Source organism: Oncorhynchus tshawytscha, linkage group LG26 (assembly GCF_018296145.1).
Source record: "Oncorhynchus tshawytscha isolate Ot180627B linkage group LG26, Otsh_v2.0, whole genome shotgun sequence".
Taxonomy (NCBI): domain Eukaryota; kingdom Metazoa; phylum Chordata; class Actinopteri; order Salmoniformes; family Salmonidae; genus Oncorhynchus; species Oncorhynchus tshawytscha.
Window position 1 is genome coordinate 33,022,679 of NC_056454.1, and position 72,089 is coordinate 33,094,767.

At 42.6% G+C, this 72,089-nt stretch overlaps 2 protein-coding genes across 3 annotated transcripts in view; both read left to right on the top strand.

Moving 5' to 3' along the window:
* The first annotated feature begins 6,732 nt into the window (after window positions 1-6,732).
* On the top strand, window positions 6,733-59,939 carry sestd1 (SEC14 and spectrin domains 1). 2 transcript variants are annotated; one of them, XM_042306684.1, is made up of 20 exons: window positions 6,733-7,012; window positions 9,258-9,310; window positions 9,463-9,540; window positions 18,110-18,218; window positions 21,429-21,519; window positions 26,508-26,621; window positions 40,039-40,152; window positions 40,535-40,629; window positions 40,787-40,842; window positions 44,280-44,383; window positions 44,544-44,645; window positions 48,829-48,951; window positions 50,069-50,263; window positions 51,983-52,097; window positions 52,361-52,520; window positions 52,834-52,915; window positions 53,095-53,217; window positions 55,296-55,487; window positions 58,030-58,160; window positions 58,321-59,939. In XM_042306684.1, the coding sequence occupies exons 3-20, from the start codon at window positions 9,486-9,488 to the stop codon at window positions 58,622-58,624; spliced, it is 2,265 nt and encodes a 754-aa protein (XP_042162618.1). In that variant the 5' UTR covers window positions 6,733-7,012; window positions 9,258-9,310; window positions 9,463-9,485; the 3' UTR covers window positions 58,625-59,939. The 2 variants fall into 2 exon arrangements, with proteins under 2 accessions (XP_042162618.1, XP_042162617.1); XM_042306683.1 differs by having other exon boundaries at window positions 6,734-7,012; window positions 44,544-44,654.
* A 6,818-nt stretch (window positions 59,940-66,757) lies between these two features.
* ccdc141 (coiled-coil domain containing 141) overlaps window positions 66,758-72,089 on the top strand; it is a gene marked incomplete in the record, with an annotated part of 187,019 nt that continues 181,687 nt past the window's right edge. The window contains 2 exon segments of the mRNA XM_042306494.1: window positions 66,758-67,270; window positions 69,587-69,709. Of these exon segments, the coding sequence (XP_042162428.1) occupies window positions 67,166-67,270; window positions 69,587-69,709 (228 nt within the window).

A 72,089-nucleotide genomic window follows, 5' to 3' on the forward strand; every position in this document is an offset into this window, starting at 1 on the left:
CTTTGCGGGCATTATCACTTTTATACAACAGGTTACCAACATATTGACGTGATTATTTACATATTTTCATTAAAAACGTTATTTTAATGAATTTATTCATACTATTTCAAATCTTTTTGCTCTGTATCTATGGACACAACCCAATTGTTCAATCTGAATGTCCCATTGCCATAATGGCTGGCTACGTTCTTATGACTTGCTTGTTAGCTAGCCAACTATGGCTAACTTGCAGTCACATCAAACAGTGCAGCCAGGATAACAACAAAGTAGCTGATTTGCATATGTTTAAGCTGTTTTCTAGTGACGTTTATTTGGATACATCCATAACAATAAGCTGATGAGGTGCGACTTCGCCTGGCATAGAAAATGTGTCTCTCTCGTTAGGACACTTGTTCAGGGCAGCTAACCAACAACACCGCTAACACAATCACTTCAAACTGAATCTGGAAAGACTGCAATCTAGCTGCACTTCGTTTTGTTGTACCTGTTTTCTATTGATATTTATTTGTATATATCCATAACAATTAGGCTGATTCTTGACTTCGACTGGCTGATAAAAGCTGACTGCCTGTCTGTCTCATCCCGAGTACCGGCACGTTCATTACTTTGTGATAGCTGGAGAGTTTGAATATTGAAACAATGTTACAAATGTTAGAGAGACAGACATTAAGGTTTATAAAATCTCCACTGTTGAAAACGAAATGTTAGTCTAAAAGAAATGTGAGATAATGTCGAAGTGTATTTTATGGTGGAGATCAAGTTTATAAATTGCCTGGCTGGGCTGATGAGACAGTGGATTAAATAGGCATTTTAATGTCATAGATTTAGCTGGTGGTAATTTGTGGAATAGACACAGGTTGGAATGCGGTTTTAACCAATCAGCATTCAGGATTAGACCCACCCGTTGTATAACGGGTAGCCGGAGTTGATAAAATTACACATATTTAGACCTGTTGTGACATATACAAGTATTGCATTGTTTTATGGCTAGATATGACACCTATATAAGAGTGTCAAAACCTACAAAACCTCCAACACAAGGCAAAACATTCTATTACACCATAGCCTACATGTCAACACTATGTGTTGTATATATATTTTTGAGATATTAAATGATCATAAAGATCTTTGTCCCCATGTGCAGTTGCAAACCGTAGTCAGGCTTTTTTATGGCGGTTTTTGAGCAGTGGCTTCTTCCTTGCTGAACGGCCTTTCAGGTTATGTCGATATTGGACTCCTTTTACTGTGGATATAGATACTTTGTACCTGTTTGCTCCAGCATCTTCACAAGGTCCTTTGCTGTTGTTCTGGGATTGATTTGCACTTTTCGTATCAAAGTACATTAATCTCTAGGAGACAGAATGCGTCTCCTTCCTGAGGTATGACGGCTATGTGGTCCCATGGTGTTTATACTTGCATACTACTGTTTGTACAGATAAACGTGGTACCTTCAGGCATTTGGAAATTGCCTCCAAGGATGAACCGGACTTGTGGAGGTCTACAATTTTTTTTCTGAGGTCTTGGCTGACTTCTTTTGACTTTCCAATAATGTCAAGCAACGAGGCACTGAGTTTGAAGGTAGGCCTTGAAATACATGCACAGGTTCACCTCCAATTGACTCAAATTATGTCAATTAGCCTATCAAAAGCTTCTAAAGCCATGACATCATTCTTTGGAATTTTCCAAGCTGTTTAAAGGCACACTCAACTTAGTGTATGTAAACTTCTGACCCACTGGAATTGTGATACAGTGAATTAGTGTCACGTTCGTCGTAACAATGAGACCAAGGGGCAGCGTGATAAGAATACATTCTTCTTAATTAACGAAGAACACTTAAACAAACTAACAAAACAACAAAACGAACGTGACGCTATGATAAATAAGTATTTGGTCACCTACAAACAAGCAAGATTTTTGGCTCTCACAGACCTGTAACTTCTTTAAGAGGCTCCTCTGTCCTCCACTCGTTACCTGTATTAATGGTACCTGTTTGAACTTGTTATCAGTATAAAAGACACCTGTCCACAACATCAAACAGTCACACTCCAAACTCCACTATGGCCAAGACCAAAGAGCTGTCAAAGGACACCAGAAACAAAATTGTAGACCTGCACCAGGCTGGGAAGATTGAATCTGCAATAGGTAAGCAGCTTGGTTTGAAGAAATCAACTGTGGGAGCAATTATTAGGAAATGGAAGACATACAAGACCACTGATAATCTCCCTCGATCTGGGGCTCCACGCAAGATCTCACCCCGTGGGGTCAAAAAGATCACAAGAACGGTGAGCAAAAATCCCAGAACCACACGGGGGGACCTAGTGAATGACCTGCAGAGAGCTGGGACCAAAGTAACAAACCCTACCATCAGTAACACACTACGCCGCCAGGGACTCAAATCCTGCAGTGCCAGACGTGTCCCCCTGCTTAAGCCAGTACATGTCCAGGCCCGTCCCAAGTTTGCTAGAGAGCATTTGGATGATCCAGAAGAAGATTGGGAGAATGTCATATGGTCAGATGAAACCAAAATATAACTTTTTGGTAAAAACTCAACTCGTCGTGTTTGGAGGACAAAGAATGCTGAGGTGCATCCAAAGAACACCATACCTACTGTGAAGCATGGGGGTGGAAACATCATGCTTTGGGGCTGTTTTTCTGGACTGGGGACCGTCGCTGGAGACCCCGGACTGGGGACCGTAGTTGGAACCCCGGGCTGGTGACCGGGCTGGGGACCGTCGCTGGATACCCCGGACTGTGGCCCGTCGTAGGAGACCCCGGACTGTGGCCCGTCGTAGGAGACCCCGGACTGTGGCCCGTCGTAGGAGACCCCGGACTGTGGCCCGTCGTAGGAGGTTCCGGACTGTGGCCCGTCGTAGGAGGTTCTGGACTGTGGCCCGTCGTAGGAGGTTCCGGACTGTGGCCCGTCGTAGGAGGTTCCGGACTGTGAACTGTCGCCGGACGCTCTGGACTGGGTACTGTCGCCGGACGCTCTGGACTGGGTACTGTCGCCGGACGCTCTGGACTGGGTACTGTCGCCGGACGCTTTGGACTGCCGAGGCGCACTGGAAGCCTTGTGCGTGGTGCTGGCACTGGTGGTACCGGGCTGGTGACACGCACTTCAGGGCGAGTGCGGGGAGCAGGAACAGGGCGTACTTGACCCTGGAGGCGCACTGGAGGTCTGGTGCGTGGTGCCGGAACTGGTGGTTCCGGGCTGGTGACACGCACCTCAGGGCGAGTGCTGGGAGGAGGAACAGGGTGTACTGGACCCTGAAGGCGCACTGGATGCCTGGTGCGTGGTGCCGGAACTGGTGGTACCGGGCTGGTGACATGCACCTCAGGGCGAGTGCAGGGAGGAGGAACAGGGCGTACTGGACTGCCGAGGCACACTGTAGGCCTGGTGCGTGGTGCCGGCACTGGTGGTACCGGGCTGGTGACACGTACCTCAGAGCGAGTGCGGGTAGCAGGGACAGGACACACCTGACTGGGAAAGCGCACTTGAGGGAGAGTGCGAGGAGTTGGCACAGGACGCACTGGGTCTTGAAGGTACACTGGAGACCGGCATCAATTGTTCCGGAACATTAACACACGTTTCAGGACGAGTACGGAGAGCTGACTCAGGTGGCACCAAACTGACAACATGTTCTTTTATTCCAAATCTGTGCATCCCCCACCAACTCAACAACTCCCCCATTTCTCTCTCATCTGAATCCTCCTTCTTCTCCCAGACTGGCTCTGGTTTACTCCTCGGCTCCGCCGACTGCTCCATGTGCCCTCCCCAAAAAATGATTGGGGTTTCTGTGGTTGCCTTGACTCCTCGTATCGTTGCCTTTCCTCCTGTGCTATCTCCACCTGCTTCCATGGCAGGGTCTTGTCCCCTGCCATTACCACCTCCCAGGTCCAGGATGTCCTCCACTCATCTTTCTCCCGGGCCCAGGATGTCCGCTCCTCATTCACATGCTGCTAGGTCCTTATTTGGTTGGTTATTCTGTCACGTTCATCGTAACGATGAGACCAAGGTGCAGCGTGATAAGAATACATTCTTCTTTAATTAATGAAGAACACGTAAACAAACTAACAAAACAAACGTGAAGCTATGATAAACCGAATGCTGACATGCATCTTCACATAGACAATAACCCACACATTGGAAATAGCAACCTAAATAGGATCCCCAATCAGAGACAACGATAAACAGCTGCCTCTGATTGGGAACCAATTCAGGCCACCATTGACCTACATTTACCTAGTCAAACCAAAACCCCATAGATATACAAAAAACCCTAGACAAGGTAAAAACACACATACCAACCTTGTCACACCCTGACCTAACCAAAATATTAAAGAAAACCAAAATAACTAAGGTCAGGGTGTGACAATTAGAAGTGAAATAATCTGTCTGTAAACAATTGTTGGGAAAATTACTTGTGTCATGCACCAAGTAGATGTCCTAACCGACTTGCCAAAATTATAGTTTGTTAGTGGTTGAAAAACAAGTTTTAATGACTCCAACCTACGTGTATGTAAACCTCCGACTTCAACTGTAGATTGGATAGAGATCCCAATATCTGTAATTATGATACATGTATAGGGACTGTACCTACTTTATCAAAAGATGCATTTTCTTGACAGTGCATATTTAGTCACTTCTCCTAATCCAGTGATATACTGTATAATCCTGGCTTTCTGTTCAGTGCAGAAATGTTGTATAAAGCCTTATTTTTGCTTGGCAGGTATTACTCATATGTATTGTGCCTATTGCCTCCTCTGACATAACTAAGTAACTCCAAGTACTTTGCTCTGTCTGATCTCAAAGCCAACACACCTCCACATTTAACACTCTGAGTTGATGTCAGGTTTAAACATACAGCCAACACAATTTTATGTTTAGCACTCTAAGACTCTTTCAGGTTTAGCTAAACATACAGCCCACACAACTTCATCTTACATTCTATCTGTTTGGTCGATAGTACGAATAGGCCTACATCCACACAATCATTGCAGACTGCCCAGCATCTCATCATTACCACTGAACACAATGGTACTTTCTACAAAGTAGTTTCTTTACCAAAATCAGCCAGTCATATTTTACACGTGGCCTTTTTTATCAATTTGACTTGGAATACTAAGTCATCGTATAGATATGGATGTACAATGGACACAAATATAAATGTTTTTTTTGTCCCATGTTTCATGAGCTGAAAGAAAAGATCCCAGAAATGTTCCATATGCACAAAAACCTTATTTCCCTCAAATGTTGTGAACAAACAAGCATAAGCTACGGACAACGAATACAATTGCATTTTATTGGAGGCAATATGAATGCACAGAGATGCCGTGATGAGATCCTTAGGACCATTGTTGTGCCATTCATCCACCGCCATCACCTCATGTTTGAGCATGATAATGCACAGCCCCATGTTGCAAGGATCTGTACACAATTCCTGGAATCTGTAAATGTCCCAGTTCTTCCATGGCCTGCATACTCACCAGACACATCACCCATTGAGCATGTTTGGGATGCTCTGGATCAACGTATTCAACAGAGTGTTCCAGTTCCCGCTAATATCTAGAAACTTTGCACAGCCATTGAAAATGATTGGGACAACATTCCACAGGCCATAATCAACAGCCTGATCAACTCTATGCGAAGGAGATGTGTTGCACTGCATGAGGCAAATGGTGGTCAGCTTTTTTTTAAGGTATCTGTGACCAACAGATGCATATCTGTATTCCAGTCATGTGAAATTCATAGATTAGGGCCTAATTAATTAATTTAAATGGACTGATTTCCTTATATGAACTGTAACTCAGTAAAATCTTTTAAATTGTTGCATGCTGCTTTTATATTTTTGTTCAGTGCAATATTTAAAGCACGAATGCAGTTTTATGTAAATTAGCTAATTAGGGTCAGAATGACAGTCAACATGTTGTATGCTGCATCATATAAAAACATGCCTGCCCTGAATCAGAACTGCTGAATTCATGCATGTGAGCAGGGAACATTTTATCACAGCTTTGAATAGAAAGGCAGAGACATCTAGTGGTTCTTCAGAGACACAATAATCCTAAATACGTTGCACACCTCATTACTATAGAAAACACATATTAAACATGTAATGAATTTAAATTAAGGGACCATATACAAAGTCTATTGTTGGAAATTAGTTTGATTGTTGATTTGGGAGGAAATTTTCAAAACATAAATGTTCAGCTTTATCAGAGAACATACTTATTTGTGTTTCTTATCTTCATCAGTTGCATCTAAATAACAAATACACAATTACACATGAATGAACACATTAATAATAATTATTATAATAGTGACTATAATTACCTTGCCTACTGTTTATTACAGCTGTATAAACTATCCACAAACGTATAAGCCTAGTTAACAGTTTATAAACTATTTATATACCATTTTACGGTAGCGTTACCTAGCCTACTGTCTCTAAAATAATACTAAAATGTTTATAAAGATGTTATAACGTTTATAAAGCTTTATAAAACATATCATATAAAAAATGTATGTAATCTTCACCTTTTTAAACAATAAAATGTTTTGCCCTCACTGTCATTATATATGATAATAAAAAGTGCTGTTTTATAAATAATACATCCTGACAGTTTCCATATTTTTCATTTGAATGGAAAACGGCTCATTGAATCCGTTTCTACCGGGCAGAGAGAGCACTAAGTAGTGTCCGTTTGGGAGTGGCCTCTGTAGTAAAAGTCCAGCCCCCAGAAAACAAACCATATTTCAATAGCAAATCCAGTGTCGATATGGCTGAGTTGTAACTTTTGGGGATACAATTTTTATAACGGCGTCTAAAGCCTTGAAAGATGGGATCGCATAGATGTGTTCGCGTAGGCTAAACCGTCCAAAAAATCAGTGGAACTCGGTCAGATAAACATTGCGATTTTTCACTAGAAACAGCTGCCTACTGCTGCACCTCCAAACAAACTACATTGATTCAACATCGTATAACGGTACACACTTCGTCCTGTTTCGTCTGAGGTAAGAATGAAATCGTCCCTTCGGTCGTTACAATGCAACATTATCAAGGATTATAATGGGAACACGGTTAGAGCGGGATTCAATGTCATTGTGTCTGCAATAGCCTACTCTAATGCAACAGTGTTTTATTGCTTCTGTTGGTTGTGTCGCCACTAGCCAGTTGTTGGGGGAAAACCTCGTGCTACCGCCACAGTTATACAAACGCTGCTTCTTATTCAGCACGGGTGAGCAAATGTGTAGCTATATCATCATACATTTCATACATCATGAAGAGGGTCATACATGATAGAATGTACGAAACGAGCTCGAGCGATGAACAGGCCATGGAGGTGGGTCCTTCGATTTCAGGGCTTTTGTCTCGTGGCTATAGCTGTGTGCCCGGCTATAAAACCATTCTACAATGATCTGCCAACAGATAAGGATAGCCTAATATCGAAACTTGCAATTGAACCTAAATGTAAGAAAGTGTATGTCTGTTTATTCTCAACCATGCCTATTATTGCCTACCCTCATAAACGCCCCTTTCATACCTAGCCAATGCGTCGTGGCCTTTGGTAATGTCATTGAAAATGTCATCATTATCGAATTACTGAAGCCAACCGTTGAAAGCAAGGACAACTATTATCAATGCTCTGGTGGCAGTCTAATATTCAAATTGACAATATTATGCCTTTTATCAAAATAAGTAGCATTGTTATTGTCATCAATTACAGCTTCCACATATGAGTACCTATTTATTCTAGGAGTATGAGAATATGAGTGAGGTTATCCAGTGGCTATTTACCAGTGGTGGGAAAAGTACTCAATTGTCATACTTAGTAAGGATACCTTAATAGAAATGGACTCAAGTGAAAGTGACAGTCAACCAGTAAAAAACTACTTGAGTAAAAGTCTAAAAGTATTTGGTTTTAAATCTACTTAAGAATCAAAAGTAAATGGAATTGCAAAAATGAATTTAAAAAGTAAAAGTCTAAATAATTTCAAATTCCTTATATTAAGCAAACCAGACTACACATTTTTCACATTTCATTAAATTTTTTAAAATTAAGGGATGACCAGGGGCACACTGCAACACCCAGATATAATTTACAAACAAAGCATTTGTGTTTAGTGAGTCCGCCAGACCAGAGGCAGTAGGGATGACCAGGTATGCTCTCTTGACAAGTGTGTGAATTGGACCACCTGTCAACATGTAATGAGTACTTTTGGGTGTTGGGGAAAATGTATGGATTAAAAAGTAGATTATTTTCTTTAGGAATGTAGTGAAGTAAAAGTAAAAGTTGCCAAACATATAAACAGTATAAAGAAATACTGATACCCCAAAAAAACTACTTAAGTAGTACTTTAAAGTATTTTTATTTAAATACTTTACACCACTGCTAATTACAGTAGCCTCTGGCAGTCAACACACTTTACACATCATGCACATATTTGATCTAGATATAATAGCTCAGAGACACTAACTTTACAGGAAAAAAGCAAACCCAACTTTCTCTAATAATATATGACACAAGGACAAGGTTATTTCATTATTAATGGTTATAGTGGTTTGATAACTGTAGTCTGGATGAACCCAAAATTACACTATGCTACATGCAAGTTAGAGAGAAGAAGGTACAGTAAAACAGGTCTTCATCCCAAATGGTACCCTATTCCCTATGTAGTGCACTACTTTTGACCAGGGCCCATGACCAGGCCATTTGGCATGTAATCTATGATAATATGCCAGTGGGTGGCTCAGTACTGTGCAGTAAGTCAGAGTTTGCTGCATTTCAATCTACTAATGGGTTTCAAATGTTTCCCGACACTGATTTGGCCACAACCATGTAAATCTATCATTCTGCAGTCTTTGGGATAAAAACAGATTTGACTGAAAGGATATGATGATGTACTGCAGTGGTTTGAGTATCATTCAGTTCAGTTAAGACAAGACATGTTAATGATAACAGCCCAGATGGGTAATCCTCCCACCGCTTGTTTAGCAGAATCATGTAAGTTTATTAGTGTATTTGAAGCTAATGGAATACAATAGAACAGAATAGTTACACTTCCTTCTTCATACTTCATAACTTGATACTGTAGCCTACCTAAGTGCCTGGAGATTGTTTTGTTCTCACAAAGTAATAAGGTATGTCTTGATTCGACGTTTGGGGATGATTCGTTTGTCAACATGATTGTCAATATTGAGCTAGTTGCTACTTATCTATAGTGTTGACTTGTTCTCATCTCTTTGTTCTCATTACAGAACATGTGCCCAGAAGGAAAAGTTTGAAGGAGGTACCTGTGATTTCCAGGAAGGTAAAGCATCTAGGCTTTTCATTGTATCATTTGGCGATTCATTGACAAAGTGATCACAGTTCTAAATGCTATGTTGTATGTGTGCGCGTGTGTGAGTGATCATGTCATTATCATGTCACCTGCTTTGCTATACCTACATCTTTACTTTTCAGACTGAAGGGTGGAACTTGCCAGGATGGATGCCACCAACATACTGCCCATTCTGAAGAAACGCCTAGCCTTCTTGTCAGGTAATAACATGCTCCAATCAGTCAAAAATGTTTGCGGTGAGTACAGTGGTGAGAGTGAGCATTATCAAATAAATAAAAGGCAGGCAGAGTTGACAAAAAAAAGACACTTCAAGATATGCAGGCTCATATAAATCCCAGGATTGTCAAGCTTTATGTGTACCACACATCTAACTCTCACTTTCATCAATTTGTTTAATCATCATAGTTGTACTAGGAGTGTAGAAGCTGGTCCTTGGTGGTCTGATAAATACCCCTCTCTACTCTTGCTGCTGGCAGGCAGTGTGTTGTGATGAAGGTGAATGATAATGGCCTGTTGTTCTGCCCTGCCTGCTGCTGCCCGAATTAGGTTTCTCATCATGTTGATGACTTTGATTTGAAGGTCACAGCATCAGGACCACATCAGAGAGGGACTCTCCAGAGATGCTGAGTGTTCAGAATACTGTTGAAGGTCTCACTGACTTACCAGGCGCTAGATACACAACAAAACGAAGGCTTGTGGCATTAGAATAGAATATATCTTTATTCTACTTGTGACACTGAAAGTATAATGAAAGCTAATAGTTCAGTTCACAAATATTGACAATATAGAATTTGTTTTGATGGTAATAGCTGTTATTATCTTGTTTGCTACTAAGATAACAATGTCTTGGATTGAGCTGCTGTACGTTATATACTTCACACTGATTTTTTTAGCGAGTAAATGGGGTTTCTCTTGAGATTGAGTTTCTAATTTTGGCAAAATAATAGTTATAGACATAAATGTTTGAATACTTCAACATTTGCCAGTGAGTGTTAAATGAAGACTTCTGCTAGTTTAAAATAGTTTTGTTGTTATTTCCAGACTGGAAAAGGTCTCAAACAGACGCATAATTGTTTCAGGAAAATCACAACACTCAATCATGTGGTTTCCTATGTTTAGAGTCTTACACACAAAAGAAAAACAATGAACAGAGCTGCTGCTTTTCATTCAGTGAAATGTTGTGACGAGGTTACTGCCTGACTCATTCTGGCTTGACAGAAGACTAACTTTGATGAGGAGTTGCTTTTACTTCTCTTGTCATCAAGTGTACGTACATGACTATACCGCTGACTGACTCACACTGGCTTGATAGAAGACTAACTTTGACAAAGAGCTATTGCTTTTACGTCACTGACTCATAGTGGACACTAAACTAACTTTGATGAGAACAAGAGTTGTTGCTTTTACCATTTTAGCCTTGACATGTGGCACTAGTCAGTCTGTTGGTTCATCCCCCTCATAATTATACAGATATGTTATGAGAAATGAGAGCGTTTTATGAGCCTTTTTGTTAGTTTTGGTGTTCCGCAGGATGTTTTTTGGCTGTTCGCGCTCACACAGTTTTTCTTGAGGCATGTCATAGTTCGGTAGCTGTAGGGGTGGGAACTATGGACGGGATTCTTCAATGAAGTGTTTGCTGTCATTCAACGAGAGAGATTTGAGGGCTCCGCAGCAACGAGACCCTACTGTCTGCAGTGCACTACTAGTTTCCATGCACATTATTTCACTATATAAGTACAACACCCAACATCTTAGCTAGATGTAAAATTGAGGGACTAAGACCTGCAAAAACGTCAAATTTATAATAGATTTCTAGATTTATGTTAGATTCATTTGTCACATATATCGATTAGAACAGGTGTAGACCTCACAGTGAAATGCTTACTTACAAGCCCTTAACCAACAATGCAGTTTTAAGAAAAATACCTCAAATAAATTAAGAAATAAAAGTAACAAATAATTAAAGAGCAGCAGTAAAATAACAACAGCATGGCTATATACAGAGGGTACTGGTACAGAGTCAATGGGCACCGGTTAGTCAAGGTAATTGAGGTAGTATGTACATGTAGGTAGAGTTATAAAGTGACTATGCATAGATAATAACAGAGAGTAGCAGCAGCGTTAAAAGGGGGGGGCAATGCAAATAGTCTGGTACCGCTTGCCATGGTACCGCTTGCCATGCGGTAGCAGAGAGAACAGTCTATGACTAGGGTGGCTGGAGTCTTTGACAATTTTTAGGGACTTCTTCTGACACTGCCTGGTATAGAGATCCTGGATGGCAGGAAGCTTGGCCCCGGTGATGTATTGGGTCGTACGCACTATCCTCTGTAGTGCTTTGCGGTCAGAGGCCGAGCAGTTGCCATACCAGGCAGTGAGATGCAACCCGTCAGGATGCTCTCAATGGTGCAGCTGTAGAACCTTTTGAGGATCTGAGGACCCATGACAAATCTTTTCAGTTTCCTGAGAGGGAATAGGTTTTGTTGTGCCCTCTTTATGACTGTCTTGGTGTGCTTGGACCATGTTAGTTTGTTGGTGATGTGGACGCTAAGGAACTTGAAGCTCTCAACCTGCTCCACTATAGCCCCGTCGATGAAAATGAGGGCGTGCTCGGGCCTCCTTTTCCAAGAAGGACAAACAACTGTAATCAGTGTTTCCCCTTTTTGGTCATAACATGTGATCTGATCTTCATCTAAGTCACAACAATAGACAAACACAGTGTGCTTAAACTAATAAAACACAAATTATTGTACTTTTCTTGTGTATATTGAATACATCATTTAAACTTTCACAGTGTAGGTTGGAAAAAGTATTTGAACCCCTAGGCTAATGACTTCTCCAAAAGGAGTCAGCTAAACTGGAGTCCAATCAATGAGATGAGATTGGAGATGCCTTTCCCGATTTAAAAACAGTCACACAATTTGAGATTGCTATTCACAAGAAGCATTGCCTGATGTGAACTATGCCTCGAACAAAAAAATGAATTCCCAAGTTTATCAAGACATTTTGCAGGAGAATGTGTCCGCCAATTGAAGCTCATCAGAACTTGGGTGATGCAACAGGACAACAACCCAAAACACATAAATAAATTTGCAACATAATTATTTCAACAGAAAAAAAATATGCCTTCTGGAGTGGCCCAGTCAGAGTCCTGACCTCAACCCGATTGAGATGCTGTGGAATGACCTCAAAAGAGTGGTTCACACCAGACATCCAAAGAATATTGCTGAACTGAAACAGTTTTGTAAAGAGGAATGGTCCAAAATTCCTCCTGACCGTTGTGCAGGTCTGATCCGCAACTACAGAAAACTTTTGGTTGAGGTTATTGCTGCCAAAGGAGGGTCAACCAGTTATTAAACCCAAGGGTTCACATACTTTTGCCACCCTGGACTGTGAATGTTGACATGGTGTGTTCAGTAAAGACATGAAAACGTATAATTGTTTGTGTGTTATTAGTTTAAGTAGACTGTGTTTGCCTATTGTTGTGACTTAGATGAAGGTCAGATCAAATGTTATGACCAATTTATGCAGAAATCCAGGTAATTCAAAAGGGTTCACATACTTTTTCTTGCCACTGTATATATATATATATAGATAGATAGATAGATACAGTATATATATATATACAGTACCAGTCAAAGGTTTGGACACACCTACTCATTCCAGGGTTTTCTTTATTTTTACTATTTTCTACATTGTAGAATAATTGTGAAGACATCGAAACTATGAAATAACTCATATGGAATAATCTAGTAAGCAATGAAGTGTTAAACAAATCAAAATCTATTTTATATTTGAGATTCTTCAAAGTAGCCACCCTGTGCCTTGATGACAGCTTTGCACACTCTTGACATTCTCTCAACCAGCTTCATGAGGTGGCCACCTGGAATGCATTTAAATTAACAGGCGTGCCTGGTTAATTATGGAATGTCTTTCCTTCATAAATGCATTTGAGCCAATCAGTTGTGCTGTGACAAGGTAGAGGCGGTATTAGGGCTGGGCGATATGGCAGATTATCACGATATTTTTATATTTTTTCATTCGATAACGATAATTATCACGATATTAATAAAATAATGTTTAAAAGGTGCATATCTGCTTCAGACTCAAGAATGCCTAATTCCTGAACAAACCACTAGGCAGGTAGCCTAGTGGTTAGAGCATTGGGCCAGTAACCAGCAGGTAGCCTAGTGGTTAGAGCGTTGGGCCAGTAACCAGCAGGTAGGCTAGTGGTTAAAGCGTCGGGTCAGTAACCGAAAGGTTGCTAAATCAAATTTTTAAATGTATTTTATTTCACCTATATTTAACCAGGTAGGCCAGTTGAGAACAAGTTCTCATTTACAACTGCGACCTGGCCAAGATAAAGCAAAGCAGTGAAACACAAACAACAACACAGAGTTACCCATGGAATAAACAAACATACAGTCAATAACACAATAGAAAAAAATCTATATACAGTGTGTGCAAATGAGGTAAGATTAGGGAGGTAAAGCAATAAATAGGCCATAGTGGCGAAGTAATTACAATTTATCAAATAAACACTGGAGTGATAGATGTGCTGAAGATGAATGTGCAAGTAGAGATACTGGGGTGCAAAGGAGCAAAAAAAACAATATGGGGATGAGGTAGTTGGATGGGCTATTTACAGATGGGCTATGTACAGGTGCAATGATCTGTGAGCTGCTCTGACAGCTGATGCTTAAAGTTAGTGAGGGAGATATGAGTCTCCAGCTTCAGTGATTTTTGCAATTCGTTCCAGTCATTGGCAGCAGAGAACTGGAAGAGTGTTGGAGGCTATTTTGTAAATGACATTGCCGAAGTCAAAGATCGGTAGGATAGTCAGTTTTACGGGGGTATGTTTGGCAGCATGAGTGAAGGATGCTTTGTTGCGAAATAGGAAGCTGATTCTAGATGTAATTTTGGATTGGAGATGTTTAATATGAGTCTGGAAGGAGAGTGAGTCTGGAAGGAGAGTTTACAGTTTAACCAGACACCTAGGTATTTGTAGTTGTCCACATATTCTAAGTCAGAACCGTCCAGGGTAGTGATACTAGTCAGAAGGGCAGGTGCGGGCAGTGAACGGTTGAAGAGCATGCATTTAGTTTTACTAGCATTTAAGAACAGCTGGAGGCTACGGAAGGAGTGTTGTAATGCAGTACGCCACAGGATGTTTTTGTGCTGATCAAATGCAGTCAGGTCTGGAGTGAACCAAGGGCTATATCTGTTCCTGGTTTTACATTTTTTTGATTGGGGAATGCTTATTTAAGGTGAGGAAAGCACTTTTAAAGAATAACCAGGCATCCTCTACTGACGGAACTAGGTCAATATCCTTCCAGGATACCCAGGCCAGGTCGATTAGACAGGCCTGCTCGCTGAAGTGATTTAGGAGCGTTTGACTGTGATGAGGTGTGGTCGTTTGACCGCAGACCCATTACGGATGCAGGCAATGAGGCAGTGATCGCTGAGATCCTGGTTGTGTGAGATTGAGGGCATCTAGTTTAGATTGTAGAACGGCCAGGGTGTTAAGCATGTCCCAGTTTAGGTCACCTAACAGGATGAGCTCTGAAGATAGATGGGGGGCAATCAATTCACATATGGTGTCCAGGGCACAGCTAGGGGCAGAAGGGGGTCTATAACAAGTGGCAACTGTGAAATAATTGTTTCTGGAAAGGTAGAATTTTAGAAGTAGAAGCTCGAATTGTTTGGGCACAGACCTGGATAGTATGACAGAACTCTGCAGGCTATCTCTGCAGTAGATTGCAACTCCGCCCCCTTTGGCAGTTCTATCTTGTCGGAAAATGTTATCGTTAGGGATGGAAATTTCAGGATTTTTGGTGGCCTTCCTAAGTCAGGATTCAGACACGGCTAGGACATCTGGTTTGGCAGAGTGTGCTAAAGCAGTGAATAAAACAAACTTAGGGAGGAGGTTTCTAATGTTAACGTGCATGAAACCATGGTTTTTGCGGTTACAAGGTTTTTACGGTTACAAATGAGAGTGCCTGGGGAATGGGAGTGGAGCAAGGCGCTGCAGGGCCTGGATTAACCTCTACATCACCAGAGGAGGAGTAGGATAAGGGTATGGCTAAAGACTATAAGAGCTGGTCGTCTAGTGCGTTCGGAACAGAGAGTAAAAGGAGTAGGTTTCTGGAGCTGAAGAATAGATTGAAGGCATAATGTACAGACAAGGGTATTGTAGGATGTGAATACAGTGATGATAAACCTAGGCATTGAGTGACGATGAGAGAGGTTTTGTCTCTAGAGACATAATTTAGACCAGGTGAGGTCACCGCATGTGTGGGAGGTGAAACAAGAGGCCTAGCTAAGGAATATTAGGCAGGGCTGGAGGCTCTACAGTGAAATAAGACAATAATCACTAACCAAAACAGCAATGGATATTGGGAGAGGCATGCGTAGCCAAGTGATCATAGGGACCCGTGGGTAGCTAGGCGAGCTGGAGACACGGTGATTCCGACAGCTAGTGGGCTGGGGCTAGCAGAAGGGCCTTAAAGGGCGTCGCGATGGAAGAAGTCTGTTGTAGCCCCCTCGGACGGTTACGTCGATTGACCAGTCGTGTTGGATTGACAGGGCTCCATGTAGGCAGTAAATGGGTCCAGGCCAATTGGCAAAATAGGTATTGTAGCCCAAGAAATTGGCTGATGGTCCTCTTCAGCTAACAGTACAATATGCTGTAGCGGGCCGCGGCTAGCAGGCTAGCAGATGGGCCTTCAGGGGACGTCGCGACGGAGGAGCCTGTTGAAACCCCTCGGGTGGATTATGTCGGTAGACCACTCGTAATGGATCAGCGGGGCTCCGTGTCAGCAGTAAAAGGGGTCAAGGCCAATTGGCAAAATATGTTTTGTAGCCCAAGGAGTGGCTGATGGACGGTGTTGGTGTTGACTGCTTCGGGGAAGCATCCCTAGATTGGCTGTTGATTGAGGGGCATTTATCAATACCATGGCGCAAACTCAAACGTCCTGCATGTTCCAAAGAGTGATTTTGCTTCAGATGTTGAAAAAGGTTTGTCATATTACCAAACTTAGCCACCTGTCTACGGAACAATTTGCACCGAACATTGCTCTGCTCTTGGTCGGACTTCAAAAAGCCAAACCACTTCCAAATTACTGAAACAGTTTAACCCTTTTTATCAATAATATATTCTCTGTCTCCATGGCTATCACTGCCACTGTTTTCACCCACATCACTCATTTTACGTTGTTAATCGTGGCGACTCCATCACTCGAGGTGCTAAGTGGTTTTTAGTGGGCATATACCTCTCCACGTACATATTGTCACTGTTTGGACTGTTTTGCTATCACAGACTGGAACATCTTCCGGGATTCTTCTAATGGCATTGAGGAGTACACCACATCAGTCACTGGCTTTATCAATAAGTGCATTGAGGACGTGGTCCCCACAGTGACTGTACATACATACCCCAACCAGAAGCAATGGATTACAGGCAACATCCGCACTGAGCTAAAGGGTAGAGCTGCCGCTTTTAAGATCTAGGACTCTAACCCGGACGTTTAAAAGAAATCCTGCTATGCCCTGCGTCGAACCATCAAACAGGCAAAGCGTCAATACAGGGCTAAGATTGAATCATACTACACCGGCTGTGACGCTCGTCTTATGTGGCAGGGCTTTTTGCAACACTGAGGCATGCATGAGAGCATCAGCTGTTCCGGATGACTGTGTGATCACGCTCTCCGTAGCCAACGTGAGTAAGACCTTTAAACAGGTCAACATACACAAGGCTGCGGGGCCAGACAGATTACCAGGGCGTGTGCTCCGGGCATGTGCTGACCAACTGGTAGGTGTCTTCACTGACATTTTCAACATGTCTCTGATAGAGTCTGTAATACCAACATGTTTCAAGCAGACCACCATAGTCCCTGTGCCCAAGATCACAAAGACAAACTGCTTTAATGACTACAGACCCGTAGCACTCACGTCCGTAGCCATGAAGTGCTTTGAAAGGTTGGTAATGGCTCACATCAACCCCATTATCCCAGAAACCCTAGAAAAACTCCATTTGCATACCGCCCAAACAGATCCACAGATAATGCAATCTCTATTGCACTCCACACTGCCCTTTCCCACCTGGACAAAAGGAACACTTATGTGAGATTGCTATTCATTGACTAAAATGTCATGGCATTTGGTGCCCATAGATTTTGTTATAATGTTTGAGTCACTTAGAAGCATAAGAACACGGCATAAGCCATTGCAAAATATCTAGAATTGCTGGAAACAACAAACTTTTGTCTCTGCGGCCAAGAGGTCCTCAACATTTTTGGATTGGAGTCAAAAGTAGTGCACAAATAGCTCACCATTTGGGATACACCCAGAGGCAGAGCTTCCACCATCATTGTAGTTATCCTTGGCGTTTACAAGACGTTACTCCTCCTTCAATAGTTGATTCTTGGCAGACCGTACTTTGAATACTTGGTTCTGCCTGACCTTCTCCAAACCTGCCGTTATATGACTGTTATTTTACATGCAATTTTTAGTGTGCATTCTCTGAAGATTCATTGTTAATGACTCGTACAATTAATCCATGTAGATACCTTAGAATTAGGATTAGAACTGTCTTGGAACATCTGACCATGGCAATTTGACTGGTACACTAATGGGTACGCCCACTACGGTAGATACACCAGGTCTCTCTTGCAAAATAGATTTTATTTCAATGAGAAATACAATTATTTATATCAACTTTATTTCTGCATAAGGTGACTAAGAGTTTATTTTCTGGTTGTTTCACATTCACAGGAGGCAAGGACAGACGCAGTGGGCTGATCCTTACCATTCCACTATGTACAGAACAGACCAGTATGGAGGAGCTCAGCTCCACGTTGGATTACCTCCTTGGCATCCCCAGGTAAGATCCCATTACTGGCACACCCTGTATTATCACCATTGACTTATACTGTATACATCTAGACATATACACTGACAGAACAAAATATTAGGAACACCTTCCTAATATTGAGTTGCACCCCCTTATTGCCCTCAGAACAGCCTCAATTCGTCGGGGCATGGACTCTACAAGGTGTTGAAAGCGTTTCACAGGGATGCTGGCCCATGTTGACTCCAATGCATCCCACAGTTGTGTCTAGTTGACTGGATGTCCTTTGGGTGGTGGACCATTCTTGATACACACGTGAAACTGCTGAGCATGAAAAACCCATCAGCGTTGCAGTTCTTGACACACTCAAACCGGTGTGCCTGGCACCTAACACTTAAATATTTTGTCTTGCCCATTGAATGGCACACATACACAATACATGTCTCAATTGGCTCAAGGCTTAAAAATAAACCTGTCTCCTCTCCTTCATCTACACTGATTAGAGATGAATAAAAGAAGATTGTCTGTATATAAGGACACCTTGTGAGTTATGTCGCTCCTTAGTATTCCCTTAATCCTCTCCTCCGCCCTCAGGGCGATAGCAAGAGGCTCAATAGCCATATCAAATAGGAAATGGGATAAACAGCAACCCTGCTGGCCCCCGCGTGGAGAGGGAAGTAGCTGGAGGTAACATTGTTGGTGCGAACAAAAGCCTCTGTGGATAAGTACAAAATCTTAATCCAGGAAAGTAATGAGTGGTGTAGGGTATTTTATCTGTTCAAAGGGAAGAGAGACTGCAGAATCTTCAAACAACAACTTATAAGATTTGCAAAAAATGGAGCAGTTAACTATGCACTTCAACAGTGCATAGTGAAGGACCAACGAACAGAGTTTGCTCTCAGCTGTCAAAGAAAAGTCCAACCTCTTTGTCTATGTGGCAGTTGTCAGATGTGTGCAAACAGTGGGGAACAGAGTGTATAAAATGAGTTTAGCTTGTCTGTGTAGATTAAGCTAGCTGACATTGCCAACATTGTGTGTTCCTTTCTGCAAGATTCCACACAGAGGAGTTCCTGCAGCTAGTACAAACGGGATGTCGCATACTGCAGCACCCGACTCTTACCTGTATGCCCAGATGTATAACTAAGTCACACAAGGCAACAAGCCTGCATAAGCCAAAAAAAACACTAGCATACACTAGTGGTCAAACGTTTTAGAACACCTACTCAATCAAAGGTTTTTCTTTATTTTTACCATTTTCAACATTGTAGAACTATGAAATAACACATATGGAATCATGAAGTGACCAAAGAATTGTTAAACAAATCAAAATATATTTTATATGACAGCTTTGCACACTCTTGACATTATCTCAACCAGCTTCAGCTGGAATGCTTTTCCAACTGTCTTGAAGGAGTTCCCACATATGCTGAGCACTTGTTGACTTATTTTCCTTCACTATGCGGTCCTACTCATCACAAACCACCTCAATTTGGTAGTGGTCATGGGTTTGTGGAGACCAAGTCATTTGATGCAGTACTTCATCACTCTTCTTCTTTGTAAAATAGCCGTTACACAGCCTGGAGGTGTGTTGGTTTTTCTTTGGATTTCCTCCTACCGTATATATTGTGTTATATTCTCCTACATTATTTTAACATTTCCACAAACTTCAAAGTGCTTTCTTTCCAATGGTACCAATTATATGCATATCCTGGCTTCAGGGCCTGAGTAACAGGCAGTTTACTTTGGGCACGTCAGTCAGGTGGAAATTGAGAACAAAGGGGCCTAGCCCGAAGAAGTTTTAACATAATTTATAATAAACATTATTGCAAAAAAGATAACTAAGCCATAAATCAACCAATGAAATACTGTTGAAACCATTTTGCAAATTTGCTTATACTCCCTTATCATACTGGTAACCTCCCCACAGAGTTAGCCCTTAGGAAGAAATCCCAACTGTACAGTAGACCCAATCTGGTGAAATTTATATCAAAACAAACAAAGACAAAAACAAACAAACAACAGCAATACACTTCTTCAATACACTTGAAATAAAAGATCCCAGAAATGTTCATATGCACAAAAAGCTTGTTTCTCTCAAATGTTGTGCTCTAATTTGTTTACATCCCTGTTAGTGGGCATTTTCCTTTGCCAAGAGTATCCATCCACCTGACAGGTTTGGCATATCAAGAAGCTGATTAAACAGCACGATCATGCTGAGGACAATAAAAGGCCACTCTAAAATGTGCAGTTTTGTCACAAAACACAATGTCACAGATGTCTCAAGTTTTGGGGGAGCATGCAATTGGCATGCTGACTGCAGGAATGTCCACAAGAGAATTTAATGTTAATTTCACTTAAATAAATCACCTCCAAAGTTGTTTTAGAGAATTTGGCAGTAGGTTCAACCAACCCCAGAACCGCAGACCACGTGGATGGCGTTGTGTTGGCTAACGGTTTTCTGATGTCTACGTTGTGAACAGAGTGTCCCATGGGGACGGTGGGGTCATGGTATTCGCAGGCATAAGCTACTGACAACGAACACAATTGCATTTTATCGATAGCAATTTGAATTCACAAAAATAACATGACGAGCTCCTGAGGCCCATTGTTAGGCTCATTTTTTTAAGGTATGTGACTGACAGATACATATCTGTATTCCCTGTCATGTGAAATCCATAGATTAGGGCCTAATTTATTTATATCAATTGACTGATTTCCTCATATGACCTGTAACTCAGTAAAATCTTTGACGTTGATGCATGTTGCGTTTATTTTTTTGTTCAGTATACTGTATATTGAGTTAAGGATAGGTTGCTGATAGGTGGCTCCATTGCCTTTGAAAAAGCACTTGTATAGCAACACTATTGCATACTCATTGGCCTCTCAGCATTCTATTTAGATTGAGATAGTTCTGCTACATTAGTCTGTAGGAGAGATGACCGAAATAATATGCTAAGAAGGATCACGCTATGTACGCTTATGTCTCCTGCATGATGATCACACACTTCTGTTCAATATTTACCTTGGCTTTATGGTCCTCTGTGGCTCAGTTGTTAAGAGCGTGGCACCAAGGTTCTGGGTTCAATTGCTGTAGTCATGCTTGCTTCATCTGCATATATGAAACTGTCTTATTTAAGGGCCAGATTGGGATCCTTGGTGTCAGATTCATGGAGCAGGAGCACACATTATTACAGGTAGACGTAATCACCATGTTTTTTTCCCTATCTTCTCTCCTCTCTTCAGTGACAAGTGTAAAGCAAGAGGCTTCACAGTCATCGTGGATGGACGGAAGTCTCAGTGGAACATAGTGAAGACGGTGGTGCTCATGTTGCAGGTAGGAACTGATAGAAGAAAGGGTTCATGTTGCAGGTAGGAACTGATAATCAGGGCAGATGTGTTCCTTTAGGGATAAAACCACAGTTTACCCCCACACTACAGCGATATGAGAAGTCCATATTTCTGTGGATCAAATAGAAGAAGGCCTGTCTAACTACTCCCTTTGGAATGTATAGTGGAATACATTACAGTCATATAGAGTGAATACTAATAAAATCATCTACAATTTGACAGAATGATGACTCATATAGGGCAAGGACATGGAGTTTATTGCAGTCAGTCAGTTGCTATTGTCTGTGTTATACTCTGCATAGAAACAGTCAGGAGATTATAGCCGTCTGCTATAACAGATTCTTGTAGGGGAGGGTGTGGTAAGGTTGGTCGATATGGCCTAAAAATCTAGATTCTAGATCTATATTTTTTTCAAGTTTATGGGTGATTCACGATATATATAGATTTTTTTTTTAAATGCCTTCTCTAAATAAGCTTTGTTGCACAATACAATACTGCATTTCAAACACTCAGGAATAATCTAATGAATTCAGGGCTTATAAAATGATATCTAGGCTAAATATAAGCCTTCCACTAATCATTTAATTATTTTATCAGAATAGTTTAACCTGCTTTTTTTTGCAATAATCACTAATCTGGCTTTCACATCTGTCTGTGAACATTATTTATTTTTAACAGATTTAACCAGAACCATGCAATATGCACATCCACTAATAATGACCTTCTTCTGGTAGCAGCAGTAGTGGATTTAGGTATGGGCGACACAGGCAGCCGCCCAGGGCAGCACAGGGCGCCCATACAAACATTTTTGGAATGGGGACATTTGCACGATCGGTTTTCTATCGCTCATTTGCACGTCACGTCAATGATATCATGTCACCGTGTGGGACTGTGGGTCAATTAACCTTGTCGGAGTGGGCGCCCTGATTCTAGTTGGTCAGCTAGGCAGGCTACTGCCTGGGAAGGTCTCCCACTCAGAAGTACGAGATGGGGAGGGGGCGGGGGCGGGGGTAGGTTGACCTCAGGTCTCCCCACTGGAAGCCCGAGGTAGGGGGAGCGGGGGAATCTATCAATTAGCGCTCCTCTAACTTTGTACTGTACTAAAACCAGTCACACTATGAAATGCTGCCAAATAAACCACAATTAATTCATAATACTGTGAATATATATAGTTTCACAGACATATTGTTGCATTTTTTTCTGGTTTGTGTGAAATTGTTAAGAATAATATAAAACAAGTCTGCACACCACCAAGGTGAATTGGTTTAGTCTTGAGTCTTGGTTGACAGTGTTGGGGGATGGGTAATGTATTGATGCTCGAGTGTCAAATCTACACAAATGGATAAGAAAAGGTCTAAGCCATCAGTTTAGGAAAAAGATGAAAGAAGAGGAGAAACGTGCAAAAGATAAAGGTATGTAGCTACTTAAAAGACGTCTATATTATTCTGATATTTTGTATCTTTTGCGATATATTGAGTCTTTTGGGATGCGTTGAAACGGGAGTTCGCCCAGGGAGCCATACAAGCTAGAACCGCTACTGGGTAGCAGGCATTATAGAAATGTAACATAGGTCTCATAAACAATCTCTCTAGCACAAGCCCACGTGCTAGTGAGTAGCCAGCTAATCTGTATATTTCAAGTCTAGCCACCTTGGATGTATTTGCTTGCTAACAAGGTAGAACAGTTGAACTGTTATGAATACATCCTCCTGTCTGTCTCCAACTGTTTAAACAACATAGCCTGTTCACTTTGTTTAGATGTTGAAATCAAGTGGGCTACCTGGATGAGAAGATGCTTATTTCTCAGAATGAGAACGTGTTGCCAATTCCTTATATAAATGTGACTTTTTATCCTCATTGCACATTTTTAAAACACAGACTAGACAGCTGCTAGCACATAACAGTCTGGCTAAAATGCTGCTAGCATACATCATGCTACCAGAAATGCTGTTAGCAGAAACTAAGCATACATTTCCCAAAATCATGTTCATTGATACTCCTGTTTTAGTATGGTCTGCTCTGTTTTACATTTGGGGAGTTGAGACATAAAAAGGGTATCGCTAAAAAAAAGTTAAGTTCTTGTCTATTACAGTAAAATAATATCTTAATGTGTTCCGGTGTCCATATGACCGATTCTGTTGAACCAAACCTCAAATGCAAATAGCGAGTTTAAACTGCTTATGGTCAGAGAGGAAGAAGTTATCATTTAGTAGAGCCCTGCACTGGCATGAATTTTAAGCCCGAGTCCTACCCAGGCCTGCGACATTCAGGCCCTACCCTCCCCAGTTCCGATTGCATCTACTAAATTTAAAGCCTTGCCTTGCCCGGCCCGAAACCCGAAATAACCTCCTCTATTAGTAAATCCATTAGCTGCTCCTCTCTTTCTGTCACTTTCTGTCTGTGAGCAGGCAGGTCATGGCGCTCTGAGTCTGAGTATCTATAGCAACGGCTCGGTTTAGGCTGCTCTGCTCCAGGACGAGACATGAGAGAGCAGTGAGCTGTTAGCTACTTTTTGCCGCTCTAAACTCAAGGAACATTATTATTTTCTGTGAAATAATCTCTCCTGATTTATATTTGACGAGGTTGAAGCACTTCTGACATCATGTTATGATCTTAGTCAGATATGACTGTACTGTGCAGCAGAGCACGAGCAAATGGCTCAGCTTCAAAATGTTAGTGATCAATGTATTGATACCCGAGTCCTGCCCGTACCTTAGTTATTGATGAAAAAACAGACCTTTACCCTTCCCAACCCAATGTATAATGTCGGGCTCGGGTCGGATATCCGAGTTCTAATCTTTCATCGTGGTTGTTCTGAGTGGCAGGGGGCTTGGTGTCTGTGTGTGAGTGGGAAGGTACACACAGCACAGATGGAGTGAAGGAGACGAGGCCAAAAAGACAAATGGCACAAAAAAATGATACAGGCATTTGGAACATCACGCTAAGACATTAATTCAAATGAATTCGATATAACGCCCAGTCCTAGAGTGAGGATATAAACATACTTTCACATGAGGATGTGTTCTGTTCCCAATGGCCTATTTAACAATGTTCAGTAGATTTAACCCTTTAAAACCCATGTCTCTTTATCTTTAATTATCCCTGTGAATATTCATGATTGTAACGATGTAGCCATTTCCTGCAGTCAAATGACCTAGTTGCCCCATGGGCGGAATGTTATTCATATTTTTCATAATTTCATAATTCATAAACATATGTTTTTATAAAGTGAAAACCTGGTGTTTCAATGTCAAGCAGTTTTGTTATATTTCAGTCTTCTGTGATGTATATAAAGTATAGTATTGGGATGCAAACTCAAAATTGAATAAATGTCAACTCTATATCTGACATGGTACAGGTGTCTTATTTTTTTAAAGCCCGTAACCGTGTGTGTAAGATGTATACTTTTGTTTCAAAGTAGATTTGTTTAAGACTACCAAGAAGCACTCTGTGTGACCCTGATTTATCCCATTGCAGTAAAAGGCTAATGATTAATTAGCACAGTATACAATAGAGGAGCAGATGTCTGAGTGAGAAGCAGACAGACGTGGACATGAAGTTGCCACAGGGGAACCATCTCGGCCTACCTCCACCACATTAACAGCTCTCTGCCAATCAGAACGTGACAAAGAGCCTTGGAGGAGAAATAAAATGGTGGTCCTAACCCAGATGTTGCATTCTGTCTGTGCCATAAAACATTACAGTGATGAGCTATGTAGTTAAATATGGTGCAATATGCATTATGCATGGTCCCTGGCAAATAATATAAAGTAATAAAAGAAATAGACATCTCAGATCAAATCCCCAGCAGTCAAGTGAAAAGTAATTAAGACAAAAGGGAATCTAAACTGATTACGTTTGAAGAAGAGTAGTCTAATCGATCTCCTGACTGGGCTGTGTAATTTCTCCATCTGCCTAATTATGCCTTTAAACAATGTTTTCCCCTGAAGTCCAGGCTCTGGTTTGGGCTCATTAGGGCAAACTAGCCAAACATTTGACAACTAAAAATGTGCATTTCGTATTGGACAAGTCCAGCTTGTCCCTGCTGTTTCAGTCAGTTTTGTCCATTTGATGCCTAGTGAACAGGACCCAGGCTCTGACCTCCATCCACTTTGCAGTGTGGCCTATGTCAGCAGACAGACTGAGCTCTGTTTGTCTCTGCTGTAGTCTGCAGTCTGCCTGCCCTGGACCTGGGTTCAAAAACTATTTGAAATTACTCCAAATATTTTATCTGTGCCTGGTTGAGCTTCCTTTGCTTAATGAACCAATAGTAGAGTCCCAAAACTGGCAGGCTAGGCAGGCGAGAGCAAAGTATTTTAAAGATTTCAAAAACTATTTGAACCCAGTCTGCATTCTGCCCTGTCTGCCCTGACCTGGTTTTGTCACTGCAGATTGGCTATACAGTCCCCTGCTATCTATAGACCTCTGCAGAAACAGGACCAGAATAGATAGGATGACAGTATGAAATGTACATTCTGTCTGACACACTAATCTGCCTTCCACTGTCTGGGGAGATTCCTGCAGGATTTCATGAAAACTGTGATGCACTACAGGGTTATATATATTTATATATTTTTACACTCTTAGAAAAAAGGTTTCCAAAGGGTTCTTTGGCTGCCCCCATAGGAGAACCCTTTTTGGTTCCAGGTAGAAAGAACTCTTTTGGGTTCCATGTAGAACCCTCTGTGGAAATGTTTTTTACATGGGTAAAATGGTTCTTCAAAGGGTTCTCCTTTGGGGATAGCCGAAGAACCGTTTTATGTTCTAGATAGCACCTTTTTTTTTTTTTGATAAAGTGTACCAGTGTCATTCAATTTGAAACTCTGCTTACAAACATCTTATAAACCATCAGTAACTGTATGTTAACATTACATAAACCTATCGGTTTATTTCTGTGTCCAATAAACCACCCCAAGCCTATACCATTTTGCTAAAGAAATACTATTTCATTTTGATATCATCCCATTTTCTGTAGAATGTGATTCCAGCAGAGGTGTCCCTGGTGTGTGTGGTGAAGCCTGATGAATTCTGGGACAAGAAGGTCACTCATTTCTGCTTCTGGAAGGAGAAGGACAGACTAGGCTTTGAGGTGAGTGTCTTGTCTCTATCTCACTTTCTCCTTCTCTCTCTCTAGCCCCCTTCTCGCTCATCTCTCTCTCTACATCTCCCACTCTCTTTCTCCCCCCTCACTCTCTCCTAATAATGTTATATCTCTGAGCAGCAGAATCCTATCCGCCTTCACCTCCCAGAGGGACAGATTATGACCAGAATTGAATTTACTTTCCTTCACAAACCAATGATTTCTATGTTGGTGGTTGGGCGGCATACAAATTGATAGAGATAGAGAGATGATGCCTTTTATTTTGCTTCAGTCAGTATTATATTTGGCCTTGTGTTGTGAACCCCTTCAGCAATGCTGTTCTTTATCTCGGGCCCAGATCTGTTTGTGCTATATAGCCAACACATTTGATTCTTGTTATTGCAATGGCTAGGGATTTTCTGATGAATTATTTGTGCTTGTGTGCTCTACAACAGCCCTCAAATATAGCCTATCAATCACCAACATACCCCTGAGGAATTGCTGACCATATGCTATAGACCACTAGGCAAATTAAGCTCTCTGTCAATTGCGGCTGATAGATAGATGACCAAGGTCTGTTGTGGTAGACAGCATGGCATCATTATACTTTTTTAAGTGCACTGTGTGGTGATTTAGAAGGTAGAACTTTATGGCAGTAAGTCACCATTGTCTCAGCACTAGATTAATATGACTTATTAAATATTCATGCATCGTGTTCCATTTCAACCTCCCATATGGCTTCTGTCATCTCTTCCTATACCCCCTGAAGGAATTAAATTAGTAGAGGGGTGGGGGACACACACTCCTCAAGTTTCTATGTTTGTTCTCTGAGATGGGAGAGATGAAGCTAGTATTCCTTGTTTATATTTTAGTGCTAGAAGCCCCTTCACAACAGAGTGATAGTAATGGAAGTATGGAGTATGGATACATGCTAGTTTGTCTGATAGTAATGGAAGTATGGTGTATGGATACATGCTACTTTGTCTGATAGTAATGGAAGTATGGAGTATGGATACATGCTAGTTTGTCTGATAGTAATGGAAGTATGGAGTATGGATACATGCTAGTTTGTCTGATAGTAATGGAAGTATGGAGTATGGATACATGCTAGTTTGTCTGATAGTAATGGAAGAATGGAGTATGGATACATGCTAGTTTGTCTGATAGTAATGGAAGTATGGAGTATGGATACATGCTAGTTTGTCTGATAGTAATGGAAGTATGGAGTATGGATACATGCTAGTTTGTCTGATAGTAATGGAAGTATGGAGTATGGATACATGCTAGTTTGTCTGATAGTAATGGAAGTATGGAGTATGGATACATGCTAGTTTGTCTGATAGTAATGGAAGTATGAAGCAGGAATACCTGGTAGTAGTAGTTAATCTGACTTTCTGTCTACAGTATGGTCTCCTTCAGCGTTGACTAACACTGTCATCATGTTGCTTGGCAACAGTAATGTATATCAAGAGCAGATGCTGGCTGCAGTATAACATTACTGTCTTCAGCATGTCAGCCCAGTGTGTGTGTGTGTGTGTGTGTGCGTGCGTGCACATCTGTGATTGTGTGTGTGTGTGCGTGCCTTAGTCTTTGTGAGTGTTTATATATGCAAGTGTGTGTGTGGAAAGAGTGTCCTGGAACACACTAATACAGAGACTGCTCAGTAGAGGTCTTTCTTGTTGTTTTTGCTCCAACAGTTCTGTGTTGATCTGGACCAGCAGTTCCTTCTAGTTCTTCCTCACTATAACATGTCTGTGTTGATCTGGACCAGCAGTTCCTTCTAGTTCTTCCTCACTATAACATGTCTGTGTTGATCTGGACCAGCAGTTCCTTCTAGTTCTTCCTCACTATAACTCCCCTGCTAGACCAGATGGCTCTGTTTGATGGCTGAGGTGGTCAATTTATTGGCATTGGAAATTAAAGGGAATTAGGGGGAAATACTTGGAAATTAAAGTTGACCTACTTTAGTTTAGACAGGGTGGATCGGGTGCTTGTATTCATTGAACTTTACTATTGAGGAATTAAATATCTTTGAACTTTGAACTAAGTGGTTGGCTGACCTGTATGGCATCTACTACCCAGAACCAATCTGGCATGAATACCAGAGTATTTGTGTCACGACTTCCGCCGAAGTCGGTCCCTCTCCTTGTTCGGGCGGCGTTCGGCAGTCGACGTCACCGGCCTTCTAGCCATCGCCGATCCATTTTCCATTTGTTTTGTCTTTGTCTTACACACCTGGTTTCAATTCCCCAATTACTTGTTCATTATTTAACCCTCTGTTCCCCCATGTTTGTTTGTGAGTAATTATTGTATTTGTATTGTATTTGTCTATTTTGAGTAAATTACATTTAATTGCTCATATCTGCTGTCCTGCGCCTGACTCCTCTACACAAGCGACACACAGACCACATTACAGAATTACTCACCAAGAATGGAGTCAGCAGGAGCAGACGCCCTCCCTGTGGCGATAGAGGAGCGCGTCCAGCAGCACGCGACCATACTGCAACTTCTGGCCACCTCCATGGATCGCGCGCTGCAGACGATGGATCGTTGGGAGAGAGGAGGAGGTCGTCCCAGCGCCTCCACCAGCCCCACTACAGCAGGTCCCACTGTCCACCCCTCCTTTACTTTGGACCATTACGCAGTGAACGTCTGTTCCTCCTGAGGCAGGGGACGAGGAGCACGATTTCGCTTTGGACTGCTGGACCCTGGCCGCCAGCGCGGGATGGAACGACAGGGCCCTGATCGATCACTACCGGTGCAGTCTGCGCGAGGACGTCTGTCGGGAGTTGGCCTCCCGAGACACCACCTTCGCATTGGACCAGCTGGTGGACCTGTCCATCCGGCTGGACAACCTGCTGGCTACCCGCGGACGTCCGGATCGGGGTCTGTCAGCACCTCCGCTCCGACACCCGTGGAGCTGGGAGGTGCTGCACTTAGGGCGACCGGAGGAGGGGCCATTCCCTGCACCATCTGTGGCCGCAGAGGGTACACTGCTGGTCGGTACTGGGGGGGTTCCTCAGGGAGTCGATGCAGCAGGCAGGGCACTATCGTGTTACCCCAGGTGAGTCGACACCAGGCTTACCCAGAGCCCCCTGAGTTTTCCCCGCATTCCCAGCATAAGGCGCTCGTAGATTCATTCGCAGCTGGGAATTTTATTGACCGTTCATTTGCACATAGTTTAGGGATTCCACGCCCTAGGTAGTCGACCATTAGGGTCAGGGCTGATTAGGGAGGCCACCACTCCACTAAGCATGGTTATGCAGGAGGGTCACAAGGAGAGAATCAGTCTCTTCCTTATTGATTCTCCTGCATTTCCCGTGGTGCAGGGCCTACCCTGGTTGGCCTGTCATGACCCCACTATTTCGTGGCAACAGAGGGCTCTTAAGGGGTGGTCATGAGAGTGCTCAGGGAGGTGTGTAGGGGTTTCCACCGGTACGACTACGGTGGAAAGTCCAGGCCAGGTCTCCACCGTACGCATCCCCTCAGAATATGCCGATTTGGCTAGAAGGCGACTCAATTACCACCCCATTGACGGGGGGATTATGCGATAAATCTCCTGGTAGACGCAGCACTTCCCAGGAGTCACGTGTATCCTCTGTCACAGGAGGAGACGGCGGCTATGGAAACATATGTCTCAGAATCCCTGGCGCAGGGATACATTCGGCCCTCCACTTCACCTGCCTCCAAGTTTTTTTTTTTTTAAGAAGGATGGAGGTCTTGCGCCTGTGTATTGACTATCGGGGTATCAATCAGATCACTGTGAGGTACAGCTACCCGCTGCCTCTCATCGCCAGTGTGATCGAGTCAATGCACGGGGCGTGCTTCTTCACAAAATTGGATCTCAGGAGCGCTTACAACCTGGAGCGTATCCAGGAGGGGGACAAGTGGAAGACGGCATTTAGTACCACCTCAGGGCACTATGAGTACCTCGTCGTGCCGTACGGGTTGATGAATCTCCATCAACTACTACTACCGGAGGTTTATCCTGTGTTTTGGTCAGGTAGCAGCTCCCATTACCTCACTGCTGAAGGGTGGACCGGTGCGGCTGCAGTGGTTGGCTGAGGCGGACAGAGATTTTGGTCACCTGAAGGCTCTGTTTACCTCGGCTCCCATGCTGGCTCATCCGGATCCCTCTTTGGCGTTCATAGTGGAGGTGGACGCGTCCGAGACTGGGATAGGAGCCATGCTCTCTCAGCGCTTGGGCACGCCACCAAAGCTCCGCCCCTATGCTTTCTGTTCTAAGAGGCTCAGCCTAGTGGAGCGAAACTATGATGTGGGGGACCGGGAGCTGTTGGCTGTTGTCAAGGCTCTGAAGGCGTGGAGACATTGGCTTGAGGGGCCTAAACACCCTTTTCTCATCTGGATGGCCACCGCAATCTGGAGTACATCCGGGCGGAGAGGAGACTGAACCCTCGCTAGGCAAGGTGGGTCATGTTCTTTACCCATTTTGTTTTCACTCTGTCCTTCAGACCAGGTTCCCAGAATGCTAAGGCAGACGCACTGTCCTGGATGTATGACACAGAGGAGCGGTCCATGGATCACATTCTCATACTTCCGGCCTCTTGCCTGGTGGCACCAGTGGTGTGGGAGCTGGACGCGGACATCGAGCGGGCGTTACGCACAGAGCCCACTCCCCCCCAGTGTCCAGCTGGGCGCCTGTATGTTCCATCTGCTGTCCGCGAATGTTTGATCTATTGGCCCACACGTCACCCTCCTCTGGTCATCCTGGCATCGGTCAGACGGTGCGTTGCCTTCGTGGGAAGTACTGGTGGGTTTATGTTTTCTCCTGCTCGTTGTGCGCCCAGTGCAAGGCTCCCACCTGCCCAGAGGGAAATTACAACCCCTACCCGTTGCACAACGGCTGTGGTCGCACCTGTCGGTGGACTTCCTGACGGATCTTCCTCCCTCACAGGGCAACACCACGATCCTGGTCGTTGTGGATTGGTTTTCTAAATCCTGCCGTCTCCTCCCTTTGCCCAGTCTCCCTACGGCCCTACAGACTGTGGAGGCCCTGTTCACTCACGTCTTCCGGCACTACGGGGTGCCTGGGGACATCTCTGATTGGGGTCCCCAGTTCACGTCCAGGTTCTGGAGAGCGTTCATGCAACGTCTGGGGATCTCAGTCAGCCTCACCTCAGGTTTTCACCCCGAGAGTAATGGGCAGGTGGAGAGAGTAAACCAGGATGTGGGTAGGTTTCTGCGGTCATATTGCCAGGCCGGGGGAGTGGGCGGCGTTAAACTCACTCCGCCACTCCTCCACTAACCTCTCTCCCTTCCAGTGCATACTGGGGTATCAGCACCTTGACACCAGAGCCAGATCGAGGCTGTTTTGTCTTTGGTCGACGTCACCGGCCTTCTAGCCATCGCCGATCCACTTTTCATTTTCCATTTGTTTTGTCTTTGTCTTACACACCTGGTTTCAATTCCCCAATTACTTGTTCATTATTTAACCCTCTGTTCCCTCATGTTTGTTTGTGAGTAATTGTTTGTATGTAATACGGTCCGTTATGTGGGAACACTTTATTGTATTGTATTTGTCTATTTTGAGTAAATTACGTTTAATTACTCATATCTGCTGTCCTGCGCCTGACTCCGCTACACAAGTGACACACAGACCACATTACAATATGGGAATGTAACAGGGCATGAAAACCCTGTAGAAGCAGTGAAGTCTCCCTCGTAGTGCCTGCCACCTCAATCTCAAAAGACTAGCTATTTGGCTTGTTTTGACATGCATTGCATTGCAAATAACCTTGCACTATCAATCAGTCAGTCACAATTTACACACAATATATAATGGATTTAAAGATCTCGAACGTGGCCATTCTATTTTGAGGGGACACAATCTTGTGTTCGTGTAATTATCTCACAGTTAGACAAAGTAACACTTGTGGTAGAGACTAGAGAGCTGACTCACTGACTCACAGCTAAACAATAATGCCACTAGTTTTAAACTCTCTGCTTGATCTACCTTTCCGTTTCAAAGCACTTCGATTACGATTCTGAGCTGGGCTTACACCCCAGAGCCCATATTTGAAAAGTGTCTCAGAGTAGGAGTGTTGATCTAAAAGGAAAAACTGATCTTAGATCAACACTCCTGCTCTGAAATGTTTTTCAAGTACTGGCCCTGAGGGTGTAAGCTCAGATCACATATTAAAGAGGTGGTTTCGTGAACAAATGTCTCTATCCAGATGTAATTGATACATACTGGGCTGTGGAAGAGAAGGGAAGGGTCTGTTTTCACTTTTGATTTTCTTTCTGCTTCTCTTCTCTTTCGGAGGTGTGGCTAAAGTGTTGCCCAATCTGCCATCCCAATTTTCACTATAACCATCAGACTGTTTTTTTCCTTAGTCTTTGGAAGCTAATCGCCATATAAATAAATGCACTTGTGAACAGAAAATGTGTGTCTGTGCGAGCCACGTGTGTGTTACCTGGCCTTGTTAGTCATATCCCACTGGGCACAGACTTCAATTCAACATCTAGTATGTATCAAGGAGTCAGTCAGTCTGCGTGTGGGAAATGATCAGAATTAAAATCATGTATTGATCATGTGTTGCTTTCTCTGCAGCACGATGATGACTCTGCGTGTGCATGCATCTGTGTTGTCTTCCTGTGTGTGTGTATCCAGGAAGAGCCCAAAGCAAGACAAACCCGTGACATAACATTAGCATTATGATTCCTCTAACTATGTAGTCCTTCAGGGTTGATTCCTCTAACTCTGTAGTCCTTCAGGATTGATTCCTCTAACTATGTAGTTCTTCAGGGTTGATTCCTCTAACTCTGTAGTCCTTCAGGATTGATTCCTCTAACTATGTAGTTCTTCAGGGTTGATTCCTCTAACTCTGTAGTCCTTCAGGATTGATTCCTCTAACTATGTAGTTCTTCAGGGTTGATTCCTCTAACTCTGTAGTCCTTCAGGATTGATTCCTCTAACTATGTAGTTCTTCAGGGTTGATTCCTCTAACTATGTAGTCCTTCAGGTTTGATTTCTCTAACTATTTAGTCTTTCAGGATTGATTCCTCTAACTCTGTAGTCCTTCAGGGTTGATTCCTCTAACTCTGTAGTCCTTCAGGGTTGATTCCTCTAACTATGTAGTTCTTCAGGGTTGATTCCTCTAACTATGTAGTCCTTCAGGGTTGATTCCTCTAACTCTGTAGTCCTTCAGGATTGATTCCTCTAACTATGTAGTTCTTCAGGGTTGATTCCTCTTACTATTTAGTCTTTCAGGGTTGATTCCTCAAACTACAGTTGAAGTCGGAGGTTGGAGTCATTAAAACACTGAGGTTGGAGTCATTAAAACTCGTTTTTCAACCACTCCCCAAATTTCTTGTTAACAAACTTTAGTTTTGGCAAGTCGGTTAGGACATCTACTTTGTGCATGAAACAAGTCATTTTTCCAACAATTGTTTACAGACAGATTATTTCACTTTTAATTCACTGTATCACAATTCCAGTGGGTCAGTAGTTTACATACACTAAGTTGACTGTGACTTTATTAAACAGCTTGGAAAATTCCATAAAATTATGTCATGGCTTTAGAAGCTTCCGATAGGCTAATTTACATAATTTGAGTCAATTGGAGGTGTACCTGTACCTGTGGATGTATTTCAAGGCCTACCTTCAAAAAAGTGCTTCTTTGCTTGACATCATGCGAAAATCAAGACCCCAGAAAAAAAAATTGTAGACCTCCACAAGTCTGGTTCATCCTTGGGAGCAATTTCCAAATGCCTGAAGTTGCCACGTTCATCTTTACAAAAAATAGTACGCAAGTATAAACACCATGGGACCATGCAGACGACATACTGCTCAGGACAGAGACGCGTTCTGTCTCCTAGAGATGAACATACTTTTGTGCGAAAGTGCAAATCAATCCCAGAACAACAGCAAAGAACCTTGTGAAGATGCTGGAGGAAACAGGTACAAATGTATCTATATCCACAGTAAAACGAGTCCTATATCGACATAACCTTCTTCAGCAAGGAAGAAGCCACCGCTCCAAAACTGCCATAAAAAAGCCAGAATACGGTTTGCAACTGCACATGCGGACAAAGATTGTACTTTTTGGAGAAATGTCCTCTGGTCTGATGAAACAAAAATAGAACTGTTTGGCCATAATGACCATCGTTATGTTTGGAGGGTAAAGGGGGAGGCTTGCAAGCCGAAGAACACCATCCTAACCGCGAAGCACGGGGTTGGCAGCATCATCATGTTGTGGGGGTGCTTTGCTTGCAGGAGGGACTGGTACACATCACAAAATAGATGGCATCATGAGGACGGAAAATTACGTGGATATTTTGAAGCAACATCTCAAGACATCAGTCAGGAAGTTAAAGCTTAGACACAAATGGGTCTTCCAAATGGACAATGACCCCAAGCATACTTCCAAAGTTGTGGCAAAATGGCTTAAGGACAACGAAGTCAAGGTATTGGAGTGGCCATCACAAAGCTCTGACCTCAACCCTATAGAACATTTGTGGGCAGAACTGAAAAGGCGTGTGCGAGCAAGGAGGCCTACAAACCTGACTCAGTTACACCAGCTCTGTCAGGAGGAATGGGCCAAAATTCACCCAACTTATTGTGGGAAGCTTGTGGAAGGCTACCCGAAACATTTGAGCCAAGTTAAACAATTTAAAGGCAATGCTACCATACTAATTGAGTGTATGTAAACTTCTAACCCACTGGGAATGTGATGAAAGAAATACAAGTTGAAAAAAGTCATTCTCTCTAATATTATTCTGACATTTCACATTCTTAAAATAAAGTGGTGATCCTAACTGACCTAAGACAGGGAATTTTTACTCTGATTAAATGTCAGGAATTGTGAAAAACTGAGTTTAAATATATTTGGCTAAGGTGTATGTCAACTTCCGACTTCAACTGCAGTCTTTCAGGGTTGATGGTAGTGGTGTTTTTTGATGGAGAATGTGTTTAGCATCCTACGGCTAACCTTGCGGATGTGTGCAAGGGGCTGGCAGCCTTCCAGTCAGGGTTTCTGCTTTCAGCTTGTGATGCACACACACGCACACATACACACACCAGTCATGTTTCTGGTTTCAGCGTGTGACAAACACACACACACCCACACACACACACACCAGTCAGGTTTCTGGTTTCAGCGTGTGACAAACACACACACACATGCACACACCAGTCATGTTTCTGGTTTCAGCGTGTGACAAACACACACACACACACACACACACACACACACACCAGTCAGGTCTCTGCAGTCATGTCTCTGCAGTGTCTGATGCGGTTGGTTGGAGCTAGGACGTATTATGTTCATGTTCACCATACCAGCGTACCAACATACCAGAGTATGACATTATGTAAAGCTTTAATTTGATAAAAACAAACCATACATATTAGGGTAGACTACTGAGAATTTGGGATACAGAGGGTTCACTCGTATTTGGTCTTAAGCTCTCACTTATCCCTTTATACATTTTGATGTTGCTGCAGCTCTCACTTTAATCTTCTCTGGTGAGGGGAGTATAAGTGATTTCTCTGTGTACAGGTTAGGATGAGTAATATCTGATTTTCACTGAGTAATATTCAAAGCATAGACTGGTGATGAAGCACATCATAGTAATATGACAATACATCTTTCTTTCTTGTTTTACACTCATATGTACCCCATTTGTACTCCAAACAACCAGGTATGGCTGCCAGATATATCAGTTACATCTCCACAAAACACACCCACACATGACATCAGACAGGCAGATATCAAAATCTCTACGGGTGAAAAGCTACAACCCCATAAGTGATGACGAGAAGTGAAGTTATTTGGAAATCCTGATGAAAATATGTTCCTTCTCTCTGACAGGAAGTATGCAGGTTGTGTTTGTGTAGAGGTCAGAAATATTTCCTAGTGCTGCCTATCCCAGGTGGTGGTAGGCTGACTCATCACACCTGCATTCAAACACTATTTGAATTCATTTTAGATACGCTAGCGCAATGGGACCAATAGAATATTTGCAAAACCGCAAACTCCAGCCTTCTGTCACTCCAGGCAGGCTAAAGCAAAAGCTCACAGTATTTGAAATATTTGCAGTAGTATTTGAACCCAGGTCTGGTGTTTCTCTCATCTGTATGGACAACTGTTACCTCTTATCCACGTGATACATCTGAACAGGCCTGTAGTGTGTGTGTGCGTCTGCGTGTGTGAGAGAGAGCGTGAACCAGAACCAACAGGCCTGTAACAAGCCTATATGGCAGGAGGACAGATGAGTCAGAGAGAGATAGGAGAAACAGCTGTGGAGGCGAACAGGCTTTGTTTAGAGAGAGACATGTCTGCATAGGCCTCTCCCAGATTCCTATTCCACATTCCCAGATTCTAGAGAAAGTCTTGCTTGAATGTCCACATTGACGTGTCGAAGAGGGGTCCTAGAGTTGTCTCTGAATTCTTAGCATTCATGTGATGACTTTCTTTACCCAGTACGAGAGGACATAATCGAAAAAGACCACCAGCTGTGATTAGGCCTTGTCCTGCCTGCTTGATCAATTGTTTCTAAATGTCAAGTGAATGTTGCATTTGGAGGGGATTAGTGATGATTAAATAAATATTTGTACCAGTGGGGATTTAATCAGCTCTGACTCCATAGAGCAGTTGTTCCCAAACTTTTTATTGCCCCGTACCCCTTCAAACATTCAACCTCCATCTGCGTACCCCCTCTAGCACCAGGGTCAGCACACTCTCAAATGTTATTTTTTGCCTTCATTGTAAGCCTGCCACACACACACAATACGATACATTTATTAAACAGTAGAATGAGTGTGAGTTTTTGTCACATCCCGGCTCGTGGGAAGTGACAAAGAGCTCTTATAGGGCCAGGGCACAAATAATAATATAATAATAATCAATCATTTTGCTCTTTATTTAGCCATCTTACATATAAAACCTTATTTGTTCATCAGAAATTATGAATAACTCACCACAGGTTAATGAGAAGGGTGTGCTTGAAAGGATGCACATAACTCTGCAATGTTCGGTTGTATTGGAGAGAGTTTCAGTCTTAAATCATTTTCCACACACAGTCTGTGCTTGTATTTAGTTTTCATGCTAGTGAGGGCTGAGAATCCACTCTCACATAGGTACGTGGTTGCAAAGGGCATCAGTGTCTTAACAGAGCGATTTGCAAAGGCAGGAAATCCAGAAATCTGGCAGTGGCTTCTGATTAAATTCAATTTTCATAGAACCGCTTGTTGCAATTTTGATGAGGCTCTCTTGTTCAGATATCGGTAAGTGGACTGGAGGCAGGGCATGAAAGGGTAACGAATCCAGTTGTTTGTGTCGTCCATTTTGGGAAAGTACCTGCGTAATTACACACCCAGCTCACTCAGGTGCTTCGCTATATCACATTTGACATTGTCCGTAAGCTTGAGTTAATTTGCATACAAAAAATCATACAATGATGGAATGACCTTAGTGTTTTCCTTGTTAATGCAGACAGAAAATAACTTTTTAATCATAGCCTCAATTTTGTCCCACACATTGAATATAGTTGAGGAGAGTCCCCGTAATCCTAGATTCAGATCATTCAGGATTTCTTTTTTTCCCCCACCTTTATTTAACCAGGTAGGCCAGTTGAGAACAAGTTCTCATTTACAACAGCGGCCTGGCCAAGAAAAAGCAAAGCAGTGCGACAAAAAAAATAACACAGAGTTACACATGGGATAAACAAACGTACAGTCAATAACACAATAGAAAAATCTGTATACAGTGTGTGCAAATGAAGTAAGGAGGTAAGGCAATAAATAGGCTGCTCTGATAGCTGATGCTTACAGTTAGTGAGGGAGATATGAGTCTCCAGCTTCAGTGATTGTTGCAGTTCGTTCCAGTCATTGGCAGCAGAGAACTGGAAGGAAAGGCGGCCAAAGTAAGTGTTGGCTTTGGGGGTGACCAGTGAAATATACCTGCTGGAGCGCGTGCTAAAGATGGGTGTTGCTATGGTGACCAGTGAGCTGAGATAAGGCGGAGCTTTACCTAGCAAAGACTTATAGTTGACCTGGAGCCAGTGGGTTTGGTGACGAATGTGTAGCGAGGACCAGCCAACGAGAACACACAGGTCTCAGTGGTGGATAGTATATGGGGCTTTGGTGACAAAACGGATGGCACTGTGATTGACTGCATCCAATTTGCTGAGTAGAGTGTTGGAAGCTATCATCCAGATAGGCCAGTTGTTTGAGAAACTTGTCATCATGCAAGCGGTCAGATGTGAAAATGATGGTCAGTAAAGAAAACTTTAAGCTCGTCTCTCAATTGAAAAAAACGTATCAAAACTTTGCCCCTTGACAACCAGCATGTTGACAACCAGTATGTTGTAAAAGCGTCAATGGTTGCTACCCATATCATTGCATAATGTAGAACCTACATAAGAGTACAGTGGTCTTGCTTTAACAAAGTTAACCATTTTCACTGTAGTGTCCAAAATGTCTTTCAAGCTGTCAGGCATACCCTTGGCAGCAAGAGCCTCTTGGTGGATGCTGCAGTGTACCCAAGTGGCGTTGGGGAGCAACTCCTTGCACACACGTTACCTCTCCACTATGTCTCCCTGTCATGGCTTTTGTGCCATCAGAACAGATACCAACACATCTTGACCAAGTCCATTTGATGTCAAAGCTGTCCAGTACTTGTCCAAACATATCCTCTCATGTTGTCCTGGTTTCCAGTGGTTTGCAGAAGAGGATGTCTTCCTTAATTGACGCCCCATAAACATAACGGACATATACCAGGAGCTGTGCCAGGCCCACCAAGTCTGTTAACTCATTCAGCTGTAACGCATGTAATTAACTGGCTTATATGTGAAGCAGTAATTGTTTCAAAACATCTCCTGACATTTTATTGATGCGTCCTGAAACAGTGTTGTTTGATGAAGGCATTGTCTGTGTCGTTTTTTGGGCCTTTTCCCCCAGCATTGTCCCAGCCATATCCGCAGCAGCAGGAAGAATGAAGTCCTCCACAATAGTATGGGGCTTGCCTGTCCTAGCCACTTGGTAGCTCACCATATAAGACTCTTCTAGCCCCTTCCTATTAATGTTATCTGTTGCTTTTATACATATCTTACTACTCGAAAGTCGTCTTAATTCTCGCTCAAAAGACTCCCGTGGCTTATTTTTCAAATGGTCATGTTTCGTTTCTAAATGTCTGCGCAAGAGTGAAGGTTTCACGCGAGAGAGTAACGGTTAATGTGATTGGATGTTAATTATTTGACTAGGCTACCTGTATTTGACATTGTGTTGTTATTTCCCTGAACACTAGATGGTTTCATTTTATTTTTGGCAGTGAAACGAGGCTACTCAGGCGAGAAGAAAACCTCACCCAAATGTTGGAAAATATGAATGTACTGTTTGAAAATGTGATGATAAAAAAATATATATATAAATAAAATAATACTTTCTCCCACTCCTCTGTTCCAGGTCATTCTGGTATCTGCCAATAAGCTCACACGCTACATCGAGCCCTGTCAGCTTACTGATGAGTTTGGGGGAAGTCTGGTGTACGATCACATAGACTGGGTGAACAAAAGACTGGTAATTCGCCATTGCAATACTTCCCCAATGTGACTGTACAAATATTGTTTAAAGCACCACATTTGATTTGGAAATTATTTGCAACTCGGATAATAATGGCTTTGGATGAGATCAAAGACATTTATGATTTGACAGATTACTTGCTTATAAAGTTAATATACATATTACCAATGTTTACATCAACACCATAACAATACAGACAAATGCAAACAAATACCACCAACCTTGGTTGTGTGGCAATAAAGTATATTGCATCTTGTATGTCAAAATCAGCCTCATAGTTTGAGGAAGGTAAGTTCAAGTTGAGTTCCTCTCTGCCTGTGTCCATGTTTGCATTATGTTTTGTATGACACACAACTTACGAAAGTGTTTTCCTTCTCAGGTCTTTGAAAAGTTTACCAAGGAGTCCTCTTCCCTTCTGGATGAGCTGGTGGTCATCAATGACAGTGAGAAAAGCAGCCAGTTGGACAAAGAAAGGTATTTATTTTAAAAACATGTTGATATTTGTTTGTTTTCTTTAAAAGTGCCCAATGATTGAGGAATTGTTTGGGGCAGTGGAATTGCAGCACATTATATTGTTTATGACATGTTTATTTAGGCCAGTAAATATATTGCTTTCTTATCTTTCTCTCAGGCCACCAGATTGTAACTTCCTACCATCGTTGGATCCTGAAACAGTTCTACAAACTGGTAATTATTCTACTTTTATGCAAACTTCTCAATACCAGTAGCCAAGCAAGTAGTGTTGTGTGGTTCTAAACCAGGTTGGGCTCTGTTAAGTTTAATGGGATGCGAGAATGTTAACCACCATGGTTAGCAGTGCACTCCGCCAGCAGAGAACACGTTTCCACTCGGCTAAAACCTTCAGTAAACTGACACCTAGGGTACGTCCCAAATGGCAGTCTATTCCCTATGGTCCTGTTGAAAAGTAGTGCAATCTAGGGTGCGGTTTCAGGCCTAGTGGTGAGCAGTGTGTTACTTGAACGGTTTTACTACAATGAAAATATTTACTGAGACAGCTCTGGTAGAGAGAGGGAGGCCAGAGCTGGGCTGTGTCCCAAATAGCACCGTATTCCCTTTATAGTGCAGTACTTTTGACCAGGACCCATAGGTGCACTATAAAGGGAATAAGGTGCCATATTGGACGCAGCCCTGGAAGGCCAGTACATAGCAGAGCTGTCCCAATGAAAGGAGCTTTGTCTGGGGGTTGTGGAATGGACAGTCAGCTCAACGTGTCTCTGGTACTTGCCACAGAAGAACTCACTCTGGATGGGTCCTAAGTGGCACCCTATTCTCTACATAGTGCACTACTTTTGACCAGAAACCTATGGGCCCTTTTCAAACGTTGTGCATTATATAGAGAATAGGGTACAATTTGTTCTTTCTCTCTCTCTCTCTCTGAGCAAATGCCAAGCGTGCACTCTCTCTCTCTCTCTCTCTCTGTCTCTCTCTATCTCTCTATCTCTCTATCTATCTATCTATCTATCTATCTATCTATCTATCTATCTATCTATCTATCTATCTATCTATCTATCTATCTATCTATCTATCTATCTATCTATCTATCTATCTATCTATCTATCTATCTATCTATCTATCTATCTATCTATCTATAGTCTACAACCCACACAAGTGGCTCAGGTAGTGCAGCTCATCCAGGATGGCACATCAATGTGAGCTGTGGCAAGAAGGTTTGCTGTGTCTGTCAGCGTAGTGTCCAGAGCACGGAGGCGCTACCTGGAGACAGGCCAGTACATCAGGAGACGTGGAGGAGGCCGTAGGAGGGCAACAACCCAGCAGCAGGACCGCTACCTCCACCTTTGTGCAAGGAGGAGCAGGAGGAGCACTGCCAGAGCCCTGCAAAATGACCTCCAGCACGCCACAAATGTGCATGTGTTTGCTCAAACGGTCAGAAACAGACTCCATGAGGGTGGTATGAGGGCCCGACGTCCACAGGTGGGGGATGTGCTTACAGCCCAACACCGTGCAGGACATTTGGCATTTGCCAGAGAACACCAAGATTGGGAAATTCGCCCCTGGCGCCCTGTGCTCTTCACAGATGAAAGCAGGTTCACACTGAGCACATGTGACAGACGTGACAGAGTCTGGAGACGCCGTGGAGAACATTCTGCTGCCTGCAACATCCTCCAGCATGACCGGTTTGGCGGTGGGTCAGTCATGGTGTGGGGTGGCATTTCTTTGGGGGGCAGCACAGCCCTCCATGTGCTCGCCAGAGGTAGCCTGACTGCCATTAGGTACCGAGATGAGATCCTCAGACCCCTTGTGAGACCATATGCTGGTGCGGTTGGCCCTGGGTTCCTCCTAATGCAAGACAATGCTAGACCTCATGTGGCTGGAGTGTGTCAGCAGTTCCTGCAAGTGCAAGGCATTGATGCTATGGACTGGCCCGCCCGTTCCCCAGACCTGAATCCAATTGAGCACATCTGGGACATCATGTCTCGCTCCATCCACCAACGCCACGTTGCACCACAGACTGTCCAGGAGTTGACCTCATCAGGAGCATGCCCAGGCGTAGTAGGGAGGTCATACAGGCACGTGGAGGCCACACACACTACTGAGCCTCATTTTGACTTGTTTTAAGGACATTACATCAAAGTTGGATCAGCCTGCAGTGTGGTTTTCCACTTTAATTTTGAGTGTGACTCCAAATCCTGACCTCCATGGGTTGATAAATTTGATTTCCATCATTTTTGTGTGATTTTGTTGTCAGCACATTCAACTATGTAAAGAACAAGAATATTTCATTCATTCAGATCTAGGATGTGTTATTTTCGTGTTCCCTTTATTTTTTTGAGCAGTGTGTGTGTATATATGTATATATATATATGTATATCTCTCTCTGTCTCTCTCTCTCTTTCTCTGTCTCTCTCTCTTTGTCTCTCTCTCTCTCTCTCTTTCTCTGTCTCTCTCTCTCTCTCTCTGTCTCTCTCTCTCTCTGTGTCTCTCTCTCTCTGTCTCTGTGTCTCTCTCTGTCTTTCTCTCGCTGAGTGAATGCCATTCATAATGAATACAGAAAGGCCTTGGGCTGCCGTGCTAGTGTTGTTTGTGTAGTTGTGTTGTTACAGGCACAACAGAGAGGCTAGGGGATACAGCATGAGATATAATAAGAGCATGTATATGATATGAAAATAATTATCTGTCCTATTTGTTGTGTGCCTTTGTCAAGGAATGGACTTGGAAGGCTTTCCGGATGTTTTTGATGTTGGCATTATGAATAAATGAATAGCAATTTTTCTCCTGAAGTACTCCTCGACAACAATGTACATCTGATATGTATTTTGTAAATTAATGGATGACAACTAGGGATGTGCTGCTTGTCGTCCACATTGTACACACTCCTACCTCTTGCTCTGTTTCCAGTGTTTCCCATATATACATTTAGCAGCAAATCGTGGCCGCCACAAAAAAATACAAATTAATTCAATTAAGTTAAGATTGGAAAAAAGAAATCGGCATATTAAACCTAAACGACTTAAACCAGATATAAAGAACGTAGAAAAGATAATGGAGCTATATATTTTTCTTTGAGAACTAACAACTACCAAAATAAAAACTAGACAGTCAGGGAGAATCTAAAATTCAAAAAATGTCATGGCATGGGGCCCCGATTGATTTTGTGATAATGTTTGAGTCACTTAGATGTCATAAGCCATGACAAAATGTGTATAATTTAAGGACATTTGTTTTAAAACTGAAAATGCTCTCTCAGCCCCATGGCAAAATGTGTAGAATTGCAGGAAATTTACTTTGAAACTGCATTTTTTCTCTCAGACCCATGTCAAAATATGTAGACTTGCAGGAAACTAGCTTTAAAACATTAAAATGTTCTCTCTGTCCCATGGCAAAATGTGTTAACCCCCCGCACTTTGCTTTACATCAAAATAAACTTAATGAAATGGATGAGCGGAGAGAAGATTCAATAGCTCCCACACACTCTTTTTCTCACTCCCTCTTTCTCTCATCTCTTTCTCTCTCTCCCCCCTGTCCTGCTTTTTTTCTCCCACTCTTACCCCTGTATCTCCTCCCTCCCTCTCTCTGTCATTCATTATCTCTCCCCCTGTCACTATCATTCCCCCTCTGATCATTCACACCTCTCTCCCCTCCAGGCCATGAGTTGTTGTCGGAGCTGCAGCAGCGGAGGTTTAACGGGGCAGAGGGAGGTGGTGTGGCCTGGTCGCCCATGGATGACGAGCTACTGGCCCAGCCACAGGTACAATGGAATAGAATAACTTTATACTTGTTTCAAGTCAGATAAGATGTAAAAATATATAGTAAACATATAACAGCAAAATTCACACATAACATACAAATACTATATACAATACATACAAATACTATATGCAAGGTAAGTAAATGTTTAATTATTTCAGGTTATGAAACTGCTGGACTCACTCAGAGAACAATACACCAAGTACCAGGAGGTGTGTCGCCAACGCAGCAAACGATCCCAGCTGGAGGATATACAGACCAAGGTCATGCAGGTACTGCACACACACTGCCCTATATCACATCACACACATATGCACACACAGAGATGCGAAAACACACACTATTCACACACTGCACACACACACTATGACATCGTCAACACCAACCCACTGACAAGCCTACACACACTGCCCTAATGGATCCAAAACACCAGCGTAGTGAAAGACTGAGGCCAGGATTCAAACAAACGGATATTTCAGACATCGCACTGCCTTGACGTAGGCCCAATGCCATTAACAACAGCAGACCAGTGACCGGACTGAAGGAGAAGTATAGAGTAGGGCTGCTCTTTTTTCCATTGTCTTTTGCACTTTGTTTCAGAGAGGTTTAAAAGCTATACACACACACAGGATTTTATGAGGATTAGTTCACCAGACATCCAGTGGTTGTAATTCTCAGGAACTAGGGAATGTGATGCTTCAATGGAACTTAATTTTCAATTGAAGCCTTGCCTTTTTCAGTGTATTCAAAGCCAGACCCTGGTGATAAATTGTCTGACTGTCCCTGTAACCGACTCATATTAAAGCCTTTTCGGTTAGGTCTTCTCGTTCCAAAGTCAGCGTTACATACCACTGAATGGAAAAGCTAACTTCCCAAAGACTGTTGACTTCGAGTCTCTGGCGGGGATACTCATCAGTCAACACACACACACACACACACACACACACACACACACACACACACACACACACACACACACACACACACACACACACACCCACACACACACACACACACACACACACACACCCCAGCACACATGGCCTTTATCCCAGCACACTTCTTCCTTGGCACTACCTAATTTCCTGTCTGTAACCATGAAGGGCAAACGCCTTTTCTCCCATTGGCCAATAGATTGAACTCTACTTTAGCGTCTAAAACAGTGGTTCTCAACCTTTTTTGGTCACTGAACCCACAATCACATATTTCTCTGACAGAAGTACCCTCTCATTTGCAACTGACCATTAGACCTATTTTCTTATGAGTCTTCTCAATGTAGGCTATCCCCTGTGGATAGGCCTGGTGCCTCAGGGATACAATTTTGAATGTTTTACAGTGCAAAGCAGATGATATTGGATGATAAAACTGTACCAATGAGGAAGTGAGCAGATGATGAGATGTGCTCCATGGAATAGACGGATTCTATTTTAGATTTCACAGATTCTAGATTCTAAGGGAATGAGCTGTCTGTTGCTATGGTGATGAAGATGTTGTTCAGTAGGCAGTAGTCTAGGAACATATAGAGAAGGAGCTGCCAGATTCGTCATAATAGCCCGGAAGTAAAACATTGAATACATGGAGAATGGTGGGAAAAAATAACATTTAAATGTATTTTTGTAAGGGCTGTGGTCACCATTCAATTATTACATAAAATATATATATGTCACTGTAGTGGGGAGCTATTTTTTTTTTTTTTCACAGGTCCATTATCTTCCATTATCTTCCGTCTTATAGCAACCAGTGGAGGCTCCTCAGAGGAAGGGAAGGACCATCCTCCTCAGTGAATCATAAAAATAAAAATAGTGAAACATTTAAAAATTCTGCCTTTTTAGATAAAACTATTCTAAATGTATTCACGTCACCAAATAATTTATTAAAATACACTGTTTTGCAATGAAGGTCTACAGTAGCCTCAGCAGCACTGTAGGGTTGCGCCATGGTGTAGCTGGAGGACAGATAGCTTCTGTACTCCTCTGGGTACATTGATTTCAATACAAAACCTAGGAGGCTCATGGTTCTCAAGCCCCTTCCATAGACTTACACAGTAATTACGACAGCTTTAGGAGGGCTTCTTCCAGCCTAGCAGAACTCTTGCAGCATGAACTGACACGATGTCCACCCAATCAAAGGATCAGAGAATGAATCTGGTACTAAAGCATAAGCTAGAGCTAGCTAGCACTTTATAAATGTGGTGAGTAGTTGACTCAAAGAGAGAGAAAGACAATAGTTGAACAGTTTTTGAAAAAATGTATGTCTTCCAAAATTAAGAAGAAGCAAGAGAGAGAGAGAGATATAGCTATATTTGGTTGTATTTAAAAAATAAAAAATAAACTTTCACTTAGCTAGCAAATGCAGTTAGGTAGTTTAGCCTACTCAAACACCCAGCTCAAACAGAGAGAGATGCAATGTTAGCTAGCTGGCTATGGCTATCCAACACTGGAACTCTTCCAAGTCATGGTGAGCTTTTGGTTTTATTAATTTATTGCCCTCTGGGTGTAACTGCTAAACTGCATTCTGATTGAAAACTGTACTGCCTGATTTTAGTGGGTTTACTAACGTGTTAATTCTAGTAGTTCTTGTTGACTCTGACGTGACAACGATGTAGGATGTGTGTAGTCCTCAGAGGTCATTATATGAAGGTTTGGCTAGGAAATGTTTTTTCGCTGGCCACAGACAGCTGATGTGTTGTGCACTGAAGTCCACAAGTGAAAAGTTGAGAGGAGGAGAGCACATAGATTGTTGTGAGAGAACTATATATACAATGAGCAAAGTGATCATGCTGTTTTTATGTGGCTGCTATGAAAGTAAACTCTTTGCGTGTGATCAGGGGTGTATTAATTCTGCCGATTCTGTTGAAAAACGTTTCTTAAATGGTAGCAAACGGAACAAAACGGGGATAAACAAACAGGGGCAAGAAAAAGTATGTGAACCCTTTGGAATTACCTGGATTTCATAAATTAGTCATAACATTTGATCTGATCTTCATCTCAGTCACAACAATAGACAAACACAGTGTGCTTAAACTAATAATAAACAAATTATTGTATTTTTCTTGTTTATATAGAATACATTTTTTAAACATTCACAGTGTAGGTTGGAAAAAGTATGTGAACCCCGAGGCTAATGACTTCTCCAAAAGCTAATTGGAGTCAGGAGTCAGCTAACCTGGAGTCCAATCAATGAGACGAGATTGGAGATGTTGGTTAGAGCTGCCCTTTCCTATAAAAACCACTCATAACATTTGAGTTTGCTATTCACAAGAAGCATTGCCTGATGTGAGCCAAGCCTCGAACCAAAGAGATCTCAGAAGACCTAAGATTAAGAATTGTTGACTTGCATAAAGCTTTCCAGGGTTACAAAAGTATCTCTAAAAGCCTTGATGTTCATCAGTCCACGGTACGACAAATTATCTTTAAATTGAGAAAGTTCAGCACTTTTGCTACTCCCCTAGGAGTGGCCATCCTGAAAAGATGACTGCAAGAGCACATTGCAGAATGCTTAATGAGGTTAAGAAGAATCCTAGTGTCAGCTAAAGACATACAGAAATCTGTGGAACATACTAACATATCTGTTGACGAGTATACGATACATAAAACGCTAAACAAGAATGGTGTTCATGGGAGGACACCACGGAAGAAGTCACTGCTGTCCGTGTATTCAATGGCTTCCATTTCACATTTGTCTCCCAGTGTGGCTAGTTCCTGGGGTATTGTATGTTCCTAGGCAGCAGTAGGATTAGTTTGGCTTGGGGAGTTTGGCCTAGTTCTTATCTGCTGGGAGTAAAGATGCTGTGTAGTGAGTGGGGGAGTAGGTTGTAAGCTGTATTGCTCCAAGCTCTGTAGGAGACAGGCGGTAGAATTGCCTCACCAAGCTAAAAGCTGATGCAGAAGAAAATCGCTCTATCAACCTCAACATACTGAACCATTTCATCACCCCTATTACACAGTACAGTGGATTCTAAACACCTCTTCTTGATCCTCTGTAAATGCTGCTTTAATATAATTGAACCAGATGTTGAATTAGATTGATCATGTTATTTGATATTCCCTTATCAATATTTACTTTATAGGTAACTTGGCAAGCCCTTGTTCTGTGCTGACATATGGTACACTATTTGTCTCATAAGACTTTATAAGTGTTCATACATGCTTTATAGTGATTATACCTTCTGGTTTTAAGTACCCCATTTTAACAGAAACAAACAAGTACCCCATTTAACCCACACTGATTTAAATGTGTTCCAACCAATAAGAGACATCACAGATACCTGAAGGTATTTGATTGGTGGGCCTGGGGGGGAAGTGATAAAGCATTTGTTAATGATTGTGTCCAATCATCGACCTCACAGATGCCTGGAAGGTATTTGATTGGTTGGTCCTGGGGTGTGTGTCTGTGAGTCATGAAGCGTGTGCTAATGGGGTCTTTCTCTTCCTTGTTGCTATGCAGGTTGTGAATTGGCTGGAGGGGCCTGGCACAGAGCAGCTCCGAACACAATGGGGGATCGGAGATTCCATCAGGGCCTCCCAGGCCCTGCAGCAGAAACATGAGGAGATAGAGAGCCAGCACAGCGTAAGGACAGAATAACACAACACATACTACAGACACAAAACTACAAACACAACTCAATACAACACGACACGACGCAGCTTGCCAACAGCACAACTTTATTACATCACTCCTTTTTCAATGTTCATAATTACAGAGATGAGAAGAGGTGGGGAGATAGCTGCTAGTTCTGTGTGTGCCTCTCTTCTTGCTTTCTCTCTCTGCAGAAGAAGCACTTGTCTTTGGAGCATCTTGAAGATCCCAATAATTAGGTCACCGAATATGATTAGTTTGGATTGTTAGGGAGAGTCTGTTAGCTGCCAGGAGATGTACTGTATTGTAACTGCTTTTTATAGATCATTAATCTCTGGTCTGAGGAGCACAGATAAAGCACTACTAGACAAAAAATATGGGGGACAAACAAGTTAAGTAAATAAGGTTCAGTGTGTACATCTGGAAAAAGCTTGTTTGATTTCACTTACAAAACAGACAGAGTTTGAAGCACAAATTAGAGCTTGCCCTTAACTTTTCCTCCCTGGATGTAGTATTGTCCTGCTCTTAGTCGTGGACAGACAGGCCAGGCCAGGAAGTGACTGCAGCAGCTGCAGCTGTTGGGTGTAACTAATGTTTCCCCTGGCTGGGTTTACATAAAAGACCCTGGTGAATCATTGCTCTGGGCCAAAGTGTGCCCTGGTGACCGAAACAGAGAGTACCAGCCAGGGGAATGAAAGGCTAAAGCCAGAGTGAGGTCAAAGCTAAAGATTGATGGTTAGGCTAAGGCGTGGTGTTGTCTCCAAGAGCCTTCAGCAGGTGGCGCTATTGATCTGAAATGTATAAGTGTTCTCAAGGTAATAACTATACCACAAAAACACTTCACTACAGCGTTCAACTCAATTACTGTACAGTAGGTTTGAACAGCTTTGAGACAGAAACATCTTTAGTGTGTGGTTCTTCTTTGTATTGAGCTTCTCTATGATAAACTGGTGAGTATATCAGAAAGAGTTTTCCTGCTTTCTGGCCAAAGCCAGAGGACCACAATGGAAATAAGTTGCGAAACATTGTGCAACTTGTGTGGCTGAATTGTGTTTCTAATTTGTGAAATCCAACCCAAATGTATGTGTTATTGGGTGTGTATTTACAGGAGTGGTTTGCAGTGTACGTAGAGCTGAACCAGCAGATAGCAGCGTTGCTGAGTGCTGGAGACGAGGAGGACCTAGTGGAGTTAAAGGGTCTTCAGCAGCAGCTCAGTGATGTCTGTTACAGACAGGCCAGCCAACTGGAGTCCAGACAAAACGTACTGCAGTCAGCACACGAGTTCCACGGCACAGCACAGGACGTATGTATCATTGATTGATTGATTTGAATGGATCATTACAAAATACGTATAAAGCCAAGAACAAGAACTACAGTGACTCCTACTCTAAATCACAAAGTCAATCCCTGGGCCCTTGTGTAGATCTTTGAGGATTTGATAGGTGTAAGCAATATGGCCACAATCAGAGGGCAAGATGGAGCTCCAACCACCCATATTGCTTATACTTATCCAGTCATCTGATCTACATACTCTTAGTGCCTAGGGATAGGGGTCATAATATACTGAAAAAAATACAATTTCAAAGATTTTACTGAGTTACAGTTCATATAAAGAAATCAGTCAATTGAAATAAATGAATTAGGCCTTAATCTATGGATTTCACATGGTTAGGAATACAGATATGCATCTGTTGGTCACAGATACCTGAAAAAAAAGGTAGGGGTGGATCAGAAAGCCAGTCAGTATCTGGTATGACCACCATTTGCCTCATGCGAGTTGATCAGGCTATTGATTGTGGCCTGTGGAATGTTGTCCCACTCCACTTCAATGGCAGTGTGAAGTTGCTGGATATGGATGGGAACTGGAACATGCTGTCATACATGTTGATCCAGAGCATACCCAACCATGCTCAATGGGTGACATGTCTGGTGAGTATGCAAGCCATGGAAGAACTGGGACATTTTCAGCTTTCAGGAATTGTGTACAGATCCTTTTGACATAGGGCTGTGCATTATCATGCTGAAACATGAGGTGATGGCAGTGGATGAGTGGCACGACAATGGGCCTCAGGATCTCGTCATGGTATCTCTGCATTCAAATTGCCATTGATAAAATGCAATCGTGTTCGTTGTCCATGGCTTATATTCGTTGTCCGTAGCTTAACCCACCATGAGGCACTCTGTTCACAATGTTGACATCAGCAAACCGCTCGACCACACGGCACCATCACCTGCCATCTGCCCAGTACAGTTGGAACCGGATTTCATCTGTGAAGAGCACACTTCTCCAGCGTGCCAGTGGCCATCGAGGGTGAGCATTTGCCCACTGAAGTCTGTTGCGATGCCGAACTGCATTCAGGTCAAAATTCCTCAGTTGTGCAAACCCACAGATTCATCAGCTGTCCAGGTGGCTGGTCTCAGACGATCCAGGTGAAGAAGCCAGATGTGGAAGTCCTGGCCTGGTATAGTTACATGTGGTCTGCGGTTGTGAGGCTGGTTGGATGTACTGCCAAATTCTCAAAAATGACGTTGAAGGCGGCTAATAACAAAAAAATTAACATTAAATTATCTGGCGACAGCTCTGGTGGCATTCCTATAGTCAGCATGCCAATTGCACACTCCCTCGATTTGAGACATCTTTGGCATTGTGTTTTAGAGTGACCTTTTATTGCACATTTTAGAGTGGCCCTTTATTGTCCCCAACACAAGGTGCACCTGTGTAGTGATCATGCTGTTTAATCAGCTTCTTGATATGCCACACCTGTCAGATGGATGGATTAGCTTGGCAAAGGAGAAATGCTCACTAACAGGGATGGAAACAAGTTTGTGCAAAGATATTGAAAGAAATAAGCTTTTTGTGCATATGGAACATTTCTGGTATCTTTTATTGCAGATCATGAAGCATGGGACCAACACTTTACATGTTGTGTTTGTATTTTTGTTCAGTGTAGTATAGACTACTAACTGTTTGGCCTAGAGCTCTTTGTTGGCTTTGTAATAACGCCCCAGTTTACCCTCCCAGCTGTCCCAGCAACTGGATGGTCTACTGGGCATGCTCTGTGCCGATGTGGCGCCTGCTGACGGGGCTGCCATCCAACAAACACTCAAACACCTTGAGGAGAAACTCAAGAGCGTTGGTAATCACAATTAAATGTATTATTCACTGTTATTTTTTTGTTATATGATAGCAAGCCTTCAATAGATAACTGCAGAGTAGAATTAAAAAACTGATAATGAGAAAGGTATTTGTGCTGAAACATTGACAGTCTTAACTATATCCCCTCTTCTTGTATTTTTTTCTAATGGATAACTGCAAGAATAATATTTTACATTTGAAATAACTTTCAGTAGTGTTAGTTGAGTAATTCATGAGTATTATTTGATGTGTATTTCTGTCCAGAGGGAGCCCTGGTAGGCCTGAGGGAGAAAGGCCAGGTCCTGATGGATCAGATGTCCAACCAGACTTCCTGGTCCTATGGGAAAGACGTGCCCATCGATAACAAAGACAACGTTGATCACATCCAAGGTGTCATGGAGGACATGCAGCTCCGGAAACAAAGGTTTGCTCAGATTTATTTTCAGTCTTTTTTTGATGATGTCAGGCCTCAAAATGATACTGGAGTTGTTTACAAAGGTTCCACAAGTCAAGCGATTTCTGGAATATCGTGGCTGTTGTTTTAAATTTTTATTTTAATTTGATTTAACTAGGCAAGTCAGTTAAGAACAAATTCTTATTTTCAATGACAGCCTAGGAACAGTAGGTTGCAACCTTCCGGTTACTAGTCCAACACTCTAACCACTAGGCTATCCTGCTGCCCCGTTGTCATGGAAATGGCTTTTGTCATGTTTTAAAAGAGTTTTGGTCCTGTTTAGATGTGAGGACATGGTGGATGTCAGGAGACTGAAGATGCTTCAGATGGTCCAGCTGTTCAAGTGTGAGGAAGATGCATCACAAGTCAGTAGATAGGCTTCCTTCTGTTCATCCCTGTTTTTTGTTTTTTTGTTTGACCTCTGTTGGTTCTGGACTGCAAACTTAAGTGTGTTGTTATTATTGACATGTTGTTGTTGACATGTTGTTATTGTTGTTGACAATACCTTGTAAACCCCAGCTCATGTCACTGTGTTAACTCTCAGGCGGTGGAGTGGCTGGGTGAGCTCCTCGATGCTCTTCTAAAGACCCACATCAGACTAGGGGACGACTCACAGGAAACCAAAGTGCTGCTGGAGAAACACAAGAAGTTTGTGGATGTTGCACAGGTACGTACTACAAGAGCAGAGTTCAGACAGCTTGAGGAAGACTGAGGAGATCTCTCTCTCCCGCTCTTGTCACTCCCTCAATTGTTCTGTCTGCCCCCTCCTTTCTCTCTGTCTCTTTTCTCTCTCCATGTCTTTCAAAGGGAAATAGAGGGGGAAGGGGAGAGTTGGGTAAGTTGAGCCAAGGGGGTAAGTTGAGCCACCCTTGTGTCTAGAAAACCATACACAAAGTTAATAAATTGACAAATTATTTAGGAAGAGGTCATAATTTCATGGAGACTGTCAAGGAAGAAACCACATGGAAAAACAGGTAAGCAAGTTAGGTCCAAAAAAACTGATTTTCACCAAGTCAAATTAACGCTTGTATCTAAACCAAAGTAGATCATTGTAAGATTGTTCCATACATCAGTTGGGGTCTCTATAAGATTCAGTATGCGGCCCTAAACCTAGCATGAAAGTGCAATGGTAGCTGTGTGGGTGGGCTAATATTGTAGAATAATAGTGAAGACATCACAACTATGAAATAACACATATGGAATCAGGTAGTAACCAAAAAAGTGTTAAACAAATCAAAATATATTTTATATTTGAGATTCTTTAAAGTAGCCACCCTTTGCCTTGATGACAGCTTTGCACACTCTTGGAATTCTCTCAACCAGCTTCATGAGATGGTCACCTGGAATGCATTTCAATTAGCAGGTGTGCCTTGTTAATTTGTGGAATTTCTTTCCTTCTTAATGTGTTTGAGCCAATCAGTTGTGTTGTGATAAGGTAGGGTTGGTATACAGAAGATAGTCCTATTTAGTAAAAGACCAAGTCCATATTATTGCAAGAACAGCTCAAATAAGCAAAGAGAAACGACAGTCCATCATTACTTTAAGACATGAATGTCAGTCAATCCGGAAAATGTCAAGAACTTTGAAAGTTTCTTCAAGTGCAGTTCCAAAAACCCTCAAGCTCTCATGAGGACCACCACAGGAAAGGAAGACCCAGGGTTACCTCTGCTGCAGAGGATAGGTTCATTGGAGTTACCAGCCTCAAAAATTGCTGTCCAAATAAATGCTTCACAGAGTTCAAGTAACAGACACAACTCAACATCAACTGTTCAGAGGAGACTGCATGAATCAGGCATTCATGGGTGAATTGCTGCAGAGACACCATTACTTAAGGACACCAATAAGAAGAAGAGAGTTGCTTGGGCCAAGAAACACGAGCAATGGACATTAGACTGGTGGAAATCTGTTCTTTGGGCTTTGAGTCCAAATGTAAGATTTTTGGTTCCAACCGCCGTGCCTTTGTGAGACGCAGAGTAGGTGAACGGATGATCTCCGCATGTGTGGTTCCCACCGTAAAGTATGGAGGAGGAGGTGTGATGGTGTGGGGTTGCTTTGCTGGTGACACTGTCTGTGATTTATTTAGAATTCAAGGCACACTTAACCAGCATGGCTACCACAGCATTCTGCAGCGATACGCCATCCCATCTGGTTTCCGCTTAGTGGGACTATCATTAGTTTTTCAACAGGACAATGACCCAACACACCTCCAGGCTGTGTAATGGCTATTTGACCAAGAAGGAGAGTGATGGAGTGCTGTGTCAGGTGACTTGGCCTGCACAATCACCCCACCTCAAACCAATTGAGATGGTTTGGGATGAGTTGGACTGCAGAGTGAAGGAAAAGCTGGCAACAAGTGCTCAGAATATGTGGGAACTCCTTCAAGACTGTTGGAAAAGCATTCCAGGTTGAGAGAATGCCAAGAGTGTGCAAAACTGTCAAAGGCAAAGGGTGGATACTTTGAAGGATCTGAAATCTAAAATATATTTTGATTTGTTTAACACTTTTATGGATACTACATGATTCCATATGTGTTATTTCATAGTTGTGATGTCTTCACTATTTTTCTACAATAAAGAAAATAGTAAAGTTTTGACTGGTACTGTATATAGATTTCTTTGTTAGAAGAGTACTATATTTCCCTTGACGGAGTGATGCTGAATGTAATAAATGGCTCAACTTACCCCACTGCCCCCTACTAGGTACTAGGTATTGTGTTAACCTGGCTCTCTCTTTCTCTGTGTCCAGAGCACCTATGACTACGGCCGTCAGCTGCTCCAGGCGACGGTGGTGTTGTGTCAGTCTCTACGGTGCTCCACGCGCTCCTCTGGTGACACCCTGCCACGCCTCAACCGGGTCTGGAAACAGTTTACTGTCACCACTGAGGAGAGGGTCCATCGGCTGGAGATGGCCTGCTCCTTTCACACCGCAGCTGAGAAGGTAGGAAAAGAATGACAGTTATGAAAATGAAACCTTATATTATCATTATATATATATTATTATATATATATTATATATATATTATTATATTATACTTATATTATGACTGAATACAAACAGTGTAGCTATTCCCTCCGCAAGGCTATCAAACAAGCTAAGCGCCAGTACAGAGACAAAGTAGAATCTCAATTCAACGGCTCAGACACAAGAGGCATGTGGCAGGGTCTACAGTCAATCACGGACTACAGGAAGAAATCCAGCCCAGTCACGGACCAGGATGTCTTGCTCCCAGGCAGACTAAATAACTTTTTTGCCCGCTTTGAGGACAATATAGTGCCACTGACACGGCCTGCAACGAAAACACGCGGTCTCTCCTTCACTGCAGCCGAGGTGAGTAAGTCATTTAAACGTGTTAACCCTCGCAAGGCTGCAGGCCCAGACGGCATCCCCAGCCGCGCCCTCAGAGCATGCGCAGACCAGCTGGCCGGTGTGTTTACGGACATATTCAATCAATCCCTATACCAGTCTGCTGTTCCCACATGCTTCAAGAGGGCCACCATTGTTCCTGTTCCCAAGAAAGCTAAGATAACTGAGCTAAACGACTACCACCCTGTAGCACTCACATCCGTCATCATGAAGTGCTTTGAGAGACTAGTCAAGGACCATATCACCTCCACCCTACCTGACACCCTAGACCCACTCCAATTTGCTTACCGCCCAAATAGGTCCACAGACGATGCAATCTCAACCACACTGCACACTGCCCTAACCCATCTGGACAAGAGGAATACCTATGTGAGAATGCTGTTCATCGACTACAGCTCGGCATTCAACACCATAGTACCCTCCAAGCTCGTCATCAAGCTCGAGACCCTGGGTCTCGACCCCGCCCTGTGCAACTGGGTACTGGACTTCCTGACGGGCCGCCCCCAGGTGGTGAGGGTAGGCAACAACATCTCCTCCCCGCTGATCCTCAACACTGGGGCCCCACAAGGGTGCGTTCTGAGCCCTCTCCTGTACTCCCTGTTCACCCACGACTGCGTGGCCACGCACGCCTCCAACTGAATCATCAAGTTTGCGGACGACACAACAGTGGTAGGCTTGATTACCAACAACGACGAGACGGCCTACAGGGTGGAGGTGAGGGCCCTCGGAGTGTGGTGTCAGGAAAATAACCTCACACTCAACGTCAACAAAACTAAGGAGATGATTGTGGACTTCAGGAAACAGCAGACGGAACACCCCCCTATTCACATCGATGGAACAGTAGTGGAGAGGGTAGCAAGTTTTAAGTTTCTCGGCATACACATCACAGACAAACTGAATTGGTCCACTCACACAGACAGCATCGTGAAGAAGGCGCAGCAGCGCCTCTTCAACCTCAGGAGGCTGAAGAAATTCGGCTTGTCACCAAAAGCACTCACAAACTTCTACAGATGCACAATCGAGAGCATCCTGGCGGGCTGTATCACCGCCTGGTACGGCAACTGCTCCGCCCTCAACCGTAAGGCTCTCCAGAGGGTAGTGAGGTCTGCACAACGCATCACCGGGGGCAAACTACCTGCCCTCCAGGACACCTATACCACCCGATGCTACAGGAAGGCCATAAAGATCATCAAGGACATCAACCACCCGAGCCACTGCCTGTTCACCCCGCTGTCATCCGGAAGGCGAGGTCAGTACAGGTGCATCAAAGCTGGGACCGAGAGACTGAAAAACAGCTTCTATCTCAAGGCCATCAGACTGTTAAACAGCCACCACTAACATTGAGCGGCTGCTGCCAACACACTGTCAATGACACTGACTCAACTCCAGCCACTTTAATAATGGGAATTGATGGGAAATTATGTAAATATATCACTAGCCACTTTAAACAATGCTACCTTATATAATGTTACTTACCCTACATTATTCATCTCATATGCATACGTATATACTGTACTCTATATCATCGACTGCATCCTTATGTAATACATGTATCACTAGCCACTTTAACTATGCCACTTTGTTTACATACTCATCTCATATGTATATACTGTACTCGATATCATCTACTGTATCTTGCCTATGCTGCTCTGTACTATCACTCATTCATATATCCTTATGTACATATTCTTTATCCCCTTACACTGTGTATAAGACAGTAGTTTTTTTGGAATTGTTAGTTAGATTACTTGTTCGTTATTATTGCATTGTCGGAACTAGAAGCACAAGCATTTCGCTACACTCGCATTAACATCTGCTAACCATGTGTATGTGACAAATAAAATTTGATTTGATATCAGGAAGATGTTAATATATTATTGAATTACCTTTGTGACAGCCAAATAATACACCTTCTTCTTAGCAAATATTGCAAAGGTTTTGTCTTCTTTGTGCTCTAGTAAGTGAGCCCTGCTGTTTGGAAGTGTTGAATTATTGGGATATGCATGTATGCCACTTCACAGATACTTATCTAAAGTGACTAACAGTTCAGTGAGTACATACTTTTTTGTTGATGGTCCTCTTCTGTTTCCATTCCCTCCTGTCTCCTCCATCCCAGGTGCTGGTCCAAGCCAGCCCAGACCAGGGTGATCTCCCAGTCGAGGTGGAGCAGGAGACCTATGAGGAGGTGGAGACAGTGGGGAAGGCTCTACTGGACAGACTCACTGTCCCTGTTATATTCCCAGACGGGTAAGAAACAATGGACATTTCACACTGAGACATGCCTGGCTTTACCAAGATGCTAGATCTAATGATACATGCCATTTTGATCATGGACTGTCAATCCTTGTATCCATAGCCCAACCTATGACCCTGCTGAGTCCTTCTGCCCCTTTTGTCCCCCCTTCAGGAGCGAGCAGTACTTTGGCAGTCCTGGAGACATGGCGTCCTCTGCTGAACACATCCGGGACAAGATGAAGCTGGTGGAGGACAGGAAACTGACTCTGCACGAGGAAGATGAAGAGGATGAAGACATTGAGCAGCTACCGTATCAGCAGCTACAGTATGAGCAGATACATGACCAGGACGAAGAGCTACACAATGATGAAGAACTACAAGAAGACCAGGAACTACATGATGAAGATCTACAGGATGTAGACAATGAACTACAAGATGGGGAGGAACTAGAACTGGAGAACGAGACGGACACTTAGGAATGCTAATGGAGCTCTTATAACAGCTTGCCTGGTCCCAGATCAGTTTGTGCTGTCTTGCCAAATCCTATGGCCATTGGCGTGAAAATAACCATAGCAGTTGACAAGAGAGCATAAACAGATCTGGGGCCAGTCTGCAGACCTATAACAGCAGCAACTAGCAGTCCACCAGACATTGAGGACAGGAAAGGACACCTCTGACCTTCGACGTTAAGCCTACACAGCACCTGACCATCACGCACTCCAGATCTCTAGAATCCCGTTAATCTCCCGGTGTGACCGCATTCCTTCCATCTCGGTTGTACTCTGCCTCATCTAGCCATATTAATTTACCAATAGCAGTTAAAGATAGAATATGGTCCTCTAGGATCCACTTACATTGCTTACAATACATGACATGGAGAAGAGAGGAGAGGAGGAGGGAAACAAAAGAAAGAAACTGAAAGCACTGACTGGAATGAAGTCTGAAATGGACTATTTCCCTTAAAGCTTTACCTTGCCTGTCGCTTGTCCCTCTGAATTTGTGTTCACGCTGATCTTGGCCTAGGGGTTGTTTTAACCCAGGGTTAAGGTTAGGCCTGGGTTAAGAACACGTAGTGTGAAAAGCCCTTAAGACAGGGAACTCAAGCTTTTACATGGTTCTACTAAACCCTCTAGAGTGTACAGAAAGCAAAGCACCATCTGTCTCTCTCCTTGTATTTACCTTGCCGGTGCTTTAGAGATTCTAGGCCTTTCTCTTTCTTGTCAAACTGCCTTGTTTGACTATTTTATATTTTCTCTCTGTTGTCTTTTGTTCGCAATACTTTCAAGTGGTTTCTGGAAGAAGAAAAACAAGTGTAAAAAGCTGTGCCAATATGTAAATCTATTCTCATTCTCAATGCCTTTGAATTTGGCACTAACTTCCCAGCCCACTGTTTCCGGTATAGACGGACTGTTGTATATTACGAGGATGGATGGGTGCAGTCAACCAGTCACTTGTGTGCATCAAGTTAAAATGTCTAATCAGACCTTTGTTATAAACCTAGTTTAGAGTGGTAGATCCAAGGCTTTGTTTTTATTCATAAAATGTGATATGAGAATTATGCTTCATCTCTTCATAATTGTCATTCTAATGTATACATACAGTACATACGCCTTTTGCATCGTGAGGCATGCTATTGAAATATTGATTCTGTATTTATTTTGTTTTGTATATTGGTATTTTACATACCAGTCAAAGACATAATGCTTGTGGAGGTTTTAGGTTTGCGAGGCTAATCATGTATTTCTTGAAAACCTGGGTCCTGCGAAATAAACAAGCAAACATTTTAAAGATTTCTTTGAGATAATGTAGTTATTTGTCTTTTGATTCATAAGCATAGTCTTACAAGACAATGTTGTCTCGTACACACACACACAAGGTATGACTTCAGGCATCAATTTAATTTGACACATGAAAAGCAGGACTGGACTATTTGGGGCCCTGGGGCATATTTACACATTTTTGCCATGAGGCTGAGAGAAAATGTTGCAGTTTCTGGAATTATACACATTTTGACAAAATAAATCCAAATTGGTTGGGTGGGAGGCCCACCAGCGTGCCCTTTCGGTAATTTGGCCCTGATGAAAATATTATTTTATAGAATAACTTAAATTTACCGGTTGTTGTCATATTAAATAGGATATTTGAAGGTTTTCAATAACGCTGCCCAGTTGTCAGATTAAATAGGATATTTTAAGGGTTTCAATAAAGCAGCCACGCATTCACATATCTTCAAGGTGTGTACTCACAGTAGCCGCTGGGTGGTGCAGATTAGACTGAGCTATGCAAAAACATGTTACCTCAAGAACAGCTCCTCATGAATAAAGAGTATGGGCATCATAAAAGAACCTTCCCTAATAATGGCATAAACCATTCACACCTTTAACGGTAAATTCTCAACAGTCATTGGTAATTCACTTCAAATGAAATGCTATTCGACATTATACATTACAATGGTAAACAATTAACACGTTACTCAAAACAAAGACATCATTAACATTTGCATAAACTTTAGCATTTATATTTAAACAATGAATACACCCCTTAACCTGAAATGACAATTTGGCGCGCAAACTCCTGAATTCATCAGCGTTCGCTTTCCTGGAAGTTCCTGGAGCCAGCAGTCCACACAACGGTTGAAGGGAAATACACACATCGTGAGTCATCTTCAAAACTATCATACCATCTTTAGTTTTCTAACCATTCCACTACAAACACAACTTTCAAGGTATGAAAACACTGGAGTTGTTCAGCATTGTTTTTTGTAAATGTCCCAACAACACGACTTCATTCAGTAGCCTAGCATCCATATAGTGTATTTCCAGATGATGTTCTAACCGCTAGAACGGGGGAGGCCCGTAAGCCTGTGTAACAGTATAACTTTAGACCGTCCCCTCGCCCATACCCGGGCGCGAACCAGGGACCCTCTGCACATCCGTTACACCTGCTTATCTTCAGAGCCTAGGGCAAAACTGCGAAAGATATGGTTGCTGTAATGTTGGGCCATTGAAAACAAGCAATATTGCTTATTTATTATAAATGCTTCTTCAGTATTTAAGGGTGTGTTTGAAGGTTGTATTTGTGGATCTAGGCCAGAGCTCCCTAACTGTCGGCCCGCATTTTCATTGTTGGACATAAAAGACCGTATAAACACCAAATCAGCTCCAAGTGATTTTAATTTAGGATGTCTGGTCCCAAGTATTCCCACCAAATACAGAGACACATCTGATCTCATACAAATGTAAGCATGGTTTAAAATGATGTTTTAGGGAAATATTATATTTGTTCTTCTTGGAATTTGCAGTATACACATCATTTGTAATTATGTTCCGGGGTTTTGCCGAAATTCTCCTCCCCTGCCAGAATCCCCCTCCTTACGTGAAAGCCCACACACTCAATTCTTCATTGCTGCGATTTGCCTGCTAGTTAAGATTTCTGCTCTTCACTCCGTTGTCAGTTTAGCCTACATTTTACTGATCTTAGTAGCAGAAAGCATTTTTTTATGTCCTTTAAGGCAGCTGTCAATAATCACGTTAGGCTGCGTTTAATTTAATTTAATGTTTATGGCGGTTTGATCGCGGGGGAGGCACTAGTGATATCTGCAGTTTTCGGTTTGGCTATTTGTTTCAAGTGTATTAGTCTATAAATAAATCTCTTTGCCAAAATTCGTTATCTCTCACATGTTTTATTCGACAAGTAGTTGTTCTGAAATGTTTATTGCCTACATTTTACTCCCTCTTCTATACTTAATACAACACGCATACATTCATTATTAATTTCGGTTGCTTTCAGTTACTTTCTATAGAACAAAACGGGTTGCCTATCCTGAGTGAAGTTTGTTCTATAGAAAGTATTTGACTCTGATGTGTGCCACGGAAAGTATTTGACTCTAGCCACACAATTAAGGAAATTAGATTTTCGGCAGGCAAGAAAATAACCCCCCTCTAAATTCCTTAATTGTGTGGCTAGAGTCAAATACTTTCCGTGGCACACACTACTGGTCAACATGAGCTACCAAAATGAGAGATTATACATTTTGACAAAGAGATGTATTTATAGACTAACCCACTTGAAACAAATAGCCAAATTGACAGCTGCCTGGAAGGACACAAATAAAAATAAAATTTTGCTACTAAGATCAGTGAAATGTAGGCTAAACTGACAACAGAGTGAAGAACAGAAATCTTAACTAGCACGCAAGTCACAGCAATGATTTTCGGCACAACACCGGTAGCCAACATCGTGAGTCTGTGCATTGGTTGGACAAAGGGGGACTCAGGGAGTCCAACCAACACACAGACTCCCTATGTTGTGTACCAAATCTAGGTGCAGGGCAGGCTCTGCCTGCTTAGCTTCATCTGTGAATCAGCAGAGGGAGTAGGGTTGTTTGGTGGCTTTTGTACTACTAGTTCTTCAATCGTTCATGTCTATTGTTATTTTGTGAAGCCATAGTAACTATTATAGAAACAAAGAGACCCTTTCTAATAAACAAATATGCCTATTTATTTTCAGACATCAAAGGTGTAAACATATTCAAAGTGAGCTTTGTAACACACAACAAACAAATATTCCACCACATGGGGGTGATGGTGATACTGTTAATTAAGTTACAATGTTTGAATCCATCCAACCCAGTACCTTTTAAATCTTGAAGGTGATAGATGTTGCTGTAGCTGTTCTCAATGCTTATAATGACATGAAGCTGATGGTGAGGCTATATTTAACCCTCTCTGATTTCTCTCAGCTGGAACGGGCTGCTCAGATTGTGCGTCCCAAATGATGACATATCCCCTTTATAGTGCACTACTATTGACCAGGGCCCTAAAGGGAATATGGTGCCTTTTGGGCTGCTCAGAGAGATGGTAGCTGGGACAGAATTATCAGGAGACCCCAGCAGATGGCTGGGTGGGGTGTAGAGGGGGGAGGCCTTCCAGGTCCTCCCAGTCTGTCCTGGGCTATGCCCAAATCAGCTGATTTGTGTGTGTGTCTAATCAACTTGACTGATCTGTCTGTGTGTCTCTGTGTCTCTCTGTCTGTGTGTGTCTCTGTGTGTGTATGTGTGCCCCCGACTCGGCTGATCTCGCAGTGTCTTACTTTCTCAGCTGTTTCTTTAACTTCTCTAACAGCTGCCGCCTGCCCGCAACACTAGTCCATGACAGACCTGGGTTCAAATACTATTTGAAATAATGAAAAACATTTTAGCTGTGGTTGATTGAGCTTGCTTGTTGCTTTGCAAACCCTTGTTGATCAAAATTGGGTTTGTTTTCAAATTCTTTCTGGATCTGTGTAATCTGAGGGAAATATCTCTCTCTCGCTCGCTCCCCCTGTCTCCCCCCCCTATGTCTCTCTCTCTCTCGCCCTCTCACTCTTTTCCTGCCATTGTGCTGTCGTCAGGGAATAAAGAGCTGATTCTCATTAGGACAATACTAACACCCCCTAACTCTCTGACACTCATACCTCTTTCTATTGGATCTAGTGATGTACTACTAAGTATCAAAGAGACTCATCAAAGTTGGGCCAGCAGAAAGCTGAGGTCTGTTTGTGTTCCCCTGCTGTTTCCTTACTGTATCAGAATGTACTCTCTCTCTCTTTCTATATCTCTAGTCGCTCTCTCTGTTGCTCTCTGTCTCTCTGTCTCCCTCTGTCTCTCTCGCTCTCTTTCTCTTTCAGTCTCTCCCCTCAATCTCTCGCTTTCTCTCTAGTCTCTCTCTCTCTCACCCTGCCTCTCTATCTCTTTTCCTTCCATTGTGCTGTAGTCAGGGAATAAAGAGCTGATTCTCATTAGGACAATACTAACTCCCCCTAGCTCTCTGACACACTGGCTTGTTCCCCAAAGGGAAAGGGATATTTTAAAACAACCAAGAGGAATTTTAAATAAAACATCTCTAAAGAATGTAAGTTTCCTCAAAATAAATAATACAGACATGTACTGTGTTTGAGAGAGTGGCCAAATATATCAGGTTTGAAGGTAAGACCCAAATGCAGACTGTGTGGAAGTAACAATGTTTATTACAGCAACAAGGACAGGAAAACGACAGGTCAAGGCAGGCAGGGGTAGATAATCCAGAATAGTGGGGCAAAGGTACAGGACGGCAGGCAGGGTCAGGGTCAGGTCAGGCAGAGGTCGGTAATCCAGAGTAGAGGCAAAGGTACAGGACGGCAGGCAGGCTCAGGGTCAGGTCAGGCAGAGGTCGGTAATCCAGAGTAGTGGGGCAAAGGTACAGGACGGCAGGCAGGGTCAGGTCAGGCAGAGGTCGGTAATCCAGAGTAGATACGATATGCCTAAAGGGGGTGTCTAGCCAGCCAGGCACGGTAGTGTTAAATAGAAGCAGTCAGCCAGTGAGAGTGTGGGCTTTTCTCTCTTAAAAGATACTTAAACACTAGCGCAGCATACCAGTGTGAAGTGTGCTTGGCTTTTGTCTGTAAAATATAATAATAATAAATGCCATTTAGCAGACACCTTTATCTAAAGCGACTCACAGTCACGTAGAGGGGACACCAATGGAAAAACTTATTCACAGACCTAGAGAAGCAAGATAAAAATCTATCCAGCTATGACAACTCACAGGGTATTTTCCCTTCTATTGGATAAAAGATAGTCCTACCAATATGATATTTCATGGATGGACTGGTGCCTATGTGGGGTTGTCTGTGTTAGTGATGCACCAATATGACATTTTTGGCCGATACCGATATCCAATATTTTCCTTGACAAAAAAGCTGATACCGATATTAAACATTTTAGCGGCCTTTTAAGCATTCTAGTACAGTTAAATAGTTAACACACACATGGACGCAGCGGGTCTAAGGCACTACATCTCAGTGCAAGAGGCGTCACTACAGTCCATGGTTCAAATCCAGGCTGTATCACATCCGGCCGTGATTGGGAGTCCCATAGGGTGGCGCACAATTGGCCCAGCGTTGTCATTGCTAAGAATAATGAAAATGACTGCAGTTTCTACTGGTCATTGTTTTCAGGCTGGTTGTATTGGTGCTAGCTAATTACCAAGCTAAAGCTAGCTAGCTACCCCAGAAGTTGTGGTCAAAGAAATGATGCTTTATTACCAACGTGGTATTGAAAACACATCGTTCGTGGCTGGTGTTTACTTGTTTGCAGACTTTTCTGTACAGCTTTGGCAGTGCTACTGTATCTTTTTTGACACGCAAAGACCCAAACGGCTTTCCATAGTATGTATGTCGTGAAGCTAATAGCAGTGACTCTATTACTGTGTAACTCCGGTAGGGCAACATCTGAAAAATAGTGAACATGGTAGTGTGTACCCGGTGCTCGACCAGTCGGCGAAAGCCAACATCACCCACGACGGAGAACGGTTGATTGTCAAGGACAATGAATTCCAGTATCTTGGCTTTAATGGATTTTGCCTTTTGAGCTGTCTCGCTGAAATTTTATTACCCTTTCAAATGACTGCTCGACTTGTTGACTGCTCAATCCACACAGCAGACATTGTGGGCTAGGTTAGGAATGCTGTGTTGCACGTGTAGCGCAAAATATTACATGGTGTCATTACTGGATGGAAATTACAAGTGTAATGGCTGTGCTATAAATGTAGATCCTTCAAACACCCCCAAAAAGGGAAACGCATCCCAATCAAAGGTGTTATCACGTGCTCCACTAAGGCAGTTATTTATCTTATAACTTGTCCTTGTGGTAAAAATTATGTGGGTAAAACAAAGCGCAAATTAAAAGTACGTATCTCAGAGCATCATAGCGCCATTAGGTGCAAAAACTCGACTTACCCAGTTGCGGCCCAGTTTTTGGAAGCAAACCACTCAATTTCGTCTCTGCGTTATATTGGCATCGAGCATGTCACCCTCCCTAGGAGAGGGGGTGACCTTGATCATTTATTGTTAAAATGAGAGGCTGCCTGGATCTTTCATTTAAAGACCCTTGTTCCCTTCTGTCTCAACGTAGACTTGGATCTGAAGCCATTCTTGTGATTATTGTGAATTTGCCATTATAATTGTTTGTCGATTTATGTAGTCTAAATTGAATCTATGCTAACCATTTTGACACTATATAAACAAGTCACCCTGCAGTGTTTGTGATTATACCCAGATGAAGACAGCTTGCCTGTCGAAGCGTTGGACACTACATTTTTGCATCTGAGCTCTTAGAGTGTGCAGCTCTCCTTTATTTTCAAGTGTTCCACTCCGCTAGCCAGCACCTCGCCTAAATAGGTGTGCGTTTTTTTCCTCTAGATTGTCATTACGTCATGTATAGGTATGCATGTCAGCTTTGACATCGGTTTTGCACATCAGCGTTAAACTAGACATTGGTCGACACCGATGTTGGCATTTTTAGCTAATGCCTCCCTCATACACAGACTAGGAATGCACGATATATCGGTGAACATATCGGAATTCCTATATGTTCACCGATATATCATGCATTCCTAGTCTGTGTATGAGGGAGGCAGGAGAAGATAAAGAGGGGCCGAGTGGGACTGGGAGAGAGGCAGGCAGGGAGAGGGGAGGGTTGTGTAGAAAGACCAGAGTGGAGCGGAGCCACCAAAATAGGGGTGTGTCAAATGGCTTCCAGCACAGCACAGTGTGATAATCCTAGTGGATAGTTCTATTTTTAACACACTGGCCAGCCGTGTTCTGCCCTGTCACCCTGCTCTGTGTCTCCTGCTTGTTGAGCTTCAGTCAGTACGTTGATGCTAGTGGCTCTGATCTGTTGTGCTGTGGCTCGGCTGTGGGACTGGAGGGAGTGGAAGGAGGATATAACACCGCTGCTAAAACATACACCTTCCGACTGGATTTTCTTTGTGCCTGTTGGATGAGGGGACAGAGGGGTCTCTCTACTGCCGTTTTTTGCTTGGTCACTCTATCTTCAAAGGAAATATTGAAGGACTGTTGAGTTTGGAAGCACCCAGAGACTGAAATGAGAGAACAGGACAGAGACTAGGATTTGCAGGATCCAGAGAGAAGAGAGTGGACAGTAGGGGCTGTAAAGCTCATCTTATACTTTATGAAGTTAAGTTTGAACGGGGGAGACAATGTCCAACAAAAGTGACACTGGAGGTCAACCTGCTGCGACAACAACAATCAGCACTATCGCCGTGCAGGCTGGCGATTCTCAGATTATTGTTACTGTGTTCAAGGTACCAAACTCCTAAAATGTTCTTCAGTTGTATCTTTGGGTTGCTTTGGCTGTCTTTAGTTGTCTTTTTAAGCATATTTCAGTCCTTGAAAAGCCTTATATAAAACCCATGTATTATTTTTCAGTTTGTTGATATCTCAGGTGAACAGAATAGAAGTGCTTAGATATATGCCACTCATGGTCGTTCACTCCACAGTGATGGAGATGGAGAAGATCAATCTTTCCAAGCATTTTTAACAGAAATGTTGTCTAATATTACTATAGTGTTATGTCTATATAACAACAAGGACTGGTAATGAATCAGTGCCTGTCAAAATAGATTATGGATCTGTCTGAATCTGATAGACACTGACCTCACAGTGATCATCCATTGATCTCTTTCTTTCCAAAGTGCTGCTGCTATTAAAGGATCTTTCCCAAATGGCACCCTATTCCCTTCATAGTGCACTACTTATGACTATGGGTCCGATCAAAAGTAGTGCGCTAGCCTACAGTGTATAGGGAATATAGCCATTTGAGACAACCAGAGAAAGGCATTTAAAGTTGTCCATGATGTCACAAGCTTGCATAGTCCACATTGTTAAAGCTAGTGTCCTGGGATGTCAATAGCTCTCTCTGTTTGTCCATTATGCTTATAGGACTAGCTCCCAGCCAAACCAGCAGGCTTATCTCAATGCCTCACATACTAACGCCGTACATCTCAACATGTAGGCAGGGCTTTCCCACAGTAGTGATAATAAGACAACTGGCATTAGGTAGGTCTTTTTTTTTCAAGTTATTCTTTTCCCACATGGCAGTCAAATACATGGGAAATACATGGGTTGGTTCAAATGTACAAGATATTAGATATGATAAAACACAGAAAGGAGATTGTTTTCAAGTATTAATTAATATTCCTACTAGAGAAGGAAAAGCCTATGTTTTGTTTTAAGAGAGATATGTTTGTTGTCCTCTGTATCCTCTGGCGCCAATTTTGCTGACCAATTTTGGTCGTGAAGGGGAAAGGGGTAATGGTAACGGTGTTCCCCTGAGTCCCCTTTAAAGTAACTGCCACGGGTGCAATCTAAGGCATGCAATGATTAAAGGGCAAAGCATGCAGAGTAGGAAATAGGCCTAATCTCCACCTCCAGCACCTCCACAGTTACAGTGCCCATGCACACTCTGTGGCTGTAACCACATAACTAACCACCGTTGTCATTGACATATGAATTATTGTCTCAGTGAAAGTTTCCTTACATCTGAAACAACAGGCTACTGTAATGAGTGTGACACTATGTATAAATCTTGTAATATAGTTTAACAGTTGTTGGTGATCCTCACACTGCCTAGTATGAACACTTTGTAGCTGTTACAACCACTGTTGTCATTGACAAATCAATTACTGTACCGTCTTTCCAAATATATACAGGCATTATGTAGTAATACTGTCATATAGGCTACAGCAACAGCTGTTGGTGCTTTTTACGCTCAGGGTGACACTTCCACGAAAAGCTTGGCTTTAAGTTAATGTGTGTCACCCAGAGCGGTATCAGTCATTACATTAAAGGAATACCTCAGTTTAATGGATTGACATTGTCCTGGGATGTGTCCCAAATGGCACCATATTCTCGATATACTGCACTACTTTTGAACAGGGTCCATAGAGCTCTGGTGAAAAGTAGTGCACTATATAGGGAATAGGGTGCCATTTGGGACGCATACCCTAATTGCGTTCCCGGGACAGCACAATATATTGGAAAAGGAGCCCCACATTGCAGACAATATTTCCATACTCTGTTTACACACTGTGAAATTCACAGGAGGACCATGTGGGTGTCCACAGGTATAATATTACACCAACCTGCCCTGCTCGCAGTCGGATCATAAACAACATGTTACATGGCCTTGGCAGGGAAACACAAACAGACCTCGGCTTCCTGCTGGTCTAACTTTGAGTCTCTTTGATACTTAGTATCAAAGATTGTTCCAATGGATACAGACAGGCCGTTTACTCCTGAAGTATAGTAATAATTATAAACAGGTTGGTTCATGCCCTGAATGCTGATTGGCTGATAGCCGTGGTATATCAGTCCGTATACCACCGGTATGACAAACATTTATTTTTACTGCTCTAATTATGTTGGTAACCAGTAGCAATAAGGGGTTTGTGGTATGTGACCAATATACCATGGCTAAGGGCTGTATCTAAGCACTCCTCATGCATAAGAACAGCTCTTAGCTGTGGTATATTGGCCATATACCACAAACCCCCGACGTGCCGTATTGCTTAAATATGTACTGACAGCAAAAGGGAGAAAACAAACACTGTGTTTTGTAGTGTGAGGCACTGGTGCAGCTGCAGTTGACTGAAGCCAATCCCAACCTGTTGGAGATCGGCAGCAACCAGGATGAAACCAAGAAACTACTGCATGAACACGAGCAGCTCCTGATCAAACTCAAGGTAATCCTCTCATTGGAAATAGATGTCACCACTAGGGGGTTCCTGGGTGGTGCAGTGGTCAAAAACGGCCATGTTTTGGAGGAGACATGATTCGACCTTCACCTCTCCTGAGCCCATTGAGGACTTGCAGAGATTAGCCAAGGGACCTAATTCAGGGAGAAAATGGGGGTAAAAAAATATGCTTGTGGCCATACCATCCTCAACAGGCCTGTTCAGGGTTGGGCCTGATTGGTACCGGGACAGGAGACCACCTGGGAATACCAGGTGCCGTAAAGAAAAGATGTACATTCTCTGCCTCATTCTCGTTGTAGTATTTCTTCTTCATTCCTATAACTAATATGTCAGCTCAGGTGATGTATACCTACACTATTCTATTATTGATATGTCACAATTTTGACATTATGTCAACATATAACTACACTATTCTAATATTGATATGTCACAATTTTGACATTATGTCAACATATAACTACACTATTCTATTATTAATATGTCACTATTTGACATATAACTACACTATTCTATTATTGATATGTCACTATTATGACATGTCAACATAACTACACTATTATATTATTGCTATGTCACTATTTGACATGTCAACATATAACTACACTATTCTATTATTGATATGGCACTATTTGACACATATTCTAATGAGACCATGGTGGGCCATCAGGATGAGCTACCCAATGATAATATTAGTTATATAATGTCACTTATTATTTAAAAACTCAACAGAAGGGGGCGGCAGAGTGAGGCGGGTAGAAAGGACGCGACAGGCAGAGCAGTGACTGTATGCTAGTAGGATAGTACATTATTCCAATCATATTTGCTGATAGCGATGTTGTGGCTAGAGTGAAATGCTTTCTGTGGCACACATCAGAGTCAAATACTTTCTGTAGAACAAACTTCATGTCAGGATAAGCAACCGAAATGAATCATTATTGTATGTGTGTTATATTAAACATAGAGGAGGGAGTAAAATGTAGGCAATAAACATTTCAGAACAACTACTAGTCGAATAAGACATTGGAGAGATGACAAATTCTGGCAAAGAGATTTATTTATAGTCTAATACACTTGAAGCAAATTGCCAAACTGAAAACTGCAGACATTACTAGTGCCTCCCCCGCGATCAAACCGACATAAATTATTTAATTAAATACAGCCTAACGTGATCAGAAATCTCAATTAGAAAACAAGTCGCAGCAGTGAAGAATTGAGTTTGTGCGCGTTCACGTGAGGGGGAGGGATTCTGGAAGGGGGGAGATTTTCGGCACAACACTGGCCTTGTTTGACTATATCTCGTTGAAACACCGTCAATGCTTTTCTTTTCTCAGAGATGGAACATGAAACTACTTCAGTCACTTTCATTGCCTTGGTGGAAGGTGGAATGTTCATAACAGCCTTTTGATTTATATTATTTCCACTCAAAGCGTTTTCCCCCAGCCTTGTTATAGACAATGGCTATTTAGATCCAGGCCATTCATTACTGTTGCCACCTAATGTCAGGAGATAGTTATGTGTGAGTGCTGAACATGTTACTCCTTATTTTATACAAGTATGGTATTAATGGCATAAGCATGTGAACAATTGATATTATTAATGTAAACGTTCCGGTAGCATAGCGGTTAAGAGCTTTGGGCCAGCAACCGGAATGTCGCTGGTTTGAGCAAGGCACTTACCCCTAAGCTCCTGTAGGTAGCTCTGGATAAGAGCGTCTGCTAAATGAGTAAAATGTCATTTTCCATTAAGACATCAGAGTAACTACAGATTTAAACCCCTGAACAACCCCTCTAATTAAAGAGAGGTTCTATCACAAAAACAATCCAAAAAAGATTTGCATCCAAATGCACCGTGTCCTTGGTTTATCCACGGCTTTTAATTCAGCTTACTAGCAGAAATCACATAGCAAGGCTTTGAACATTTCAAATGTGTATCTTGCAATAGTGCAATTGAACAAAATGTCAATGAATCGCTCCATTAACAATGTTGATTTACATGCAAGTATATGGTAATTGTATGTTTTTTAAACAACGTGTCCTCATCAGAGAATGTCAGTATTGTACTCAACGACCGTGTAATATACAGTGACCTCCAAAGGTATTGGGACAGTGACACATTTTATTTGATTGTTTTGGCTCTGTACTCCAGCGCTTTGGATTTAAATTGATACAGTAACTATGAGGTGACCGTGCAGACAGACTTTTATTGTAAATGTAAATAGAATATGTTTCTAAACACTTCTACATTAATGTGGATGCTACTATTATTACGGCTAGTCCTGAATGAATCAGGAATAATGATGAGTGATAAAGTTACAGACGCACAAATATCATACCCCCAAGACATGCTAACCTCTCACCATTACAATAAC

Coding starts and splice junctions, on each gene's coding strand:
- sestd1 (XM_042306683.1), top strand. CDS start 9,486: ATGGATGCCACCAACATACTGCCCATTCTGAAGAAACGCCTAGCCTTC. Junction 48,952..50,068: donor AGATAGAGAGCCAGCACAGC/GTAAGGACAGAA, acceptor GTGTATTTACAG/GAGTGGTTTGCAGTGTACGT. Junction 53,218..55,295: donor AGTTTGTGGATGTTGCACAG/GTACGTACTACA, acceptor CTCTGTGTCCAG/AGCACCTATGACTACGGCCG.